Source organism: Schistocerca gregaria, chromosome 5 (genome assembly GCF_023897955.1).
Source record: "Schistocerca gregaria isolate iqSchGreg1 chromosome 5, iqSchGreg1.2, whole genome shotgun sequence".
Taxonomy (NCBI): Eukaryota; Metazoa; Arthropoda; class Insecta; order Orthoptera; family Acrididae; genus Schistocerca; species Schistocerca gregaria.
This window is the reverse complement of record NC_064924.1, coordinates 254,232,643-254,304,731: the sequence shown is the minus strand read 5'-3', so window position 1 is coordinate 254,304,731 and position 72,089 is coordinate 254,232,643. Positions and strand designations below refer to the sequence as shown.

The window sequence follows — 72,089 nt, the reverse complement described above, 5'->3', positions numbered from 1 at the left end:
GATAACTCAGATGGCAAGCCCAAGCAGGAACGTAAACAGTTAAAAAAATGGGCATTCCATCAGGAATTGGACAGTTAAAACTTGTACGCAATGTGTAAAAAGTGGTGGAGTAGCACCACTTATCAAATGACAATGGCTAAAAAGGCAGTACTCAATACGCAGCCTAGTTAAAATGACCTCCTCCCGGTGGGAGGTCAGAGACTAGATTGTCCAAGCTGCTGGGAGAGGCTTAATAATCCTCAGCTTATTCCCATCAATGGAGGACCAATGGTGATGCCAAACAGACACTAACTCCTGACAAGGGCAGCACAGAGATACCTGGAGGGAATATAGGAACTAGTGGGCTGAGGTACAATGACGGCAGCAGCCTCATTTTGTGGTAGACCGACATGACCAGGAATCCACAGAAACACCACACTGGCTCCATTAAGAGTATGCAAGTGACAGTTTTCCTGGACCTGCTGCACTAAGGGATGGGCAGTGTACAGCGCACATGGACTTAGAAGGGTGCAGAGTGAGTCTGTGCAGAGGAAACAATTGAAAAGGCTGTGTCGCCGGATGTACTCCGTGGCCTGATACAGGGAGAAGAGCTCGGCTGTAAATACTGAGCAGTGTGCAGGAAACCGATATCAAAAGACATGGTTGCCAATGACGAAGGCACACCCAACACCACGGGCAGTCTGAGAGCCATCAGTATGTACAAAGGTACTATCACAAAGCTCCATACGAAGGTTTTGAAACTGAAGACGATAGACCAAGTCTGGAGTAGCATCTTCAGGAAGCGAATGAAGGCCAAGGTTGACACGGGATGCTTTATGAAGCCTAGTTCACCTGAAGGGTTCACACCCAGCAGGAAAGTTACAGGTAGTGTGAATTTAAGCCACTGTAGCAAGTGCCAAAAGCAGACTTAAGGAGAAGAGGGACACGCCCCATACTGCAATCAAAGGAATCATCGAAGCAGACATAGGATGGGTGGCAGACAAGTGGCATGCATACCTGCTGAGGAGAAAGTCATGGCAGTAAGACAGCAGCTTCAGCATACAGACTATCAACCGGGCTAATGGAAAAAGCACCAGTGGCCAAATGGATGCCACAATGGTGGATAGTGTTGAGACATCGTAAGAGGGATGGACATGCAGATGCATAAACAAAGTACCCATAGTTGTTTCGGACAGACAAGGGAGCAGTACAAAAGAAGGAGTATGGTTCGATCGGCAGACCAGGAGGTACCACCGAGGATACACAGGACACCGAGGAACAGCCTACAGTAGGCTGTCAGGTAAGACACATGGGAGGACCAAGTGAGTTTCCTGTCAAGTATGAGCCCCAATTTCATAGTTTGTATGAATGGAAGGACAAGAGACCCAAGATGTAAAGATGGTGGGAGAAACCAATTGCGCAGCCAGAAATTCATTCAGACGGTTTTGTCAGTGAAAAAGCTAAAGCCATGGTTGATGATGCTCCAGGAGGAAAGACAATCAAGACATCACTGAAGGTGCCACTCAATGAGACAGGTATGTGGAGAACTGCAATAGATGGCAAAATTGTCAACAAAAAGGGAGCCAGAGATGCCCGGTTGGCAGCAGACCATTATATGGTTAACGGCGATAGCAAAGAGGATGACGCTCAGGGCAGAACCATGAGGCACACTATATTCCTGGGTAAAGGAATCCGACAAGGCAAAACCTAAACCCGCCTTGAAAACTTGGTCTTTTAAAAATGACTCAAGGAAATGGGGCAGGCAGCCATGGAATACCCATGTGTAAAGAGTATGGAGGACGCCAGTTCTCCAACAGGTGTCTTAGTTCTTCTCCAAATTGAAACACGTGGCCACAGTCTAAGATTTCCGCAGAAAACCACTCATGACATGGGTGGACAAAGTAGCGAGATGGTCAACTGCAGAACGCCATGCTCGAAATCTACAATGTGCCATGCTCAAAATCTACACTGTGCATTCTTCAGTAAATTGCGAGACTTTAGTCACTGTACAAGACGGGCACGTATCATACATTCCATCACTTTGCAAACACAGCTGGTGAGAGAGATGGGGTGGGGTGGTAGCTAGAAGGAAGGTTTTTGTCTTTACCGGGCTTAGGTATGGGTATGACTGGTTTTATGCCAGCATCGGGAAAATGTGCCCTCTGTTCAGATGCGGTTGTACAAGTTAAGCACAAAATGCTTGCCCACAAGAGAGGTACTGCAACATCCGAATGCGGTTGGCGTCTGGCCCTAGGGCGGAGGATTGGGGTGAACAGAGCATGATCTAGCTCCCTCATAGTGAAGGTGGCATTTGTAGCACTCACGATTTGGAGAAGAGACGGTTATCGCCTGAGCCGCCTCTATTGCCTGAGCTGCCTCCACCCGTTTGCAATGGAGGAAGGCAGGGTGATTGTGGAAAGTGCTCAAAACTTCCACAAAATGGCGGCCCAAGGTGTTGGAGATAGCAATAGGGTCCACCATGACATCGTCAGCTACTGTCTGGCCAGGAATTGGTGAATGGATCTTGGTCCCAGAGAGCAGTTGGAGGTTGGCCCACATGACAGCTGAAGGTGTGGAACTGTTAAAAGAACTAGTGAATGAAATCCAGCTAGATCTTTCACTATACCAAAGAATGCGACGACACTTTGCTCGCATCTGTTTATAATGAATGCAGTTCGCCATCGTAGGATGATGGTAAAAAACACGGATAGCACGTCTCCCCGTTTGCGAATTGAGTCATAGAATGCCTCAGTCCACCATGGTAAGAGAGGAAGTCGTAGGGTAGAAGTCAGAAAATGGATACACACGGGAAATGGTCGCTCGAGTAGGAGTCAGAAAGGTGTGCGAGGAATTTGAAAGGAAAGTGGGTGTTCCAGTGTTAAGGCTGAAAAGGTTTAGTTGGTTATGAAGGTCAGCAAAGAGCGCACCTCTCTGACAAGTCGTGAGAGAACTCCAAAGGGATGAAGTGCATTGAAGTCACAGAGCACCAAAAATGGGGGAGGTAGCAGCTCAATAAGCTGAAGGAAGTCTACCCTGATGACATCGAATAACAGAGGGACATAAATGGTACAGAGGGGAAAAAAGTCACGTGGGGAAGGAAAAGGCAAACTGCGCAAGAGCATGAAATGGGTAGTCAGGGAGATTGGTTGACTATGAATATCATCCTGTATGAGCAGCAGGACAACCCTATGAGATGGAATGCCAACCTGAGGGGGCAGGTCAAAATGAATTGGTAAGAAATGTGAAAGCTCAAAACAGTCATGAGGGCACAATTTCATTTCCTGAAGGCAGAGTAGCAGGGGGTGCTGTGATGCTAAAAGCGGCTATAAATCCTCTTTGTGGGAACGAAGGCTGTGAATGTTCCATTGGAGGAGAGTCATGATGAAGAGATGTAGGGTTGTCACCTTGGCAGCTGCTGAGTGACAGCCTGTGCAGAGTCGCTACTACAGGTCACAGAATCTGGAGGATCCTGCTCCATGGGGTCCACAGAAGCAGTGGCTTGCTTGCATGGTCAGTTTGTGGACTCCAACACTGGTGGTGGTGGTGGTGGTGCGCATCGGCGACACGGAGGCTGGCAGGGTAAAGTGTCACGTGGATCTCAGAGTTGGCAAATGAGAAGACCGTTTGCCTTTGTTCGACTTCTTTGAGCCTTTCCCGGTTAGAGGAAGACTCGGGTGTCATTTGGCTGGAGGGACAGTAAGTCTTCACGGGAGTACTCCTCTTGTCCTTACCGGCCTACCGGTTGTGTAGTTTGGGCCGAGAGTTTGACGGCTTGTTGCGCAGCTGGACAGAGGGATGGCAGTGCTACCGTGACACTGGGCAATTTCACAACCTCAGAGCTGAATTGGAGGTCGCATGTCTGCATGGCCATGTCCTTCATGGAGCGAGGGTTAACAAGAACAGAACTATAGGCTGTTCCTGAAGTTCAGGAACACTTTCAATTATTTATCGCACAAGAGCTAAACATTGTACAGATGTCGTACATACTGCATTTTGAAGAGTAACTCTTGAAAGTTTTTTTTTTTTTTTTCAAACGTTCAATATGCGAACCATGACTTACCCAGCAGACGTCAATACGGTGATCTAATTCCTGCTATATCCGTCCAAGCCTGGCATCGTCGACTGTGGTAGTCACTTTCCGTATTCTCTCCTGGAGCTCTGCTCCATCACTTGGTGGAGGCGGTACATATATCAGATCTTTAATGTGTCCCCACAGAAAGAAGTCACACAGAGTGAGATCTGGTGATCAGGGAGGCCACTGAGGCCATTTCAGGATACAGCTGTCCCCTTCTGTGGCACGGTCGATACATGGATGTTAGCAACTAGCACGCTGAATATCGGCAAATTATCAAACTCCTCTGTGGCGGTATAAATGGGGGGGGGGGGGGGGGGGGGGGGGGGGGGGGGGAGCGAGAGAACACGTTTAGGGTTTCTCTTCAAAATGACATATGTATGACATCTTTACAATGTTTAGTCCTTGTGCAATAAATAATTGAAACTGTTCCTGGATTTTATGTATTCCCTGTACAGATGCTAGGTGGGAGAACACAGGGTTTGTGACTAGCCAGTAACTTGCAAGAGACTGGGTTAGGCACTTTTTCCTGTATCTGGATGTCTTGGACAGCCTACTCAATTGATACAATGAGAAGAAAGAGGCACATCCCTACCACAGATTACACATTTGGTTGGCTGTCGACAAGACTTTCTAATGTGATTCGAATGTACTGCCGGACTGTAATAATTTCAAACCCTACTTTGATCTTGGACGGAATCATCACTATCAAACGCGAGAAAAAAGAGTGCAGGTGGTCACTAAGGAGGAACCTACCTTTTTCATTACACAATGGACGGCAATGACACCCCAATCCGAGAGGTAAGATTGGATTTCAGCTGCGGTTAAACCGTCGAGCAGCCTGGTGTATATTACACTACAGGAAGAATTCAGTGTTCTATGGGCCTCGACACAAACAGGGTAGCCGTGGAGAAGCAAAGCAGCAAGCAGTTGTTGTGCCTGAGAATCAGAATTAGTCTCCAAAATCAAAGTGCCATGTTGGAAATGAGAGCAGGATTTCACCGGGCTGGCAACTGCATCAACACCTTTCTGAATAATAAACGGATTTACCGTGGCAAAGGACCAACTGCCTTCAGTAGCTGAGACCATGACGAACTGTGGTGCAGTGGGAAAGGTCTTTGAATCATTAGCCTCATTATGTTAACATTTCATAGACACTGATTAGGAAGATAATTGACTCATTGTGAGAAAGTCCCCCACGATTGCCAGCATCTCCTAAGGTGCGCTCCTTCCAACTATGGACCCCCTTCACAAGGGGTTGCACCTGCCTTTGGTGATTATTCACCCATCAGGTGACAGAGGAACCAACTGACTATTTGGGAAGGTTGCAGCTCAGGCAATCACCCCTCCCTGGGCCTGACCTGTACCAGGGGGTAAATGCGAACCCTACCTGTCTGGGGCTGGGAACTACGCATTACCCAGTCACCTGTTACAAGTCACACATGTGGGCTGGCTTCCAGGAGCATACAGGGAGGAAGAAGTGGAGGAATAAGAGGCGAAGGGGAAAGGGGGGCAAAAAACAAAGATGAGACTGATATAACTCTTCAGGCTTTACCAGTGATCTAATGATATCTTGGGTTGGCAGGTGTTCTGCCGGATATCAGCATTGTTCCTGTATGATATTTCAGTAACATAGCTCATAACCTTCATCAGGTGTGACCTAAGACTGCTACTCAAGTGGACCTGGTCCAGTATTTATGTCTGTGGCCTTCCCACTCCACTGGCGGTTGCAGACGTTCCCTCTCCAGTCCACGCCCATTCACCGCGAACTGCTGGAGTGCTGGCATTCCGTTTTCCATCCGCTGCGGTACTGGATGTTCCCTCTGCTGTCTGTGCCTGTCAGACCCACTCTCGGACATTCCATCTTAGGTCCGGAGAGCCTGGCAATCTATCTGGGGATCGTTTTCTGTTTCCACACCTTCAATTCTTCTATTCATGGAGTGCTGCAGCTGTCCGTGTTGCTCCCTTACATTGGCCAGATGACAAGAACAGTAGATATCAGGTGCAAGGAACATCAAAGGCACACCCGATTAAGACAGGTAACAAAATCAGCCGTTGCTGAACACTGATGGAACCAAGATACTAACACAGACACACAGATTTTGGGACAATGTTATAACGGAATTTACAGAGAGAAAAGTAACTGACAATCTCACGAATCATGACATGGGGTACCAGCTAAGCAGAGCCTGGGCTCCTGTTCTGGAATTGTTAAAGGCGCAATAGTGACAGCTGCAACACCCCATGAAAAGAACTGAAGGCGCGAATATATAAAATGATCCCCAGATAGATTGCCAGGCTCTCTGGACCGCAGATGGAACATCCGGCTCTGGACCGCAGATGGAACATCCGGCAGCACGTCCGAAGGGTGCAGACTCCAGAACCACAGTGGACCGAAAATGGAATGGTGACGCTCCAGAAGATTGCAGTGAGTGGGAGAGGACCGCAGGGAGAACGCCTGGCAACCCAGACAGAACCCTGAACACACCAGGCCGAATATGGAACATCCAGGAGTGGATCTGAGGGGTGTGGACAGAAAACTGAACGGCAGCGCTCCAGCAGGTTGCAGCGAGCGAATGTGAACCACAGAGGGAAAGCCTGCAACTGCCGGTGGAGGGGGAAGGCCACAGACATAAATATTGAACCAGGTCCACTTGAGGAGCAGTCTCTGGTCGCACCTGATGAAAGTTACAAGCTACGTCACTGAAACACCGTGCAAGAACGGCACTGATATCCGGCAGAACACCCACAATCCAAGATGTCAAAGGTGAGACTGTTCTTATGTCAGTGACAGACAATGCAGAACATTCCTAATAACATCCCAGACATGTTCCCCAAAGGAGAGGAAAAAATAGCAAGAGGATAGACATGCAACACATGCTTCGCAAAAATGTCCCCTGGAAATGGGAATCTGCACGTGGCAAGGCATTTCAGGACTTGAAATGGGCACTGTTACAACCAGTCTGCCTTATGGTATAAAATCCCAAATATTGCTGCAACCTGGTGGTTGGCACAGTTCTCTTCCAGATAAAAAATAGGGTTGAATGCCCCATCGCATCTGCACCAAAGGCATTAGATTCGACTAAGCACAACCACAGCCAAATTAAAAAGGAGGCCCTTGCCATCATTTTTAGAATAAAGTTACGTATGGGTGGGAATTCATCCTCATTACAGACATAAACCACTGTTACCCTTATGAAAGACTTCAGCAACCATACCAAACAAAATGGCAAGGTGCCTACAAAGGAGGGCCATGTTCCTCTCTACATACACATATGATATCCAGTTCCAATCTACAATGCAGCACGCCAATGCTGATTTGCTATCTCTGTTGCCTCAGTTTTATGATAATGCAGCTGTGGACAACCTCCCACTGGATGCATCCCATACCACACAACTTTGGACCTGCTACTGTGAGGCCTACATCAAGCACATCAGTGGAGGCTAGCCAGTGAATAAAAATACCTCATAACAAACAGATATACAAGCATTCTGGGTATGTCACCATGAGCTGTCCATGAGACAAGGCCTCATCCTCGCCCAGGGTGATAACAGTCAGACCAGGGCTCTCATTCCCACTGTGCTTTGGCAGCAATGGGCCCTTAGATCTGCAACACCAAGGACATTGGGGTGTGATGCTTCCAAAGCGATTCACAAGACATCACTTCTACTGGTGTGTTCTGGACTGATACCACAGCTAGTTCCCAAATGTACAAAGTAAGCAAGCTGCCCCACCCCAATGTTATTTCCCTTGGCGAGCAACCTCCACTCCATGGTCCCACATCAACTTTGATTTTGTTGGTCCATTCCAAGGGGCTATATGGCTCGAAGTGGTAGATACTGCCACGGGATTTGCGTTTGTAACATGAACGACCTGCATGTCATCTGCATATACATCAAAGCACTGACAGACTTTAGCCCTTGAGGGGCTGCCTGAGTCAGTCGTCCATGCCTTTTTCAAATCTAATCACATTTCTTAGGTCCACACTGCACCATTCCACTCAGCTTCCAATGGGTTAGTGGAAAGATTTCTCTGTACTTTTAAAACACAACTGGCAAAGCTGTCAGCATCACCCCCTACAAGAGGCAGTAATCCTGTTCTTAGCCTCATACCTTAGTACATCCCAAGATGAGACCACTTGTGGAAAAAATCCATGGCCACACTCACACCTCCAAGCTTGCAATCCTTCATTCCTTGTTGTAGGAAATACACCTCAAACCTATCAGGCATGACAGACACTCTCTCAAAGACCCGTGTGACCCGTACGTTCGTTCGTAGTATCCTACCACAATGATGGTATCACTTCTTGGAAGGAACTCAACAAGCACTAAATGACACAAATATTTGTCAGCAGTGGCTGTCTTGAATGGCAGCTTGTTTCTACAGAGAGGGCACACAAGTTTGTTTCCCACTGTGACAAGTGTCTGAACAATGATAGCAGCTATGTAGGAACATACACTGAAGAGCCAAAGAAACTGGTACACCTGCCTGATATTGTGTAGGGCCCCATGAGTGCAGAAGTGCCGCAACATGATGTGGCATGGCCTCAACAAATGTCTGAAGTATTGCTAGAGGGAACTGACACCAAGAATGCTGTAGGGCTGTCCATTAATCCGTACGAGTAAGAGAGGGTGGAGATCTTTTCTGAACAGCACATTGTAAGGCATTCCAGATGTGCTCAATAATGTTCATGTGCCTGGGGAGTTTGGTGGCCAGCAGAAGTGTTTAAACTTAGAGAAGAGTTCCTAGAGCCATTCTGAAGCAATAATAGATGTGTTGGGTGTCTCATTATCCTACAGGAATTGCCCACATCTGTCAGAATGTACAATTGACATGAATGGATACAGGTGATCAGACAGGATGCATATGTACATGTCGCCCATCAGAGTCGTATCTAGATGTATCAAGGGTCCCGTATCACTCCAACTGCACATGCCCCACACCATTACAGAGCCTCCACCGACTTTAGCAGTCCCCTTCTAACATGCAGGGTCCATGGATTTATGAGGCTGTCTCCATTTCCATACACATCCATCCCTTCGATACAATTTGAAACAAGAATTGTCTGACCAGGCAACATGTTTGCAGTCATGAACAGTCCAATGTCTGTTAATGGCCCATGCACGGTGTAAAGCTTTGTGTCGTGCAGTCATGAATGGTACACAAGTGGGCCTTTGGTTCTGAAAGCCACTATTGATGACATTTCGCTGAATGGTACACACGATGAGACTTGTTGATGGCCCAGCATTGAAATCTGCAACAAATTTGTGGAAGGGTCACTTCTGTCATGTTGAACGATTCTCCTCAGTGTCACTGGTCCTGTTGTTGCAGGGCATTTTTTCAGCTGCAGCAATGTCAGAGATTTGATGTTTTACCGGATTCCTGATTTACAAAGTACACTTGTGAAATGGTCATACAGGAAAATCCCCAGTTCATCGCTACCTATGAGATGCTGTGTCCCATCGCTCATATGCTTAACACCACATTCAAACTCACTTAAATCTTTATAACCTACAATTGTAGCAGCAGTAACCGATCTAATAACTGCGCGACACATTTGTTGTGTTACATAGGCGTTGCATACTGCAGTGCCGTATTCTGCCTGTTTACATATCTTTTTATTTGAACATGCCTGCCTATACCAGTTTCTTTGGCACTTCGGGGTAGCTTAAGAAATATTCTTTTTTTATATATATAAAAATAAATTCTGGTTGGAAAACAATATTTTTATGCATTTTTTCCAAAATGGTACTTACTTTCTGGCCATGCCTCATATTTATTGCCCATTGTAAATGTACAGCTAGATCTGTATTCAACAAGCCACCTCCAGTACCATCCTTTCCTGTATTGTTCCATTTTCAAATGGTGGACAGGATGAAAAAAGCTTATACACAAGGATGTGGAAAGCCATGGAAAAGCAATATACACATATATAGATGGCAGTAGTACCATTTACACAAGGTATAAAAGGGTAGTTGCATTGGTGGAGCTGTCATTCTTCAAATGAAAAGGTTTCTGAAGTGATAATGGCTGGAAGACAGGGATTAACATACTCTGGATGGTTAATGGTGGTTTGAGTTAGAGGTACGGGTCATTCCATTTCGAAAATCAATATTCTGAGACCCACAGTATGAAGAATGTGCTAAGAATACCAAAGTTCATGCATTATCTCTCACTAATGGACAATGCAGTGGATGACACTTAATGTCCAGGAGCAGTGGCATTTGAGAAGTCTTGTCAGTACTAACAGACAAGCAACATTGTGTGAAATAAATGCAGAAATCAATGTGGGATGCATGAAAAAAATTCAACTGCAACACTAAGGCGAAATGTGACACCAATGGATTACGGCAGCAGACAATTGATTGAGAGTACCTTTGCTAACAGCGTGACATGGCATGCAGTGCCTTTCTTGGGGTCGTGACTGTATCAGTTCAAGCCTAGATAATTGGAAATCTACAGCTTGGTCAGGTGAGTACCAATGTCAGCATCTGTTTTGAGCTGATGGAAGGGACGAGTGTGGTGCAGACCCCATGAAGCCATTGTGCCAAGTTGTCAACAAGGCACTGTGTGAGCTGGTGGTCACTCCATAATGTTGTGCTTGCATTGAATGCACTGGGTCCTTGGTCTAATTGAACTGATCATTGACTGGAAGTGGTTACGTTCAGTTACTTTGAGACCATTTGCAGCCATTCGCGGACTTCCTCTTACCAAAAATGTCAGCGGGTAATAATTGTCCGCGATTAATTTGAAGAAGATTCTGGACAATTCAAGTGAATGATCTGGCCACCCAGACTGAATGAATCCCATCAAACATTTATGGGATATAATTGATAACTCAGTTTGTGCACAAAAACTTGCACTGGCAACACTTTTGCAATTATGGCTGGCTAGTCCATGCCACATCAAGTTGCTGCACTATGTCAGGCAAAAGGAGTTCCAACATGATATTAGGAGGTATCCCACGACTTTTGCAGCCTCATACCACATGTAAACTCTCATTTCTCTGACTTATTGATGACCATGTATGTCAGGAAGGAATATGTAGAGGTTGCATAAGCTACTGCATTTGTTTCCCAAATTGGTCACAATGGAACCTGAATGAAAGGTATGTCATTATTCCCACAAATACATCAAAGGCTGCAGCTATTTTTAGCAGGGGTGCAAATGACCATCCCAGTTTTGCCAACCTGTTTGGAGCCATCATATATCCACAGTGTGTCCCCGTGCACACAGCCCAGTTAGTATAAAGCAACTGATAAGAGTTTGTCAATTTTCCGCATCTGTGACAGCACAGCTAACTTTTGTAAATACTACAGTATCCTGTCGGTAGACATAATGAGGCAGGAATAGTAATGAGAGTGCAGAGCTAAAACGGTAATGTTGGCTCAGAGCAGATACACTGCGATAGGATAGCATGGGACACATTAGTATGGGAAGTAACAAGTTATATTTTATTACAATAATATTTTCATCAATTATTTACACAATGACATCCCACATAACATGAAATCAACATTTGATTTTTCCAATCATAAACTACGATTTATAGAATTCCTTAAGTTGTTCATCTGTTGGTTTCAAAATTACTTTATCTGGAAGGTTCACTACCCATCCTGGCTCTAACCCAAAGAATATCTGCCGAGGATCTTTCCGCATACAGAACATTGAATACAATGGGTCATTTTCAATTTCTGGAAGCTTGTAACCATATTTTTGTGCCAGCACAAATCTTTCCCAAGAAACTTTTTCTGGGTCTGCCAAGTAACCCCTCTTAGCTGGGTCAGTATAATATTCAATTGCATCAGCAGGTGGCAACATCCTTCGTGGTATAGGTTCGCCTGTAAATACAAAAACAAACAATATTGTATAATGTACTTAATATTATGATTGTATTAAAAACAAAGATTCCAAGACTTACCAAGCGGGAAAGCACCGGTAGACAGGCACAATAAAATAATACACACACAAAATTTCTAGCTTTCGCAACCAACGATTGCTTCTTCAGGAAAGAGGGAAGGAGAGGGAAAGACAAAAGAATATGGGTTTTAAGGGAGAGGGTAAGGAGTCATTCCAATCCCGGGAGCGGAAAGACTTACCTTAGGGGGAAAAAATGGATAGGCATATACTCGCGCACCATGCCACTTTCCTTGACGTTGACCTCCACCTGTCCAATGGCCAGCAGGGATAAGACTTCCTAAAATCCTGCCCCGAAATGAGATCCATCCTTCATGAAATCCTCCCCACTTCACCAAGAGTGTCTTTCCGCCGTCCACCTAACCTTCGTAACCTCTTGGTTCATCTGTATGAAATCCCCAAACCAACTTCCCTACCCTCTGGCTCCTACCCTTGTAACCGCCCCCGGTGTAAAACCTGTCCTATGCACCCTCCCACCACCACCTACTCCAGTCCTGTAACCAGGAAGGTGTACACGATCAAAGGCAGAGGCACGTGTGAAAGCACCAGCAACAGACTGTCCATTCGCATGAATGGACACAGGCAGACAGTGTTTGTTGGTAATGAGGATCACCCTGTGGCTAAACATGCCTTGGTGCACGGCCAGCACATCTTGGCACAGTATTACACCGTCCGGGTTATCTGGATACTTCCCACCAACACCAACCTATCCGAACTCCGGAGATGGGAACTTGCCCTTCAATATATCCTCTCTTCTCGTTATCCACCAGGCCTCAATCTCCGCTAATTTCAAGTTGCCGCCACTCATACCTCACCTGTCATTCAACATCATCTTTGCCTCTGCACTTCCGCCTCGACTGACATCTCTGCCCAAACTTTTTGCCTTTAAACATGTCTGCTTGTGTCTGTATGTGTGTGTGTGTGTGTGTGTGTGTGTGTGTGTGTGTGTAACTGCACGCCTGACACCGTGTCCCTGGCCTGATGACAAAACTTCCATCACTAAATCTGTGGCAGCCAGTGTGTTTAATGATGAGAGAAAATGGTTGTCCAGTACTTATGTTTGGTAGGCCAAATTCCCAGTGTTACTGATAGAAACATTTATAATAGAAAACAGTAACTTACTTTTAGAACTTTTATGTTCTTTTTCCAGGAAGGAAAGAATGGGAAGTGGGGTGGTCACTTAACCCAATGCTGAGAGGGATGTACCCTGTCTCAGTGACTACCCACTCCTTCCTAATTTCCCCAACCTGACAAAGAAAGTTCTCAACGCCTAATTTTTCTATCTGCAGTGTTTTTTATATTTTCTCTATAAATGAGTTTATTTTAAGACTGTAACAAGAGTTGGCATAAAGTTTATGATGGTTCAGGCTATTACTGCTGCAAATACTACTCACAAGCTCCCATCAATATTTTAAACTTGATGCTACTGCTTACTCCCAGGTAGATTCCTAAAAAGTACAGCCTCATATGGTCCTTTCACTCAGTGGAGACTTTACACCTGTTGCACTAGAATCGTACCATGATGAGCTGTTGTGTCCAAATGCTCCACTGCAAATTAATCTAAATATGAGGAGACTGTTCTAGTCCACACTGAAGTATTTAAGCTTAACTTGTGTTTTTCTTACATCAAATGTACGTCAGTTACAGCAGCACTGCTAGCCAATGGTAAAGCCCTCTGAATGTACAATACTGATTAATTACCGCCAATCGTGATTCATAGTCATATGAATAGCTCTAGCTCTGTGCTCCAATTAAAATTCCATTGTAACTGATATTTTAATGAGGCAAATGATGCGGACCGAGCATCTGTTTCTCAGGATCCAGGTCTTGGCTGTGTTGTCTGCTGTGCTGCCACAAGCCTTGTTAGGTGATGTGGCCTTCATGTTTCAGGATGGGGCAGGTGAAGTAGGAGGCTAGGGTGGAAGGGTAGAGAAGAGCGCCAAATACAGTGATTTTCGCATATTCTATTGTGTCACTATAAAAATATTTTTATGCAAATAAGGCAAAACTATATCTACTCCAAGATGTTAGTATTATGGTAAACGTTTTACTTTCTACGCAAACATATTGAAAAGAACAATGCTATATTCACAATTTTTATCGAGCGATCAACAAAACTATTTGGTTAAAAACTCCGATTCTTTTGCATCTTATAGTCGAACACCATAGCCTGGCTTTAGCTGTCACAACTATTATGATGTTTTGAAATTAAGAAAACTACAGCAGTTAATTCCAGGAGCTTGTAGTGAAAAATGTGATCACTTGATTCTTTACATTCACAGGATTTTAGGTCGTATTTTACTACATACAAATGGCAGCTATCATACCAAAATTGTTTTTAAGAGAGGAAAGAAAGCTATATCTCATTACAATCTGGAATAAATATAATGATTCCAAATTCAGAATAAATTGGACATGCTTTCCAGTTTCAATATTTGCCTCGCAACCAAGGAAAATCTCAGAAATATGGGACTGGAGCAGTTTTAATACTATGTATGCGGTCACGGCATGTCACTTTGCGCCAAGCTGATGGTGTCCCTACGCAGTATGCTGATTTCATTCATTCTATAGTTTATTCTAACAAGATTAAATGAAATGAAATTGTTTGTTTGAACCATTAGCATAAGACTAAAGCATTGGACTGGTAATGAAAATGTTGCATGTTCTAATACACATTCAAATTTTAATAAGCTAATTTGTTATTTTTTGTCTAAGGAATCTATGACCTCATAGTAATGCTATCACACAATTAATGGCTATCAATAGTCAATATTGATCAAAATTTATGTAAATGGTTATCCTATGAAATATATTTGTAAATTGCAACTGTGATTGTACAACAGTTACATGATTTACTAATAACATATGAGAATTTGTGCCAGATGGTGACTCAACCACATTTCCTGACTGTTGCAAGTGGTCGTCTTAACCACATCGGCTATCTCAGCATGCTTCCATATGGAGGCATTGGTCCTAGAATTGTGCTTTGATAGCCAGTGTTTAAGACAACCACTTATTATAAGCAGGGAATCCAATATGTGAATACATTTCATAATTTAATATAGCTATCAATCTCCATTATTGTCTGTTTCCTTGGACATGTAGGCATGTCTGAAGGTTTCATCAAATTATACAGACACTGTAAAATACAGACACTGCACTACTGTAAATCATTCTTCGGCCTTAGTAGTTGTTCCATGTACTTCACTGCAATGGAGAGTTGCCTCAGTGCATGTGAATCATTCTGTAGCTGATATCAAAGTAAAATATATTTAATTTTAGAGCAAAATCATCAACTTAGCAGGGTACCCTAGGCTCGTAGTCTTTGGGAAGCAGATCAGAATTATTAATAGGAATTTAATCTGACATTTCTGCTGTTAAAATATATGAGCTGCATAAAATTGTCAAAAATTTCACAACGAATAGGCTGATAGAATAATTCCGAAAAAGGAAGAGAAACACATTTTGTTTAAGAGTCAGTTGGATACAGAATATTACGGGCACAGATATAAGGCTATAGTTATGCGATTGGTTTTAGCAGTAAGATTCTGCTAAGAAGAGATTCTAAAAAAAACTAAAAACTGTCGCTACGGATCCAGCTTTGCTCTACATTCAAAATCTATATTGCTTTATAGCAGTTCTACTGTGTAGTGCTGCGAACTAGATTATGCAACTATTTCTTTTTACTCCCAATGTCAAAGACAGAAAGGTATAAGACGTCTTACAATGCATGCTATGTGAGTCATGTATTTACGTGGTCAGGCCATTGCCCTGAAGGGGGCAGGCTCTGTGAATACTGCAATAATGTTAGGGAATCCTCCAAATAAGAGAAAGATAATAGTGGGACCCCTGCTACCTCTCACTAAAGTGACAGACAGAACTGCAGACCCATTAAAAGGCCACAAAATACTGTAGTGAGAATAGCAAAGGAAAAGTATGCAGTAGAAGAAAGTGAAGTAGGATCAAGTCATTTAAGCACTCTAGGAAATTCGAGAGACCATTTGAGAACCGTGTGATGAATTTCAATTATCATCAGGGTGACATAGCTCGACGTCACATTTAAAATAGCTATTGAAGAAAGGAAGGCTGTCTTAGAAGAAATGGAACTTTTTGGAAACAACAACTTGTCACCAAGTAATGTAATGTAATGCATGGCATGGAGAAAGATGATACTGTAGCACAGCAGTGTTGATTTATGAGGAAAATATCGAAAGGAAACTTTGAAGATTTTGTTTGGCTTGACAAAACTTGGGTAAATGCAAACCATTCAATGAGTATATGTTGGACACATGATTCAGTAATGGCACAATGCCATAGCCCATCGGTAAAGGTAGAAGACTGATCTTTCACCAAGCACATACATCTGGGGTATGTTGTTGTTTAGATTGAAGAAAACCCTCCGAGTTCCACAAGAAAACAAAGAGACATTTCAGCAGTTGTTTAAAGAGTGCCTTCTGAAAAACTCGAGCAAGCCTTCAGTAATAGTGATGGACAAAGCCTTGTATTATTCAACTATTCTAAATAAGGCGTATACAGTAGCTTCCAGAATGCATGACTTTATCAAGTGACTACAATCAAAAAACACTGCCATACCAGGCAACTATAGAAATAGAAAATTATTGGATATCATGTCTCAGAACAAACCATGTTTAGATCTATATGTGATGGATGAACTTGAAAAAATTACGGCCATTTAGTTTTCAGACTGTCACCACACCTCTGCAACTTCCATTCCATTGAACTCATACAGGCTCAATTTAAGGTCATGTGACAAGCAACAAAAAATGTTATCCCTATGTTAGCAGAAATAGAAAGACTGATGAAGTACATTATAAAAGAAACTTTGCCATCATATTGGCTTAATACCGTATGACACATGAAGGAAGTAAATAATGGAAGCATGGAAGAATGAATGTGTAAGGAAAAAGAACAGTGAACAACTTATTTCATTAATTTATGAAAGCAAATTCTAGTGACCACACAGACTATAGTAGAAGTAGCTCAAATATCAGTGGAATTTATCTTTTAGTGATATAGTATATTACCAATTTTACATAACATCTATACAAACAACCAGCCTACAAATGCTGAGATGAGACAGTCTACATAGGCCAATGGTACTGCCATGGTCACCCAAGGTATATCATTTGAGGAAATGGAATGGAAACTGATGCAGACTCTTTAATACTGAGCTATCTACAACAGAGTAAATTTCCTCAAACGAAATTCCTGTAACTCGGGGACTTCCTCCCACTTCAGAAACAAATATGCAATTGGAGGCAAAATCAAGAGTTGTACCATGATAACTTGTCAAAGTATTTGGTAATCAAGTTGAAAGGTCTCTGACATTTTGGAAGCATCATCACAAACAGTTAATGGAAAAGTATCTGTGAGAAATAATATCATCCAAAGACTCATCAGCACGAAATAGGGAGCTCAACTGAAATGTCTGAGAACACAATGTTAGTATGCAACACCTTTCTGGTACAACCCCGCACATCCCAAATTTGTTGACATGGCCATTAATAAGACAGTGTGCATAGTGGGTGGCACCCTAAAAGCAATGCTAGTCCAACAAAGTTGCCCCATTGTCAGCATAGCTCAACTGACAATCAGAAGGCAAGATGCAGCTGAGTCCAAAAGGAGGGGGCAGCCTAATGATCACAGGCACCCAATATATGGCTACCAAATACAAAATAGCCAACTGAACTCCCAGAAAAGTTTTGTGCAAATGACCAACTGCTTGATGAGCTGCCCAATTTAGGGCAAGAAAATTTATTGGTTGGTCGGGTGGAGAAGGGACCAAACTACGCGATCATCAGTCCCTCTAACCTTAGATTAAATAAAACAGATAAAATCCCACATTAAAAGAGGGAACTACAATATCCATAAAATGATGAACTATTGACAGGGAAGGAAGGAAAAGGACGGAACAAGAGGTGAGGAAAAGAAGGTGACTAATGACAGGGGCATGAAGGAAGAAGCACAGGAGACAAGAGAAATGCTCAAGACATAACAGACCCCACAAGGAAATGAGTGGGAAGGCAAACCACCAAGCCCAGTTGAACCCAATCCAGTTGGGGCGAAGGGGGGAGCAAAAGGACTTGCCATCCCCTCCACTCACCAATAAGATGGAATGTCCCTCCCTGAAATAAAGCGATAAAAACCCACATCACGGATAATACGTAAAACGAGATCCGCCATTGAGGCATTGTCAGCCAACAACAGAGGTAGCGAGCCTGGAAAGCTAGAAGTCCCGCATGGTGGCTAAGTTGGGGCAGTCCAACAAGATATGAGCCACAGTCAACATCAATCCACAACAGAGAGGGGGAGTCCTCACGACAGAGGAGATACTGTGAGTCAACCCAGTATGGCCGATGAAGCGCCGGCACAGGACAACAGAGGCCTTACAAGAGGCCCAGGAGGAGGACCACCACGGAGTTGTAGAAACCTTAATCGCCTTGAGCTTGTTTGGTGAAGAAAGTGTGTGTCACTCTGCATTCCAAAGGCCACAAACCTGATGACGTAGTGCTGAGTGAAGGACTATTTCCGGAATGCCAATAGCAAGAGACGGCCTGGTAGTAGGTAACTTAGCCAGTCGATCGGCAAGTTCATTGCCAAGAATCCCAGCATGGTCTGAGGTCCAAATGAAAACCACTGAGCATCCCCGTTGAGTGAGGAGAGAAAGGGAGTCCTGGACAGCAGTAACCAACGGGTGGCAAGGGAAGCACTGGCTGATAGTGTGCAAACCGCTCAATGAGTCACTACAGATAGTGGAGGATAGACCTGATCCTGAGCAGGAGCAGATATGATCCAGTGCGCTCAAGATGGCTACCAATTCGCAGTAAAAACACTACAGCCATCAGGCAAGGAACAAAGTTTTGAGCGTAGCGCATAGATGTAAGCAAAAACAGTGCATCAAGAATTCATAGAGCCATCAGTATTGCCGATGGGCAAAAGCCGATTGGATAGCAGACTCCAGGTGCACCAAGTTATCCACAGTAGAGTGGCTACAGCGAAAACCACTTTGAGTTGATGACAAAAGGTCGCGGGATTCAAGGATCCAAAACAGCCGCTGACACACCAGGCGTTCAAGGAGCTTGCAGAGGGTGTTGGTAAGGCTAATTGGATGCTAACTATCCAACTGAAGAGATTGCATCCCTGGCTTGAACACTGGAACAACAATGCTTTCCTGCCACTGGGTAGGTAAGACTACCTCACTCCACAGACGCTTGAAGAGGGTCAGTATATGATGGTGGCCAACCACCGATAAGTGTTGGAGCATTTGGTTATGTATCCGATCAGGTCCAGGAGCCGTGTCAGGACAAAGGCAGTCGTTCTGAGCACTCTTTCAGGAGAAGGAATGTGGGTGGATACTCAGCCAATGCCGAAGCTTGAGTAAAGTGTTCAGAGAAATTTTCTAGTACAAAATCCAGATTGGTAAGGACAACACCATGCACAGAAATTCCTGCAACCCCAGTGGGAGGACCGTGGCCAAAAATTCACCTGAGTTTCGCCCAGACTTGTGAAGAGGGGGTGTGTGGTCCTATGGCAGCTACGTATCATTCCCAGCAAATCCATTTCTGAAATTTGATTAGGTAGCAGGCCCTGGCACAGAGTCATTTAAAGACCAGAAGAAGAGCAGTATAAAGGTGCCACTTGAAGTGTTGAAGAGCATGGAGGCAGTCTTTTATGGCTGCAGCAATTTCCTGAGTCCACCAAAGGACCATCTTCCGGCGTGGGGAACCTGAGGAAGAAGGGATTGCTGAACAGCTGCTGAAAGAATGGCAGCAGTCAAAGACTGAGTAGATTCATCAACACTGTCATGTGGCAATACAGGGGGGAAGGGAGCAGAAGAGAAGGAATCCCAATCAGCCTCAGAGAGGGTGACAGGGCGAGACACACTGAAGTCAGGTCAAAACAATCGGATAATGGTTGCTGTCACATAAGTCATCGTGGACTCCCCACTGAATGGAGGGAAGAAGGACGGGACTACAGATGGAGAGGTCATTGGTAGAGAAAGTGCTGTGTACCACACTAAAGTGTGCGGTAACACCTGTGTTTAGTAAACAGAGGTCAAGCCCTGCCAGAAATGCTTCAACTGTCCTGCCCAGGGCAGTAGTCATATGACTACTCCAAAGAGGGTTGTAATAACAGGAAGGGAGAAGAGTTGTTGAACAAGGGTGGTAAGGTCCTGGGATATGGGCGGCCTGTCAGGTGGGAGGTAGAGATTACAGATTGTGAGTGGCCGGATGGACCCTGACAGCAATGGCTTCCAGAGTGGTATGGAGGGGAACCCATTTACTAACCATGTCCTTGCAGACCAAGGTGCAAACACCACCAGAAGCCCGTAAGAGGCCAATTCGGTTCCAACAAAGCATGGAACTCACAAAGTGCGGGTGAGTAAGAATTGTCAAAATGGGTCTCCCGGAGTGCAATACAAGCGGCAGAGTAGAAGGAAAGAAGGGGCTGCAATTCTGGAAGGTGATGCAAATACCCATTACAGTTCCACTGGAGGATTCTCAAGCTGGAGTCCAAATGGGAAGCCAACGGACCAGAGTCGGTCACGCCGCCGAGGTACCATCTGTCACTGATAAGGATGTGGTAACATCCATATAGGTGGGGTCAGACTCTATTGGTTCATTGACTGGGGGAGGGGAAGGCTGCACCTCAGGGGGTACCGGAGGGGACTTGCTCTTGTTCTTGCGTTTCTGCTTCTTCTCTTGTGAAGGAAGAGAAGTACAGACTTCAGCGAGGGCAGGCACGGAATTACACTGGATAATCTTGGTGCCCACCAGCTGGGGATCACACTGCCGATGTTGAGTCGTAGATCGTCATTTAGGGGGTTGTCAGGAAGAGGAGTCCTGGGAGGGAGCTCCAGTACCAGCAGCCGCCGAAGGAGGGGAGCACTTCTCTGGTGGGGGGAGGGGGAGTGGGAGGAGGAGGCTCAAGGCATGAGGTGAATGGGGTGGGGCTGGGAGGAGGAATGGGCGTAATGGGATCAAAAGTAGAAGACATAGGCATGGTATGGAGCCGGTCATACTTTTGATGAGCCTCAGTGTAGGTGAGCTGATCTAAGGTTTTGTACTCTTGAATCCTTCTTTCTTTCTTTCTTTCTTTCTTTCTTTCACAAACACCGGGCATACAGGCGAGTGTGGAGAATGCTGTCCATGACAATTTACACACACTGGTGGGGGAGCACAGGCACTCCCCCATAGAGGGGGTGCCCACACTCACCACAGAGGGGATCAGTGGTGCAGTGGGAAGATGTGTGTCCAAACCGTAAGCATTTAAAGCATCTCATTGGTGGTGGAATATAAGGTTTTACATCACACTGATATACCATTACCTTGACCTTCTCTGGGAGGACATCCCCCTTGGAGGCCAGGATAAAGGCGCTGGTAGCAGCGTGATTGTTTGGAGGGCCTCAGTGCACACAGCGGATAAAATGAACCCCTTGCTCGAGGTTAGCAAGGAGCTCCTCTTCAGTTTGGAGAAGAAGATCTCAGTGGAAAATAATGCCCTGTACCGAGTTCAAAGATTGGTGGGGCGTGACACAGGCTGGGACGTCACTGAGACAGTCAAAAGCACGCAGGTCACAGATTGGGCAGCAGAAGATGTCTTTATGAGCAAAGCACCGGACTGCATTTTACTCAGCGATTGCACTTCGCCATCCTTGTCTTCAATCGTCTCCATGAAAAACAAAGGGTTGGTCATGGCAAAACTTCTGCCATCCGCCCTGGTACAAACCATGTAACGAGGGAAAGGTTTCAACACAAGCTGGCGAGCTTGACCTTCCTCCTAGGGGGTGGCCAGGGAGGGTAAGGTCTTCTATCACTCTTAGAGATGGCCACAGAATGGCCAGGATAGTGAAGCTTTTGGCACTTAATGCGCAAGGCGTCTGCCCTTGTACCACCCACTCCGATCAAGGGCTCACACTATGGGCACCACGCAGCCACAGCAAGAGCTGTCTGGCACGGCAGCCATTGTCAGGAGTTCTGGTGCCACAAAGTGATGAGCACTGAATCCTTGGCATACATGAGGCATTAACAGCTCTGATACTAGCAGTGTGATCCCTGTAGTTTCAGGGGGCTCAGCCGAGTGGGTACTTAACAGCCCCACCACACGGACTGGCTACCATTCTGGCAACTTAGCTGGAGGGGGGCCAGGGTGCAAAGGGAAGGGGGAGGGGAGAGAGAGAGAGGAACCTGTGCACCATGGAAGTTAGGTAGGGAGTTTGTCCCCAAATGGCTCACACTGAACTGAGAATTTTGGGAATGGAGGTCAAACCCCAAGGGGACCAAAGAAAGGAGATGGAAACAGCAAACTAAACAATAGCACAGATCAAAACAAAGCCAGGAGGATAGCCAGGCCGACATAAAGTGCACTAAGAGGGGAAAAGAGGGGGCAGGGACAAAGGAGTAAGGATAGAGAGGGAGAGGAACAGGGATGGTAATGCAGCCTGGAAAGGAAGGAAGACTGCAACAGCTCGGGGCCCCGAGCACGCCACACACGTACCCACAAAAGGACTATGGGCCTCCCGAGAGGAAAAAAAAAAAAAAATTATTGCAAAACTGTGTTAATCAGAGGCCAATAAAGCCTAAAGAACAGCTGGCTGTTGGGAATCTTCTACGTTTCTGACTTTGGTGGGTTCTTAACCACTTAAGAACTAGGGGCACATGGTGTAATATCAAACAGAGAAAAGGGAGACATAAAGAGAGTGACTCCTGTAAATGTGTGCAATAGAAGATCAACATCGTCTAATGATATCCCCAAAAACAGGCAAAACTAGCACATTCATCATAGCAAGTGACAAAGCCATCCATTTGGCCGATTACTGGAAATATGCTCTAGTTGGTGACCAGGACACTGAAACATAAGTAGATAATCAAAAAATGCCTGAACCCGAAAACACACTAACAACCTCCTGACCTACCACTGAAAACTGCTCACTATAAAAATATCCACTGCCCAGAGTACAGCTCTCCACTCCCACTTGTCTGCATAACCCTACCCCTTCCAGAGCTTGTTGTGCTACCACTGCAAAACTACATATTCATGAGTGTACTTTTATTACTATGTGTTACCTGATCAGCCAGATATTCAAGGTAAGCATCTCAGTGTGCTGATCATTTCAGTGCCTCACACTACATGTCTTTGGATGAGGAATAAACAGAACATAAGTAAAAGTTAATCTGAGTGATGTGCAATTTGCTTAATATCTAAATTACGCAACTTACCCTTACGTATGATTAATGTTTACAAAGTCATTGAATTGTTAATTTTTTTTAATGTAACAAAGTCATCATTTTTAATTGGCCTCACTCATTAGCATCATAGCCTAAATTAACTATGCAATCACTACTTATGTTAATCACTGATAAATCTAATTACCAGTAACCTCAGTGATATTTTATATTAAGACTCCTTACGCTGATGTTTTAGTGCTGTGCTTTTCTTTGTAATAGAGGAGAGAGAGAGAGAGAGAGAGAGAGTGGTGTGAGAGTGTGAGTGTCTGCGAGTGTGCCAGGAAGTCGTATTTCAATATCAAAAGTCATATATTCTAATAGTGCTGAACTATGCTTACATCTGTGCTGCATACTTTTACATGTATGACATTGTGTCATAAATGCTGTCCAACAACGGTCTGCATTCATGCAAAAATTGGATTAATGAAGACTGATTCATGCATCAATTTTGAACTAATAATGGTGCTCAATCCACAATATATGTGGTACTTGTGTTGCATGCATATTGTGGATAACATTCTTACTGCTGGTGTGCCTGTCATGTTCCATTACACAGTATAAATATAAAAAGTTAAAAATACAAAATTCAAGTAAATGGCTTGTAGCACACAGAGTTTTGGAATACAGATGAGATCTTAGTCTTGTTGCACTTGTCACACTGATACAGAGAAACACAATTCACCTTTTGCAGGTTCATCCTCTACTGACTGCACTATCCGAGTATGACTTGTATCCTCTCTCATCTCTTACTTTTTAACTTCACTGAAGCTCTCCTGCGTATCTTGTGGGACAAGCACTTCTGCGAGAAAGGATATTGAGAAATGGCTTAGCAACAGCCGAGGGCAGGGGGGGGGGGGGGGGGGGGCAGCAAGAAGTGGTGGTTTTCAGAAAGAATCTTTCGCTCTAGCCTGTGTTGTTTTGGAACTTTCTTTCAGAGTAAAACTGAGTACCAGACTAGTATTCTAACAATACCGTTTGGAAAGTAGGTGAGCCTTACTGGAGCAAGTAAAGCTGTAAGGGCTGCTCATGAGTCTTACATGGACAGTGCAGTTAGTAAGAGCATTGCCCGAGGATGGCTATGTTCTGGGTTTGAGTTACAAATCCGGTGCACTCTTTGAATCCGATAGGAAGTTTAAAAACAGCACACATATTGCTGCAGACTGAAAGGTACAAATTGCTGCATTGCTGTTAGAGTCTTAGTAGTATCTATATCTAGTACAAATCTGTCGTATTGTCATGCTGCCTTTAGTTTCTCAAAGTTCTGCCTTTGTATGAAAAATCTGAGTTGTCATGTATGGTGAATACAACTTGCTGCACTATGAAGGCAGAACTTCATTCTATGACATCAGCTATGTAGGTGATATCAGTGGCAACCTACTTCAACCTGGCAATCGCCCCTTTCATTGCTATTTGTTTTGCATGACAGTGTGGGACTAACCTTCAAACCAGAAATCAGCCTACAAGTTAATTTACAAGAGAAAAACAATGACACAAAAGCAGGATGTGTAAATGTGTGATTGTGAGAGAGAAAAAGTATCGGAACCCTGGTTTTTTGTATTCTATTCATTGTTTCAAGGACATGTATAAAAGTATTTTGAGTCTGCACAGTAAGTTACTTTGCTCTCGGCTTCACCCTATTCACTGATCATTTCCAGCGAGTGAAATACTGCCTTCAAAAGTTCAGTGTTTGAAGTCTTTGTGTTTTAACACTGTTATACAATGGGCTGCAACTTAATCAGTAAAGACACTGTTAACCCTTGTACACCTCCACTCACTACATCTATCACAACTTTAGAGAGATAAAGCCACAGATACCTTTCATAAAGAATTTTTCTGGGTTTATTGCTGCCCACAAACTGTGTGTATCATAAAATGCCGTTGTGATCACACCTCCATTTCTTTCAATAGCTGCAATCACAGGTTCTGTTGTCCATTGAACTTCTATGTTTACTTTAGCTTTAAATATATCTGCTCCCTGAAAATACACAAATTAAAAACAAATTACTTTTAAGCACACAAAAAATAGCTTTATTATTAATGTGCTAAATACTAAATCTAAGTTTTACAATTTAAATTTATCATCTGATCACAACTAATCGCACAATGGACCTACTTACAAATTACTCTGAAAATCAAAAACACTAACACATATACAGATAATGACATAGGGAAAAAATCATAGAAAACTTAACACTGAATGGATGAACAATGATTTGAACCATCACCCTCCTACGTATGAGTTCTAAATTTATAAAAATAATGAGACAATTAACTCCATTTAAATGCTTAAAGCAAGCATTATAAAATCTTGAGCACACAAGAAAATACATTACAGAGTCTCCTTAGTAATTATAGTCATAAACAATTGATAAGCTAGGTGCTGTAATGGAGAGAGACCACACACTGTCACAGTGAAAGCAATGGTTTGATATGTCACATATTTGGGATGTTGTCAAACCTTTTACTGCCTTTTGGCAAAATAGATAAGTGCAGATTGTGAAAACCCTTCAAATCAACACATCTAACCATGAGTCCCTGATACACAGGATACTCCAGTTTCAGTTGTACTATCACAGGGATTCTCATATGCTAGCATGTACACTTCAATTTCTGGAAAACATCCACCACCACCACCACCACCACCACCGAGCCACATGAATCAACTGCCATGAGCAATAACATGCTGATGATGTAGCCACTGTCAAGGATTATAATAGCAGACAAATGTGCTAGAGAAAAAAATAACTGATCAATTTGATAAAGGACAACAACTATCTATGAGTAGCCTCACCACACACAAACACATTCCCCATACATGAGATACATTTAAGTTCCCTCCTCCTGGCACAGTTCATAATTTATATGTTGAGTAAAGCTCTCTAAAATGTTTGCTGACTGTGTCTCTTATTTTCATAATCCACTACTGCACAACACTATAAGCTAACTCCAAGAAGAGATCTATACGTAGTATATTTAGTTGCCATTGTCACATTTCTTTCACTTTATCACAACAAATTGTACTAAAAACCATGCATATTAGAGTTTGAGGTGTAAGTTAGGAATTGCATGCTTGATGTCATTCATGTTCTCGCTTCTAAAATTGAGAAGTTTTAAGTTTTTCATGTTTGTTCAATCCACAGTGTTTACAAGATCGTGATACAGAAAAGTAATGTTCCATGACATGACATGTGCTATGCGTTGATTGGCTGCCAGCTAGAAATCAAGCAGCCCCCCGACAAGTTGATTTAAGTATTTGCGAAGCTAACAAGCTGCATTTGTAGGTTTTCATATTTATACTTATGTATTATGAAAATATGCAGTTAATGTGATACACTGCATTTAAGATCACGGCAAAATTTTTAATTTTTGGTATTGGATTTTCATTGTTTTTGTTGTTGATGTATAGATCAGGTTGGAGTGCACCACTTCTCCCTAAGGCCATGTTCCAAATTTTTTCCCTAATAAATTGCACACTTACTTCATACTATGCTGTTTTCAGACTCATGGTATGCAACAGTTAGACAAGAAAACAGAACCCTACCACAATACATCAATAAAAATAAACTTTCTATGACACACTTGATCCCGTAAAAGCCTTCAGAAGGCAAGCAAATTTTAGCAACAAAAGGTAACAGGACATATTTTATGTGCTTATTTCTTTTAATCATTTTTGAAGCTCTCACTAGGTAGTGCCACTTTTGTTGTCATATTCTATGCACTCTAGCAACACATTTACAAGCTTCCATGCCTTACTTACAGCAAATGTAACTGCCAATGCCATAAACAAGAAATTATATTCAATACTATCAAAAAATTAATATTAAATGTTCATTAACGATACATCACAACATAATAAAGATAGAGACACGGGATTAAATAGCAAAGCTTCAGCTGCTGTGTCGATCCCCTTTCACCGTAAGCTGTGGAACGTGAAAATCAGGTGGAGGTTGGTAGAACACCTTTAGGCTGAATGAACAGGAACCTTCGCGAGTCCCATAGATGATGTTCTCCATAGAAGGCACATCCCTAAACTACTTCTACATGGAGCAAACCAGCATTTCCAGGTACAACCTTAAGACTAACTATTACCTATTCAAAAAAAAATCAGTCAGTCTCAACAGTTTCAAAACACACTGACTGTCATTATTTAAATCCGTGTGGGAAACACTTTAAATGCATATATTTTGGGGTGGCTCCACCTCAGAGCCTTTAACTCGAACCACACCTGCTTCCTCCATTTATATAAATCTGCTCACCACACATCACAGGTATCAACAGGAATACCAGAAAAAGATTGCCTGCGTTGGTATATGTTAGTACAGACTGAACACAGGTATAGGTATGTCGAAATCCACACAAGATGCTACATCTTGCTTAGCTACAGAGCCCCATTCTATCCCGAGGGCACCTGACCTGCGCATTAGAGTTGCCATCAAGTTAAATTTGCAAGTCTTTGGCCAGCTCAGACTGATTTCAGTGGGTTATGACAGCAATTGTGGATGAGGGTGGCTCCCAATACTTGTGGTGTTTCATGGGGTTCTCACCCTGATGAGTATGTCCTCATCAGGATGCTCCCTGCCACCGTTGGATAAGCAGCTACAGCAGCAAGTCGTATAACCCTAGCTTACTTATTTGTTAGATAGTTTAATTAATTTCTTTGCGTGTTTTTGGGTACTTGCATTGTTTAATTCATATATTTCGGGCGTATTATAGTATTTGACAGTTGTAGCATCGTGCTTTAGTGTTTACTTCGTAGATTCTTATTCAAATTGCGTGTGAGTTTCGTATAGGAGGTGCAATTTCGAGTCTTAGTTACTGTAATCGTAAATTCAGCAGATTGTAGCGCAGTCGTTAGGCATTTGTATAGGTTAGTTGATACATTCTTTGCGTGTTTCGCTTGCGTTATCTAGGCACGGACTCGTGTTTCGGCAACTGTTGTTCAACATCGTTTAGAATGGACAGGGACTGCGATTGCTGTGTTCGGATGAGGGCTGAGTTGGCATCCCTTCGCTCACAGCTGCAATCCGCGCTGACTTCGGTCGCGCAGCTTGAGGCTCTTGCCAATGGGCACCACTGTGGGGAGCCGAACTTGGGTATCACAGGGATGTCAACCTCGTCCCGTCTGTCCCCAGATCGGTCTGCCGCTGTGGTTGCCCCGGTTGCTGGCCGCAGTGGGGCTGAGCCCTCGCCTGTGGTTGATTGGGAGGTCGTTCCAAGGCGTGGCAGGCAGCGAAAGGCGTCCCCAGAGGCTGATCAGAAAGCCTCCCCGGTGCGTCTGACAAACCGGTTTCAGGCACTGTCTCTGGCTGAGCCAGATGCAGCTGCCTGCCCTGTTTCAGAGGATCATTCTCAGCCTTCAAGGTCCGGGGAATCGCAGAGGGTGGGCTTACTGGTAGTTGGGAGCTCCAATGTTAGGCGCGTAATGGGGCCCCTTAGGGATACGGCGGCTAAGGAGGGGAAGAAATCCAGTGTGCACTCCATGTGCATTCCGGGAGGAGTCATTCCTGATGTGGAAAGGGTCCTTCCGGATGCCATGAAGAGCACAGGGTGCAGCCAGCTGCAGGTGGTCGCACATGTCGGCACTAATGACGTGTGTTGCTTTGGATCTGAGGAAATTCTCTCTGGATTCCAGCGGCTATCTGATAAGGTGAAGGCTGCCTGTCTTGCTTACGAGATGAAGGCAGAGCTCACCATCTGCAGCATCGTTGACAGAACCGACTGCGGACCTTTGGTGCAGAGCCGGGTGGAGGGTCTGAATCAGAGGCTCAGACGGTTTTGCGACCGTATTGGCTGCAGATTCCTTGACTTGCGCCATTGGGTGGTGGGGTTTCGGGTTCCGCTGAATAGGTCAGGAGTTCACTACACTCAGCTGGCGGCTACACGGGTAGCGGAGGCTGTGTGGCGTGGACTGGGCGGTTTTTTAGGTTAGAAGGCCTCGGGAAAGTGCGGGATGGGCTGCAATGTCAAAGGGTGCTTGGCAATTGCAGGACGTGCTTGGATCAAGGAACAGTCGGAATTATAGTTGTAAATTGTTGTAGTTGTGCTGGAAAAGTCCCTGAGCTTCAAGCGCTAATATAAAGCACAGAAGCTGATATCGTTATAGGTACAGAAAGCTGGCTAAAGCCTGAAATAAGTTCTGCAGAAATTTTTACGAAGTCTCAGACCATGTTCAGGAAAGATAGATTAGGCAGAATTGGTGGTGGAGTGTTTGTGTCTGTCAGTAGTGGTTTATCTTGTAGTGAAGTCGAAGTAGATACTCCGTGCGAATTGGTGTGGGTGGAGGTTATACTTAACAGCCGAATTAAGTTAATAATTGACTCCGATGATACAGTTGCGGAACAGTTCAAAGAAAGTTTGAGTCTCGTAACAAATAAATACCCCACTCATATGGTTATAGTTGGTGGGGACTTCAACCTACCCTCGGTATGTTGGCAAAAATACTTGTTCAAAACCGGTGGTAGGCAGAAAACATCTTCCGATATTGTCCTAAATGCTTTCTCCGAAAATTATTTCGAGCAGTTAGTCCACAAACCCACGCGAATTGTAAATGGTTGCGAAAACACACTTGACCTCTTAGCCACAAACAATCCAGAGCTGATAGAGAGCATCATGACTGATACAGGGATTAGTGATCACAAGGTCATTGTAGCTAGGCTTAGTACCATTTCTTCCAAATCCATCAGAAACAAACGCAAAATAATTTTATTTAAAAAAGCGGATAAAGTGCCACTAGAAGCCTTCCTAAAAGACAATTTCCATTCCTTCCGAACTGACTATGCAAATGTAGACGAGATGTGGCTCAAATTCAAAGATATAGTAGCAACAGCAATTGAGATATTCATACCTCATAAATTGGTAAGAGATGGAACGGATCCCCCGTGGTACACAAAACAGGTCTGAACGCTGTTGCAGAGGCAACAGAAAAAGCATGCGAAGTTCAGAAGAACGCGAAATCCCGAAGATGGGCTAAAATTTACAGACGTGCGAAATTTGGCACGTACTTCGATGCGAGATGCCTTTAATAGGTTCCACAACGAAACATTGTCTCGAAATTTGGTAGAAAATCCGAAGAAATTCTGGTCGTATGTAAAGTACACAAGCGGCAAGATGCAGTCAATACCTTCGCTGCGCAGTGCCGATGGTACTGTTATCGACGACTATGCCGCTAAAGCGGAGTTATTGAACGCAGTTTTCCGAAATTCCTTCACCAGGGAAGACGAATGGAATATTCCAGAATTTGAAACACGAACATCTGCTAGCATGAGTTTCTTAGAAGTAGATACCTTAGGGGTTGCGAAGCAACTCAAATCGCTTGATACGGGCAAGTCTTCAGGTCCAGATTGTATACCGATTAGGTTCCTTTCAGATTACGCTGATACTATAGCTCCCTACTTAGCACTCATATACAACCGCTCGCTCACCAATAGATCTGTACCTACAGATTGGAAAATTGCGCAGGTTGCACCAGTGTTCAAGAAGGGTAGTAGGAGTAATCCATTTAACTACAGACCTATATCATTGACGTCGGTTTGCAGTAGGGTTTTAGAGCATATACTGTATTCAAACATTATGAATCACCTCGAAGGGAACAATCTATTGACACGTAATCAGCATGGCTTCAGAAAACATCGCTCTTGTGCAACGCAGCTAGCTCTTTATTCGCACGAAGTAATGGCCGCTATCGACAGGGGATCTCAAGTTGATTCCGTATTTCTAGATTTCCGGAAAGCTTTCGACACCGTTCCCCATAAGCGACTTCTAATCAAGCTGCGGAGCTATGGGGTATCGTCTCAGTTGTGCGACTGGATTCGTGATTTCCTGTCAGGAATGTCGCAGTTCGTAGTAATAGACGGAAAATCATTGAGTAAAACTGAAGTGATATCAGGTGTTCCCCAGGGAAGCGTCCTGGGACCTCTACTGTTCCTGATCTATATAAATGACCTGGGTGACAATCTGAGCAGTTCTCTTAGGTTGTTCGCAGATGATGCTGTAATTTACCGTCTAGTAAGGTCATCCGAAGACCAGTACCAGTTGCAAAGCGATTTAGAAAAGATTGCTGTATGGTGTGTCAGGTGGCAGTTGACGCTAAATAACGAAAAGTGTGAGGTGATCCACATGAGTTCCAAAAGAAATCCGTTGGAATTCGATTACTCGATAAATAGTACAATTCTCAAGGCTGTCAATTCAACTAAGTACCTGGGTGTTAAAATTACGAACAACTTCAGTTGGAAGGACCACATAGATAATATTGTCGGGAAGGCGAGCCAAAGGTTGCGTTTCATTGGCAGGACACTTAGAAGATGCAACAAGTCCACTAAAGAGACAGCTTACACTACACTCGTTCGTCCTCTGTTAGAATATTGCTGCGCGGTGTGGGATCCTTACCAGGTGGGATTGACGGATGACATCAAAAGGGTGCAAAAAAGGGCAGCTCGTTTTGTATTATCACGTTATAGGGGAGAGAGTGTGGCAGATATGATACACGAGTTGGGATGGAAGTCATTACAGCATAGACGTTTTTCGTCGTGGCGAGACATTTTTACGAAATTTCAGTCACCAACTTTCTCTTCCGAATGCGAAAATATTTTGTTGAGCCCAACCTACATAGGTAGGAATGATCATCAAAATAAAATAAGAGAAATCAGAGCTCGAACAGAAAGGTTTAGGTCTTCGTTTTTCCCGCTCGCTGTTCGGGAGTGGAATAGTAGAGAGATAGTATGATTGTGGTTCGATGAACCCTCTGCCAAGAACTTAAATGTGAATTGCAGAGTAGTCATGTAGATGTAGATGCAGGGCAAAATGGGATGTTACATACTGGCAGACGTGTTTCATTCAATTGCACATAAGAGTATAATTTGGCATGGTCTTCTGCTTCAGAATTGTGCACTAGTTTTTTTTTTATCTCCAAATAAGGCCATGGTAGTCACAGCAATAGACTTAATAATGAGGGCGCTGCACTCAAATTCCTGTTCTGTAGCAATTTGTCTGTAAAAATGGAGGGTATTTTAGAGACAACAAATACAGTTGTCCCCAAATAATCTAGTCTGTGCTAAGAGGTTTGAAATTTTGAGAATGCCTCTCATTTAAAAGAGTAAGAAAGAGAAAAAGTTCCATAATTCATGTGAAGATAATAACTTCTTTGATACTGCAAATGGAAATTCCCAGAGAAATGAAGCAAAATAAGTTTTAAAAAAAGCCAGCTATTAGAGGTTCACATGGCAATGACTCCATCCACATGGATCTGCCCTGTCACATGGATTTAGAAATAAGGCAAACAAAAATGGACTATAAAAAACAATGGGTGAAAAAACTGAAGACTACATTCAGAAATTTTAGCGTATGTAACAGTAATAACGGCTGAAACATTTAGAACAAACAAAAATTGAATCTGCAGCTGCAACAGAAATTAATGCACTATGGAGGGTGCAGACAGGAGTGTCTCATTCTGATCCCACATGTGCGAATGTACAGTGATATGCAGATATTCTACATAACTGCAGTTCCAATATATTATCCTCGTTACTCAGACTTGAGAGTTATAGATTGTTCCATACTTCTTATCACTAAAACTCTTACGTTCTAATACTTGTAAGCTGCTCTGAACATGTTATTGTGGAAATAAATGTCTCATTCTATCTGATATCCACATACCCGGTGAACCCGACGAGATAGCACCACAACTCAACATGCCGTTTCAGTGTCACATTGTAACATGAATGTCTGTCACTTCTGCACAAGCTGTGCATGTTCTCTCATGAAAATGTACAATTCACTAGTCACCACAGAACCAGCTGCAAGCAGCACAATTAAACCATTCTGGCAACACAATGTTGTGTTACGGTTCATGCAACTTGAAGGCCAGTTCGTCCTTGTGCAGATATCAGCAGACAATATGAAATATAGGTATGTGGTTGCAGCCCTTGTGGAGGACTAGCCACAAAAGTACAGGATATTTTAATTGTCCTGCCAGACACCGAACTACGAGGCGTGTTTTTTAAGTACCATTTTGAAATTAAAAAAAGACATGCTAAGATATCTCAATAATTTTATTTTTATGTGAAAACCTGTACCTTAATCTACTTTTCTACATAATTTTCGTCAATACTGAGGCACCTGTCATAATGTTGTACCAGTTTTTGAATACCCTCCTCATAGAAGTCTGCCGCATGACTTGTTAACCATTGCATCACCTCTGTTTTGACTTTGTCATCGTCTTGAAGACGCTGACTGCCCAGGTGTTTCTTCAGGTGCAGGAATGGATGGTAGTCACTGGGTGCAAGATCGGGGCTGTACAGAGGATGATCTGAAGCTTCCCACCGAAAAGATGTGATCAACGACCGAAGGACGCCCACTCCAGTGTTCATCATGCACATTTGTGTGGACATCTTTAAATGCTCTCACCCACTTTCTTACCATTCCATCACTCATAATGCTTTCTCCGTAAACTGTACAGATCTCACGATGAATATCGATCTAGGCCTTTAGCACTAAGAAATCTTCTAACAGCCCGTACTTCACAGTCAGTGGGACTCACAATCATCAGAGGTATCAAATACTCAGTACACAATGTAAATAAGGAAGAATCAGACTGTAATGGCGTCAGTACATAGACAACAGATGTAGGTACCCAGTGCGCATGCGCATAATGCTGACCGCAGCGCTGCGGCCGTGGTGTGGCGAAATGGTACTCACTTAAAAAACAAGCCTCGTACATGCATCAATGAAGAACTCACTGATGACACATCTGTCACAATCACAGACGAAGTGAATAGAGAAGCTTTTGCGGACTGAGGAGCTCAGCAATCACATCCCGTCAACTTTTCGCTGTCTGTACACATTGGTAAGCAACACAGTGAGCAATTATGTGCTGTGCAATATTTGGTATCCCGATTACCCACAGACACTCAAAAAAATTCTGATGGTGTGCATGGACGATCTAAATGCATTAGCTCAGACAGTGGACAGGATCGTCAACAAATATCCTGCAACAAATGTATCAACACTGACACCATGACAAAAGAATGTGCCTGTAGTGGCACTAGCATTGCTACAGTCACAATTAGTGGAACTTACCTTACAAGTAGTCATATTACAAATTATGCACACCCATCAGCAACTGTACCACCAGTTGTCATGAACTCGCAGCCTCTCACCATCAGCACCAAGTATTTTCCGATATCACACAACGTTCAGCAGCAATGACAAATGAATGTATACCACTGTGCATGTGGAAACCTACTTCTACCAGCAGTATATGCCAACTTTTTGTCACAGAGCACAACACAAAGTTACAATACCTAGTGGAGATGGGGGCAGAAGCATCAGACTAGGGCAACTTGTCTACCACGCTGGAGCTGCAATGACTTATCTGTTTGCTGCTAATGGCTAAGATTAAAACATTTGGTTGGGTTACATTGTTGCTTAAACTCAGACAACAGTGTACATTTTAGATGCTGTTTGCAGTAGCTGATACATCACACCCTATGATAGGAACCAATTTCTTATCATTTTATGATTTGATACCTAACCTATTATCCCAGCAGCTGATTGATTCAATTACAAACCTGAATACTCCAGAGAAGGCATGTTGTGTCACCCGGAAGATCGTACATACTGTCGCAGGAAATATGCGGCACACAAGATTACTGAATGGCTTTCTTGGAATCACTCTCCACCATTTAAACACACAATGATGCATCATATTATCACCATTCCAGCCCCACCATCTCACGCTTGCCCTAAACATTTGACGCAAGAGAAGTTGTAAGTCGTGAAGCAGGAATTCTGTAGCATACTGCCACACGTCATTTGCAGCTTTCTGTATAGCAGCTGGGTGGCTACAATCCATGTGGTACCTAAGAAGAAGAATGGATGGCATCCATGTGGCGATTACTGTCATCTCAATGCGAGGACCATCCTGGTTTGGTATCCATGCCACACATAGAAGAAATTTCTTCCAGTGTTCATGGTAAGACTATTTTCAACCACTGATCTTGTCCAGGCATACTTTTATATCCCTGTTGCTAGAGAAAATATTCACAAAACAGCAGCGACAACGTAGTTCAGCCTATTTGAGTTCACTAGGATGCAACACATCACAAACATTCCAATATTTCATTGATGTGATCACTAGAGACTTAGACTTCTGTTGTGTCTATATAGATGACATACTGGAGATGACTGCATCAGAAGAATAAAATTGTCAGTATCTGGCACATGTATTTTATAGCAAACGCACAAAAGGCTTGGTAATTAATCCTTCAAAGTGTACTTTTAAAGTGAGAGAGGTGCAATTTCTTGGTTGCATGGGAGACGAGCATGGTATTCGACTGCCACAGGATAAGGTAAGAGCCATAAGCAAATACCCTCACCCTGTTACAATCTGATAGGTAAGCTGTTTTTCTAGTTGTCATAAATTTTTATCAAACATTCATATACAATCATGCATTGATAACTGCCCTCCTGAATGAACTTCTTAGAGGTGCTCCAAAGCCAAATGCCAGTGTATATTGGACAACAGAGGTGGATGACACTCTTCAAGCTATGAAAGCATTAACTGCAGAGGCAGCGCATTTGGCACAAGCTCCACTAGCGCTTATGGTTGATGCTTCATCTACCACTGTTGGTGCTGTACTGTAACAGCAGGTTGAGCATTTTCGGCAGCCCACTGTGTTGTTCTGTTGTCACCTTCACAGCAGTGTTGGACAACATATGACTGCGAACTATATGCCACTGTCAAGAAGTTCAGGCATTCATTCAAAGGTTGACTGTTCACTATTTATACAGATCACAAGCTACTAACTTAGGCTTTCACTATAAAACTGGAGAAAGCATTGTCGAGGCAGCTATGCCGAGGCAGCTATGCGATCTAGATTACATTAGCCAATTCACTACCTGCATTGTCTATGTACAAGGGAAGTTGAATGTGTCAGCGGATGCTTTCTTGCATGTAGAAGTTGTGAATGCTACAGCATTATTTATCTTGATGCCTTCACACAGGCCAATAACATAACAAGGAGTTATGTGATTTACTGAAACAACCGGGAGGAGTGAAGCTGCACTGTGCCGTGATGCCTGAAGTAAATGTAAAATTATATTGTGATCTGTTAGGAGTGAAAGCACATCCATTTGTGACAACAATTTTGAACAGAAGCAACTGCATCAGTACACAATCTGGCACATCCAGAAGTATGAGGTAGTCTTAGATTGGTCAAGCAAAGCTTTGTCCTGGAATGTAAGCAGATTGCAAAACTTTTGTCAAACAATGCACAGAGTGTCAGAGGAACAAGATAACACAACATGTCAGACCACCGTTAGGCGCATTTCTACCACCTAATCAACACTGCACACGTGTGCACGCTGATACTGTAGGCCCACTCACAGTCTCCAATGGCTACAGTTATTGTCTCATGGTTGTGGACTGATTCACCAAGTGGCCTGAAGCATTCCCCGTCAAAGACATAACAGCTGGAACCGTAATACAAACATTATTTCCTAGTAGGATTCCCAGATTCAGGGGTGACAACTTTAGGCTTACTTTCCCAAAGCATTCAAAAGCTATCTGAAGTCTACGGCAGCAGAATTAGTATACGGGCAAACATTATATCTGACAAGAGAATTCATGCACAGCATCAGACTTTGCCACCAGATTAATGGAGCACAGAAACCAACTTAGGTCAACGGCACCCAGAAGTCAGTTTGGGAGACACTCATTTGTGTTCACAGCTCTTGATAATTGCACACCAATTTTCTGATGTCGTGATGCAGTATGCAAGTCATTCAACCACCATCTGATGGACTGTATCTGGAGAAAGCAACAACACATTCCAAATTAGAAACAATGGTCTGCCTACTACCATTGCACTAGACCAACTCAAGCCTGCATTTTTCGATGCACTGCAAACTGCAAACATCACAGGATCCACATAAGCAAAAGATGAGAATGCAGTGCCAGAAAATAGTCTAGGGCACCAGTCACCATGAGACACAATGGATGCCAGACAACTCGATGAAGAAAATGAGGCCAAAGATTGGTATATTACATCCATTGGAATTGGAACCACTGACACCCCTACCATAACGCCAGGTTTCAAGAAAGCAGTGGTGATGCATGTTCAAAGATACACAAAGTTTATACCATTAGCACTGTGGAGGAGATGTCATGTATTGCTCATTCTGCTTGCACAAGTGTACAGTGATGCATGAACATTCCAAGAAATTGCAGTTCCAATGTATTACCGTAGTTATTCTTTGACTTGAGAGTTCTAGATTATTCCATGCTTCTCATCACCCTGACTATTGTCCTCTCATACTTGTAAGCTGTCTTGTACATGTTATATGTGGAAATACGTTCTTGGTTCTATCTGATAAGCTCATAGCAAACTGTATTACAAGAGTAATGCTGATAATTTTTGTTTCAGGGCCTGCAATGATATGGTTATCACCACCCTTGCAGAATTTGAACTAAATGCCCAGTGAGAGGCACATAAAAAGGGTGGGAGATGAAAAAGGGGAGGAGATGGCTGTCCTATCATCTCCTCCCCATTACTACCAGGGCTTGTATGATCCATCCTAGGTTTCAGGACAGGGATCATTATTGCTTCCCTCCAATGATCAGGGTATTGTCCCTCAGACCAGATTCTTTTAATAAGCACAGGGAGGTACTACTTCAACTCGATGCAATGTAGCAACAGGTCATAGTGCACTTTGGCTCTGGTGTTGTACTGCAAACCATAGGTAGTGCATGCCCTAACTCCTCCACACAATAGGAACAGTTATATTCCTTCAATGACAGTCCAACTGTGCCCTCTCAGCTAGTTTCAATCTGCTTTGGAAGGTTGGATCTTTACTGCTATTGGGTGTAATTTCTTCGAAGTATTTCATCACTGTCTGAACTACAGACTCTGGTATAATGGTTAGAGCACCATTGTCCTTTATGTCCACCGCATTGGACACATTATGCCTTTCCATTGATCAGTCTCTAAGACTCCCATAGCTTTGCTGGTGATGTGAAATAGTTCACAGACTGTCAACTTTCTTGCCCTAACTATTTTTGGTCTCTCTGATAATGAGACGAGCTTTTGCCAGAGCAATGTGAAAGGCTGCAAGATTGTCATCAGATGGATAACATTGGAACTTTCACAGTGCTGCTCCCCTGTTACTGACCCTCGAATAGGCCATCTGCCAAGTTTAATGGAGTACTTCTGGATAGAAACATCTGCAGCCCTGTGGATGACAGTAGTTGTATGTTCTATCATTTAAGTCTGAATACAGCCAAGTGCTGTAAAAGTGTCAATTTGGCTTTGTTTAACATCCATTTAGATGGCTTGTTAGATGGTGTTGCTTCACCTGGCTGGTGGATCTGCAGGGGAAAATGGTCACTAGAGTGCAAGTCATCTTCCATTTCCCACAGCGATTATTAGCTAGCACAGGATAGCAGATATCACTTACCACAAGGAAACTCTCCATTAACTGTGCAAGAGCAAACAGTCAAATTCTTGGCCTGGAACACAGGCAGCATTTACATCAATGAAGCTTTGTTTCACACTGGTAAATGTTGTGCAAAGATGAATTCAAAGAGTCAGCTTGATACGCAGATTAGTTTTGTTTGTATGGATTTTCAGAATAGCTGTGTGTGTTTCTTTCAAATGGATGCATTGGGATACTGCACTTTACTATTGATAAAAATTATTCCAGAGCCTTATGCCAAGGCTTTATAAGAAGTTTATAACTTCATTTTCAATAACTATGACATAGATAGCTCACTTCAAATGCAGTTATACTTCTCTCAAAACTGATTTATAGGAGGAAGTCCCAAAACTGTAACCATCCATGAAAACATTGAGAAAGTGCCCAATATCATATTGGACAAGGTAGAATATAAAGGTGACTGTACTAACTGACACCGAAGGCATATCAGAAGGATGAAGATGGTCACTCTGCATGACAAATCAACTTTGAGAAAGCTTTGTGCAAGCTGATTACCACATCAATTGAATGCTGACCACATAGACATTTCACAATAAATTTCTTAGCAATTTTTTGAGACACACACAAAAAAAATTATAATTTATTCTGTAAGTTGGTTTGTAACTCTGGATCAGATTTGGGTTAACCACTTCACCAAAAGGAAAACAGCAATAAAAACATTGCAAGAAACTCAATGGCCAGGGAGATGAAGTTGATTTCTTCTCAACAGTTATGGCGAGTATTTTGTAACTCCTGTTTATCAGAAGGGTAAAAGAACAGATCTGCAAAATTACGGACCAATATGCTTAACATTGGTGTTGCAGAATCCTAGAGCATATTCAGAGTTCAAATATAATAAATTTCCTGGAGGCTGAAAGGACAAATCAGCAGAGCTTTAGAAAGCGTTGCTCATGTGAAACTTGGCTTGCTCTATTCCTTCACAATATATTGGGAACTATGGACAAAGAACAGACAGACAGATTGCAGACTTCCAGATTTCCGAAAAGCATTCAACACAGTACCACATTGCGACAAGGGTAACATCAGGATTGCTTCAGGGAAGTGTGATAGGACGGCTGCTGATTACTATATACATAAATGAAATGGCAGACAGAGTGGGCAGCACTCTACAGTTTTTTGCTGATGATACTGTGATGTACAGGAAGGTGTCAAAGATAAGTGACTGTGGATCGATACAAGATGACCTAGACAAAATTTCTAGTTTATGTGATGAATGGCACTTGGCTCTTAATGTAGAAAAATTTAAGTTAATGCAGGTGAGTAGGAAAAACAAACCCATAATGTTCAGGTACAGCATTAGTAGTGTCCTGCTTGATGCAGTCGTGTCGTTTAAATATCTGGGCTTAATGCTGTGAGGCAATATGAAATGGAACGAGCATGCAAATATTGTGGTAGGGAAGTCGAATGGCTGATTTTGGTTTACTGTGAGAATTTAGGAAAGTGTTGTTCTTCTGGTGAGGAGACTGCATATAGAACACTAGTGCAACCTATTCTTGAGTACTGCTAAGGTGTCTGGGATCTGCACCAGAAAGCATTGAAAGAAGACATAGACACAATTCACGAGCAAGCTGCTAGATTTGTTACTGATAGGTTCAATTAGCATGTAAACATTATGGATATGCTTTGGGAGTGCAGGTGGGAATAACTGGAGGGAAGAAGACACTCATTTTGAAGAACACTACTGAGAAAGTTTATAGAACCGGCACATAAAGTTGACTTTTAAACAATCCTACTGCAACTGACACACATTTTGCATAGGGACCACAAAGATAAAAGAAATTAGGGCTAATATGGAGGCATGCAAACAGTCGTTTTTCCCTTGCTCAATCTGCGAGTGGAACAAGGAAGGAAATGACTAGTTACAGTGCAGGGTACCCTCTGCCATGCACCATATGGTGCCTTGCAGAGTATGGATGTAGATGTACATGTAGATGAATACAAAATTTAATCTTCTGACTGACTGCCCTGTAAAGATAGAAATCATGCCTGAAAAATACTGCCAAAGTCTCCTGAATCAACTCTGTGGAAGAATGAATAAACCTGGACTCTAAATGGAAAAAAATAGGATAACATCTGCCCATAAACATGCCTCTACAACCGTAAACCTTAGGTATTTGCTGTATGAATTGGTGAAACATCTGTATTAGACAACAAATATGACTATCTCTGCTATCCAAAATTCCTATTTCTACATAAATTTATGGCTGGGGATGTTTGGCAGCTCTAGATGAATACATTGTAAACCTAGAAAAAAACTTCATGGGTGGAATCTAGCCACTAGACAAATTTTGGACAAAGTGCATTGATGTAAAATATAAATATGCATAATAATAAAAGCATTTTTGGTCTAAATCAGAGTACTTAGCCATCAGCTTGAGAAAATTTCACTTTGTAGTTTTTAATAATGAGAGGAGAAGCATGTAAAGTAGTCACAGCCACTGACATAATAGCTTTAATAACAAGCAGAGAATGGGACAAAAGCAGAATAACAACTACAAATAAAACTGTAAAAGAATGATAACTTATCTGTGAGACAGTTCAGTGTAACATTCACTTACTCTGCTGACGACTCAGGAAAGCAGTTTATGTGTGTTTTGCCTTTACAAATGTCTGCTTGTATATATATATATATATATATATACGTGTGTGTGTACGCGAGTATATACCTATCCTTTTTTCCCCCTAAGGTAAGTCTTTCCGCACCCGGGATTGGAATGACTCCTTACCCTCTCCCTTAAAACCCACATCCTTTTGTCTTTCCCTCTCCTTCCCTCTTTCCTGAAGAAGCAACCGTTGGTTGCGAAAGCTTGAATTTTGTGTGTATGTTTGTGTATCTATCGACCTGCCATCGCTTTTGTTTGGTAAGTCACATCAACTTTGTATTACATATGACTTACCAAACAAAAGCGCTGGCAGGTTGATAGATACACAAACATACACACAAAATTCAAGCTTTCGCAACCAACGGTTGCTTCTTAAGGGAAGAGGGAAAGACAAAAGGATGTGGGTTTTAAGGGAGAGGGTAAAGAGTCATTCCAATCCCGGGAGCGGAAAGACGTACCTTAGGGAGAAAAAAAAAAAGGACAGGTATACACCCGCACACACTCGCGCGCGCAAAGTGTATGTGAATATGTAAAGTTTGTTGGTGATTGTACTCTATATTTTCATAAATAAATTGTTTATTTGCAAAGCAGAAGTGGACATATAAGCAGATTTACCAAAGTCTTTATTAGCAAGTTCGGCCATATTGTAGGCCACGAACAATGGCTACAGTGAACCATCCATTACCATGACCAAAAGAATCATTAATATCTAAACTAAAATTAAGTCGACACCCACAGAAAACAGAAGGTCCATACAACAAAGCTTGCGCAGGGACAGACTTGAGTGGTATAGGATTTTTCTTGTCTCCAGATGTTGTAGCAAATTAGATGTTCTAGATAGTTTTGTAGACTGTTTGTTTGCAATGGCCACAGTATGTTCTGTAGGGCATCTTGGCAGCGTTCAATGCAGTTGCCTGTGCAGCAGCAGCGGCGCTCGCTTGCTTATATAGAAGTCCGATAACGCGTGACCTTGAGTCGGACTTAGAATATTTCAGAGTGCCAGCGGCGCGTTATTCCGGACGGGAGCACTAGCCGTACTAGGTGCTCCCGTCCGCTGTGTGCTAAGTCCGCCGCTGGCGCGCTGCCAAGATTGCGTAAGATTGCGTAAGATGGTCGGCGGGTTGCGTCAGCCGCCTCTGTAGGCACAACATGCTGTTGCATCCTTGAGCTCCCGGTTCTAGATGTACTCTTGTCCAGTTCTCAGCTATGCTACAGATCAGTTTGCATATAAACAATTTATTTATGAAAATATACAGTACAGTCAAGAACAAACTTTACATATTCACACACTCCTTTACCTTTTACCCAAATGAATAGAGACTCATTTAGAGATATTTTCCTCCTGTTGGGAGTATATAAAGACAAAGCATAAGATACCGTCGCCATTCCAAACAAACAGTCTACAAAACTATCTAGAACATCTAATTTGCTACAACATCTGGAGACAAGAAAAATTATATACCACTCAAGTCTGTCCCTGTGCAAGCCTTGTTGTACGGACCTTCTGTTTTCTGTGGGTGTCGACTTAATTTTAGTTTAGATATTAATGATTCTTTTGGTCATGGTAATGGATGGTTCACTGTAGCCATTGTTCGTGGAGGTTCTGGAGTACCAAATGTTCCTGGACTCTAAAGCTTCGTTGGCAGAGACATTATTGCATTTCGCACCTACCATATGGCCGAACTTGCTAATATAGACTTTGGTAAATCTGCTTATATGTCGCCTTCTTCATTGTCTTTATATACTCGTAACAGGAGAAAAATATCTGTAAATAAGTCTGTATTCATTTGGGTAAAAGGTAAAGGTGTATGTGAATATGTAAAGTTTGTTAGTGATTGTACTGTATATTTTCATAAATAAATTGTTTATTTGCAAACTGATCTGTAGCGTAGCTGAGAACCGGACAAGGGTACATCTAGAACTGGGGGCTCAAGGATGCAACAGCATGTTGCGCCTACAGAGGCGGCTGACGCAACCCGCCGACCACCTTACACAAACTTGGCAGCGCGCCAGCGGCGGACTTTTCGCACAGCGGACGGGAGCACCTAGTACAGCTAGTGCTCCCGTCCGGGATAACACTCCGCTGGCACTGTGAAATATTCTAAGTCCGACTCAAGGTCACACGTTATCGGACTTCTATATAAGTGAACAAGCGCCGCGCAGCGGCTCATTCGCACTGCTGCTGCTGCACAGGCAACTGCATTGAACGCTGCCAAGATGCCCTACAGAAGATACCGTCGCCATTCCAAACAAACAGTCTACAAAACTATCGAAAACATCGAATTTGCTACAACATCTGGAGACAAGAAGAATCCAGGGACAGACTTGAGTGGTATAGGATTTTTCTTGTCTCCAGATGTTGTAGCAAATTAGATGTTCTAGATAGTTTTGTAGACTGTTTGTTTGGAACAGTGACGGTATGTTCTGTAGGGCATCTTGGCAGCGTTCAATGCAGTTGCCTGTGCAGCAGCAGCAGCAGCAGCGCGAATGAGCCGCTACGCGGCAATCGCTCGCTTTTATAGAAGTCCGATAACGCGTGACCTTGAGTCGGACTTAGGGAAAGAAAGGACAGGTGGACAGGTGTACAATCGCGCTCGCATACACACACACACACACACACAAGCAGACATATTTAAAGGCAAAGAGTAAGGGCAGAGATGTCAGTCGAGGCAGAAGTACAGAGGCAAAGAAGTTGTTGAAAGACAGGTGAGGCCTCAACCTCCACTAATTTCAAGTTGCCGCCGCTCATACCTCACCTGTCTTTCAACAACTTCTTTGCCTCTGTACTTCCGCCTCGACTGACATCTCTGCCCTTACTCTTTGCCTTTAAATATGTCTGCTTGTGTCTGTGTATGTGCGGATGGATATGTGTGTGTGTGTGTGTGTGTGTGTGTGTGTGTGTGTGTGTGTGTGTGTGTGTGTGTGCGCGTGCGCGCGCGCGAGATTGTACACCTGTCCTTTTTTCCCCCTAAGGGAAGTCTTTCCGCTCCCGGGATTGGAATGACTCCTTACCCTCTCCCTTAAAACCCACATCCTTTCGTCTTTCCCTCTCCTTCCTGAAGAAGCAACCATCGGTTGCGAAAGCTAGTAATTCTGTGTGTGTGTTTGTGTGTTTTGTTCATGTGCCTGTCTGCCGGCGCTTTCCCGCTTGGTAAGTCTTGGAATGGAATCTTTGTTTTTAATATATTTTTCCCATGTGGAAGTTTCTTTCTATTTTATTTACATCATCATTATATATATATATATATATATATATATATATATATATATATATATATATATATATATATATAATACTTCTGCACAATTTCAGTGCAGTGATGTGTTCATTGTAAATAAGTATTATAGTAGTTTTATTACGTGTTTATTACCTTATAAATAAATAAATAAACTTTTTTATTTTATATTCAGTGCATTAGTATTTGTAAAATGACTCTTTCATACAGTGTTCATTAAAAAATGATGATCATTCCACTTGAGGGACCTGTGGAATGGTACATTAGATTATTTGTTTTAGTTGTAAATAATTGACATGTATTGTTTTTCTGACATGTTCTACATCCTGAAGGACCTCCTCATTATGGATCAATTGGAATGAAAGTCAATCTAATATAATCTAATCAGTCTTTTTTAGCATATACTATTCTTTAAGATCAAATATAAATGTGCCAGAAAGTTTTAAATACTGGTATAAATTGCTGGTCTTTTGGACTTGACATTTTTCTAAATGGCTAGCCCTCAATGTGTTTAGTTTTGAATGAGAGTAAAATGTTCCACGATTTAAGAAATTCATCGCTGACTACCATATGTAATATAATTCATCTTGCGTAAAAGGAAATTTACTTCAAAGGTAATACTTCTCAAACCACCATTCGTAATATTTTCCCATGACCTGTCTTTCCGCTCCCGGGATTGGAATGACTCCCTTAAAACCCACATCCTTTCATCTTTCCCTCTCCTTCCCTCTTTCCTGACGAAGCAACCGCCGGTTGCGAAAGCTCGAAATTTTGTGTGTGTGTTCTTTTTATTGTGCCTATCTACCGGTGCTTTCCCGCTTGGTAAGTCATGGAATCTTTGTTTTTAATATATTTTTCCCATGTGGAATGTTTCTTTCTATTTTATTTACATCAATAATATTATGTAAATTATTTAAGAAATTGGAAATTTAATAAATAATTGGTAAGTATGTTGGAAACTTTTTTTTTTTCAAGTGCTCTACACAAATAGTGTTAGCTGAAAGGAAGAATTTTCATACTTAGCTCCTCTCACCTCATCTGTTAACTGAAAGCCATAGTGATGCTGATCTGGGACAATAGAAAACAGCCCAGTATTGCAAATAGCAGTCAGATCAATTGGTTGAGAGCTATCAAGACGATCAGTGTCTAACAGTTTCTGAAGCTGCAGCAAAGATAATGGTGGATACTGTCTTCTTAAACTGCAACAATAATCATACACTGAAAATATGAAATTCCATCTTATGTGTGCAGAATAGAAAAATATACACAGTTTTAAATTAATCAGTGCACAATAATAACTGAGAAAATAAAAATGCAATGCTTGCTCCTGTTATCCCACATATCATGTTTGCTTTACTGACAGTTCTGCTTGCTGTACATTGTAAAATTAATGCAAACTATGAAATGGGAATAGTTGCAAAAACCTTCGTCATTTTTATGTATGATGATTGAATATTATAATGCAACACATCACTGTACTGTAATTTCTTAACTACATACTAATTACAATCACACAGATCATAGTGACATGAAAATTCTCTATTACATCCTGTATCTTCACTGTCTTCTGATATTTGTAAAATTTTTACCTCGGTGGCTCCAATTAGTTTTTAATACATTGGGCAAACAAATGAAAATGAGTCAGATGGAAAACATTAAGTAAACAGTTAATTATTTCAATAGTAATCGTCGTAACTGTTAATACATTTATACCACTGTGAACAAGACAGTCAATGTCTTGGCAAAATGTTTGCCGCTGTACCCAGGTGTGCACATCTTCATCCAAAGTAAATCAATGGTCACAAATGTCTGTCTTCAAGGCTCTGAAAATATGGGAATCACATATGGAGAGATTGGAACTGTGTGGAGGATGTGTAGGGGCTCCCCGGTCAAATGACTGCAGCATACTCTAAACATCCTTGGCAACATGTGTGCACACCTTGGTACAATCATGGACTGATGTCGCATTACAAAGCATTAACATACACTGAAGGATTGTCACATACCTAAAGTCATCGTACAAGCTAATAAGAATACATAAAACATTACTTAGTTTTATGCAACATGACTGTGGTGTTTTGATGCCATTTGTTAACTACCCATATGGTGCACAAAGACTCCTTAGGGTTCCAAGTTTACCAAGTACTAAAAATAATTGCAGTCATCATGTAAAACTATGGAAAACTATCAAGTTATATGGTGGAAAGCCTGAGACTTTGTACGTCAAAAGGGGACTTTTAATTACGCATACTGAATTCAGTATCATTATTTACACTTGCCATGTGTGAAATGAAAATTATGATAAAAGGATGAAAGAGGCCCATCTTGCTCAGGTTGAAAGCACCTGCTCATGTTTTTACAGTATTTGCAATTTAAAATTTGGGTCTTTTTAAAGCTCTGCCTTAAGAAAAGCACAAATTAGTTCCTGTTATTTACCCCGGCATATTTTTACGACTAAGTATCATCTTGTGTGGACCAAATTAATTTCTGTAAAATATAATACTAAGTACAAAAAAAGTATTTCAAAATACTAAAATTTCTTCATGACTACTTTGCAGATGATATGAATAGGCTATTGAAACAGTTCAGTAGCCACAGTCAATCTGTAACTTCTGTATCTTGCCAAGTTTCTTTCTTCTCTTACTTTCTCTCGCTGTCTTCATGCAATACCAGTGATGTAAGGCTCCTGTTGTTCAGTACCCTTGCAACATGACACAGCTTCTCCCCTGTGGACTTCAATTCATTGCATCCAAGATACTAATTTTCTTGTTCCAGTGAAATGACACACTCAGACAAGTTGAACTCTTATTATTTCCTATAATGTAGAACTAACTTCTCTTAATGAATCAACTATCCCATGTGTTACACTCTAGCAAGATGTTGTCATACATCTGTCTCACACAAGACTCAGAACAATAGTACAATAAAATCTGATCATCAATCCTGCAATGATTTCATTGGTGTTATGGAGGTCACATGTGCTTCATGCCCATCCCTTGCCACCCCATGGAGAAAAAACTCCACTCAGCAGGTAGAAGCACCAGTCCATGGGTTGCATCACCAATGGCACAGGATTGGTACAATTCCAATCTGTACAAACCACCAAAAAAATTCCTGAAAGTAGGGTGCTTCCTACTTACTAACTTCCTTAACCCAAGAACATCTTTCATCGGCCAATGGATATCAAGGACATGGAAAATCTCACTCTTTGACAGACATACTATACCTCAATATGCTCTCAAAAATGAGAAAAAAGGGTATAAAGATACCAATCTGTAAAAATACATTTTCGCTAGCAACACACTTTACAGATGAAGAGTACAAACAAAACACTTGCAGTTATTAGACCTAAAATTAATAAACATGCCTGAACAAACTATTATACTTTCCTAAATAAAATGAACTATATTGTGTTTTGCATAGGCCGAGTATAAGAAAACCTAAGTTAAAAATTGCAAATACAAAAACCTCAGCAGGAGCTTCCAACGTAAGCAAGATGATTCTCTCAAAGCCACGCCAAGCATTTCCCTCAAAGTTCTACAATAACTCAAGGATGTAACAGTACAGTTACGCAAAACTCTACTCTATATTAAGTTTAACTAACTCTGTATGAGTAATAATACAATTCCTGGTTTTGTAAAAGTCATTGTAAACAGCAGGTCATCTGCAGCACAAGTAGCCAAAAGAAAAACCATTCATTTGGTTACAAGAAGAAATTCCTATATGCTGAAAAAAAAACAGTAGCTCCATGTTCAGCTCTATAGAACACATTTTGAATTAGCTGATCTCATAAAGACATCTGCCCGTTTTAATGACATCCCAAGCGCGCGCACGCACACACACACACACACACACACACACACACACACACACACACACACACACACACATACAGACACAAGCAGACATATTGAAAGGCAAAGAGTTTGGGCAGAGATGTCAGTCGAGGCGGAAGTGTGGAGGCAAAAATGATGTTGAATGACAGGTGAGGTATGAGTGGCGGCAACTTGAAATTAGCGGAGATTGAGGCCTGGTGGATAACGAGAAGAGAGGATATATTGAAGGGCAAGTTCCCATCTCCGGAATTTGGATAGGTTGGTGTTGGTGGGAAGTATCCAGATAACCCGGCTGGTGTAATACTGTGCCAAGATGTGCTGGCCGTGCACCAAGGCATGTTTAGCCACAGGGTGATCCTCATTAACAACAAACACTGTCTGCCTGTGTCCATTCATGTGAATGGACAGTTTGTTGCTGGTCATTCCCACATAGAAACCGTCACAGTGTAGGCAGGTCAGTTGGTAAATCACGTGGGTGCTTTCACACGTGGCTCTGCCTTTGATCGTGTACACCTTTCTGGTTACAGGACTGGAGTAGGTGGTGGTGGGAGGGTGCATAGGACAGGTTTTACACCGGGGGCGGTTACAAGGGTAGGAGCCAGAGGGTAGGGAAGTTGGTTTGGGGATTTCATACAGATGAACCAAGAGGTTACGAAGGTTAGGTGGACGGCGGAAAGACACTCTTGGTGGAGTGGGGAGGATTTCATGAAGGATGGATCTCATTTCGGGGCAGGATTTTAGGAAGTCTTATCCCTGCTAGAGAGCCACATTCAGAGTCTGATCCAGTCCAGGGAAGTATCCTGTCACAAGTGGGGCACTTTTGGGGTTCTTCTGTGAGAGGTTCTGGGTTTGAGGGGATGAGGAAGTGGCTCTGGTTATTTGCTTCTGTACCAGGTCGGGAGGGTAGTTGCGGGATGCGAAAGCTGTTTTCAAGTGGTTGGTGTAATGGTTCAGAGATTCAGGACTGGAGCAGATTCGTTTGCCACGAAGGCCTAGGCTGTAGGGAAGGGACCGTTTGATATGGAATGGGTGGCAGCTGTCATAATGGAGGTACTGTTGCTTGTTGGTGGGTTTGATGTGGATGGATGTGTGAAGCGGAGGTCAACGTCAAGGAAAATGGCATGGGATTTGGAGTAGTACCAGGTGAATCTGATGGAACCAAAGGAGTTGAGGTTGGAGAGGAAATTCTGGAGTTGTTCTTCACTGTGAGTCCAGATCATGAAGATGTTATCAATAAATCTGTACCAAACTTTGGGGTGGCAGGCTTGGGTAACCAAGGCTTCCTCTAAGCGACCCATAAATAGGTTGGCATACGAGGGGGCCATCCTGGTACCCATGGCTGTTCCCTTTAATTGTTGGTATGTCTGGCCTTCAAAAGTGAAGAAGTTGTGGGTCAGGATGAAGAGTTGTGGGTCAGGATGAAGCTGGCTAATGTGATGAGGAAAGAGGTTTTAGGTAGGGTGGCAGGTGATCGGGGTGAAAGGAAGTGCTCCATTGCAGCGAGGCACTGGACGTGTGGGATATTTGTGTATAGGAAAGTGGCATCAATGGTTACAAGGATGGTTTCCGGGGGTAACAGACTGGGTAAGGATTCCAGGCGTTCGAGAAAGTGGTTGGTGTCTTTGATGTAGGATGGAAGACTGCATGTAATGGGTTGAAGGTGTTGATCTACGTAGGCAGAGATACGTTCTGTGGGGGCTTGGTATCCAGCTACAATGGGGCGGCCGGGATGTTTGGGTTTGTGAATTTTAGGAAGTAGGTAGAAGGTAGGAGTGCGAGGTGTCGGTGGGGTCAGGAGTTTGATGGAGTCAGGTGAAAGGTTTTGTAGGGGGCCTAAGATTCTGAGGATTCCTTGAAGCTCCGCCTGGACGTCAGGAATGGGATTACCTTGGAAAACTTTGTATGTAGAGTTGTCTGAAAGCTGACGCAGTCCCTCAGCCACATACACCCGACGATCAAGTACCACGGTCGTGGGACCCTTGTCAGCCGGAAGAATGATGATGGATCGGTCAGCTTTCAGATCACGGATAGCCTGGGCTTCGGCTGTGGTGATGATGGGAGTAGGATTAAGTTTTTTCAAGAAAGATTGAGAGGCAAGGCTGGAAGTGAGAAATTCCTGGTAGGTTTGGAGAGGGTGATTTTGAGGAAGAGGAGGTGGGTCCCGCTGTGATGGAGGACAGAACTGTTCCAGGCAGGGTTCAATTTGGATAGTGTCTTGTGGAGTTGGATCATTAGGAGTGGGATCAGGATTATTTTTCTTTGTGGCAAAGTGATATTTCCAGCAGAGACTACGAGTGTAGGACAGTAAATCTTTGACAAGGGCAGTTTGGTTGAACCTGGGAGTGGGGCTGAAGGTGAGGCCTTTGGATAGGACAGAGGTTTCGGATTGGGAGAGAGGTTTGGAGGAAAGGTTAACTACTGAATTGGGGTGTTGTGGTTCCAGATTGTGTTCCAGTCTACCTGTCTACCGGCACTTTCCCGCTTGGTAAGTCTTGGAATCTTTGTTTTTAATATATTTTTCCCCATGTGGAAGTTTATTTCATATATATATAGAAAGAAACTTCCACATGGGAAAAATATATTAAAAACAAAGATTCCAAGACTTACCAAGCGGGAAAGCGCCGGCAGACAGGCACAATGAACAAAACACACAAACACACACACAGAATTACTAGCTTTCGCAACCGATGGTTGCTTCTTCAGGAAGGAGAGGGAAAGACGAAAGGATGTGGGTTTTAAGGGAGAGGGTAAGGAGTTATTCCAATCCCGGGAGCGGAAAGACTTCCCTTAGGGGAAAAAAAGGACAGGTGTACACTCGCGCACGCGCACACGCAAACACACACACACACACACACACACATATCCTTTTTTCCCCCTAAGGGAAGTCTTTCCGCTCCCGGGATTGGAATGACTCCTTACCCTCTCCCTTAAAACCCACATCCTTTCGTCTTTCCCTCTCCTTCCTGAAGAAGCAACCATCGGTTGCGAAAGCTAGTAATTCTGTGTGTGTGTTTGTGTGTTTTGTTCATTGTGCCTGTCTGCCGGCGCTTTCCCGCTTGGTAAGTCTTGGAATATATATATAAAACAAAGATTCCAAGACTTACCAAGCGGGAAAGTGCCGGTGGACAGACACAATAAATAAAACACACACACAGAATTTCTAGCTTTCACAACCGACGGTTGCTTCTTCAGGAAAGAGGGAAGGAGAGGGAAAGACGAAAGGATGTGGGTTTTAAGGGAGAGGGTAAGGAGTTATTCCAATCCCAGGAGTGGAAAGACTTACCTTAGGGGGGAAAAAGGACAGGTACACACACACACACACACACACACACACACACACACACACACACACACACACACACACATATATCCATCTGCACATACACAGACACAAGCAGACATAACTGCTTGTGTCTGTGTATGTGCGGATGGATATGTGTGTGTGTGCGCGCACACGCAGACATTGATTAATTTGAAGCCATCCCATAGATTATAATAGAACAGAACTGTTTCACTTTCTATCTAAATATATATAACTCCCAGCCACATTGAAAATATGAGATAATACACACATACTGTTATGTGGATGACATCATTTGCTTGACTGATGAAATAGACACCTCAATGAAACAATTACAAATGACAAACACGGTTCACCCTAAAATAAATCTCGTCACTGAGACAGAAGCAGGCAAGAAAATTAATTTCTTAGACATTACTATACACAGAATCAAGAACGAACATGCTTTTGGAATATTCATGAGACCTACAGTGACAAGTACAACCATTCACAATTATTCCTATCACCCCCAAGCACACAAATTTCCAAGTTTCAGGTGCACGCTACACAGTCTCAACAGAACTCCACTGGACAAACTCAGCTACACAGATGGGTTCAATACACAAATAACTAACAAACTGAACAACAAAATAAAAAAGCAAATTAAAAACAAACAAACTGAACAAATTACTGGCCACAACAAAGAGCAAGAGACACAAATGCTTGACAAACTCAGAGAATCAGGAACACCTTACACAGAACACAGAATTCCACATACATATAAGCAACAAAAATCCCCACAGGGTGGAGAACATTCTAAAGAAACAAAAGACTACAAATATCATTCCACATTAACAACACAGTACAGAAAAATCTCCAAAACTGGAATATTATCAGTTAAGCTGTAGTTCACGCCAGTCTGTCTACATAGGCCACACATGCAGAAATTTTAAAACTAGATATTCTGAACACACAAGTGCTTTAAAAGGTGACAATACAACTAATTTTACTTATCATTTCATACAAGAAAACAACCACCAAACAATATTGAAACTGGTAAGTTCGTCAGAGAAAGCAACAGTCTCTATAAAAACACACAGTATAAGAGAACTACCACAGAAAAAAAAACAATGAAACACAGAAGGAAAGTCTTAAATGTTCACGAAACATCCAAAATTAGTGTCAGACTAAAGGTAAGCAAAATGATTAACAAGTGAGCACCACAAATAAAATAGCTTCTTTCAATAACTATGGAGAAATAAATATCTGTGCAGGTTGCATTTCGTGAAAGATGTGTGTAGAAAAAAGGTGAGACTGAAATTATATGAAAAAAATGGCGACAAATCAGTGTACACAATAGCAATACAATATTCAACAATATTCACCAGACACACACAACAGACCAAAAAATGTAAGTATGCTAACATATAATTGGTTGGTGCACAAGTTCGTAGCAATTTTCCATAAGTTTAATAAACATGACTTTAGTCATCTGTAACATATTCTCCTTCACTATTTACAACAGTGTGCCCAAGTCAGGGTAACTTTTTGATTCTGCGATTGTAGAAATCGTATGGTTTTCAGGCAAAGAACTCGTCGAGTCATGTTTGGAGCGCATTTTCATCTGTAACACAAGTTTCTCAGAGGCTGTTTGATAAAGAGAGGACAAGGTGAAAATCTGAGGGTACAAGATCAGGTGAAAAAACATTGGGTGTGGAATGACTTCCCACCAAACTCCTGTATAGTGTTTGTCAGTCTAGCAGAATCCTGGTGCGCATTATTATGGAGTAGCATCACTTCACACAGTCTTCCTGGTCGTCGTTCTTGGACTGTGTCTGGAAGACATCTCAGTTGACAATAAATGTCAGCGGTGGTGGTTACACCTTGGGGAAGCAATTCATAATACACTACACCATGGCTGTTCCATCAGATGCATAACATTATCATTTGTGGATGCACACAGGCCTTTGTACAAGGAGTTGCTGCTATGGTCGGGCTCAAACATTCTTTTCTTTACTTTAAGTTGGATAATGACACACTTTCTCATCACCAATAACAATAGAGGACAGAAAGGTTTCGTGTTGCTCACAAGCCAATTTATGACGAGAAAGCAGGGATGCACATATGGCCACCGCCAATTTTTGTGATTTTGGCTTAGAGCATACGGTACTCATACATCCAATTTTTGAAGCTTTCTCCATTGCATGCAAATGTCACAATTGTGGAATGATCATGGTTTATCACATTTGCCAGTTCTCGAGTACACTGATCACTGTGAATTAATGTGTTTAAACTATCTTCACCAAACCCTGTAGATCTTCCAGAACGTGGAGAGTCACTAATATCAAAACGATCGTCTGTGAAATGAGAAAACCATTTTCTTGCCACGCTCTGTCCAATGACATTATCTTCATACATGGTGCAACTGTTTCTGGCTGCCTCTGCTGCTGTCACGCCTCTACTGATCTCAAACAGAAAAATGTGTCAGGAATGTTACAATTTCTCCACTTGGCAATCCATTTTCTAGCATCCATAGCTCCACTCACTATCTCCAAATGACAAAATTACAACACGAAAACTCAAATAGGAACAGTGAACTACAAATGAAAGATGATAATTGATAAATAAACCCACATCAACTGTACTACCAACATCTAAAACAAAAATGTTACGAACTTGTGCACCATCTTAATACAAAGCTACCCAGGAAAAGCATTTCAAAAATAAACAAAATTTCTTTGCAACTGCTCTGCAGATGACATACTGTCAACAAAAAGAGGACATAAAAACGCCTTTTCTGTTTGGCAATATAAATAAAAGAATCATGTTATAGTTTTTAGGCCTGACGTTGATAAATGAGCATGAGCTTTGCATTATATTTTACAGAAAGAAATTTGATCCAGAACCAATGACATGTAGGTGTCAAAATATATCTGGGTAGTTAAAAAAAAGTTATTTGTGTAACTCCGAGTTTAATAAAAAACCAACTGTACAAAAACAGCATGCACAAACAATTTTGAACAAGAAATATCTTCAGAAACTAATTTTTTACAGTTTTGTGTAATACAAGGAACTCCATGTTCTTATTTATTTGTATTGTGTGGGGCTTAATGGTCACACCTGAGCAAAATTGTGAACTTTTCTGATACAGCAGACAACGAATACCATAGTGTGTAACACTACAATCAATATTGTAAATAACTTGTACTGATTAATTCTGTATAATGTCAAGTGTATATTCTCTATTATGAAATGTCTTTGATCTATGAAGTGGGAAGGTAGCGTGACATGTTTACTCTCTGCAAGTTAAGTTCTTTGTATTATTTGGAGGGAAGTGGTATTTAATTATGTATATTTGTGTTGACTTCTTAATATGTTTAAATAACGAGATTTTTAAAAATATGTTTGCTGGCAACTACGTAATAACTGGTTCACACAAAGGGACTTTGTAACGTATAAAGAGAAACCCAAAGTAGTTCCCCTCTGCAACAGAAGTGAGTTGGCGTGCTAGGAAAAGGTGGATGTGGCACTCTGTCTGGGCAGCAAGTGAGAAAGCACAGTAGTCAGTCAGCAACCACTACCCAATGAGTGAACAGTGCAGGTACCGAGCAAGGCTTACAGTACTGCAACTGAGATGGAAAGGCCTCGGATTTAATACACGGCTGTAAAATGGTGCTCTCAATTTGAGGAAAGCTCTAAAAATGATATTAACAACGCCAAGAAGTAGTAAATAGAGCTAATTATTGCCAATGGAAAGACCACCTAGCTGCCACATGCTTGCCACCACGATTGCACAACCAGTTCGTCACACATACGAAAGGTCAGAACTGTATTACTGTATGAACCAGTAATGTTGTATCTGGTTCTGAGAAAATATAATCCTAATATTCAAAATGTGTTTGAACAATGTGTCCATCTTGTGCACTTATCCAAGTTAGATCCTCTCCTTTAAGTGATTAAATCTGAGAGTGTCCTTTGCATAAAAAGCATTAACAGTTTCATAGTGCATTTTATTGATGTGTGACAAAGGTATGTCAGTACTCTTAATGTGCAGGGTAAAATTTACTTTTTTTCAGACATATAAAAGAGACAATTTATGTTTGAGTATTTCAAAAATTAACTAGAAAATGAACTTTAATATTAGTTTACTCTACCATCTGGTGAGCAAGATGTATGAGACATGTGAAATATCCACAGACTTCAAGAAGAATATAATAATTCAAATCCCAAAGAAAGCAGGAGTTGACAGATGTGCAAATTACTGAACTATAAGTTTATTAAGTCACAGCTGCAAAATACTAACGCAAATTCTTTAGAGACAAATGGAAAAATTGGTAGACGCTGACCTCGGGGGAGATCAGTTTGGATTCCGTAGAAATGTTGGAACACGGGAGGCAATACTGACCCTATGACGTATCTTAGAAAATAGGTTAAGAAAAGGCAAACCTATGTTTCTAGCATTTGTAGACTTAGAGAAAGCTTTTGACAATGTTGGCTGGAGTACTCTTTCAAATTCTAAATGTGGCAGGGTTAAAATACAGGGAGCGAAAGGCTATTTACAATTTGTACAGAAACTAGATGGCAGTAATAAGAGTCAAGGGACATGAAAGGGAGCAGAGACAGCAAAGAACTTGGAAGGGCAGTTGAATGGAATGGACAGTGTCTTGAAAGGAGGATATAAGATGAACATCAACAAAAGCAAAATGAGGATAATGGAAGGTAGTCGAATTAAGTTGGGTGATGGTGAGGGAATTACATTAGGAAATGAGACAATTAAAGTAGTAAAGGAGTTTTGCTATTTGGGGAGCAAAATAACTGATTATGGTCGAAGTAGAGAGGATATAAAATGTAGACTGACAATGGCAAAGAAAGTGTTTCTGAAGAAGAGAAATTTGTTAACATCGAGTATAGATTTAAGTGTCAGGAAGTCATTTCTGAAAGTATTTGTATGGAGTGTAGCCATGTATGGAAGTGAAACATGGACGATAACTAGTTTGGACAAGAAGAGAATAGAAGCTTTCGAAATGTGGTGCTACAGAAGAATGCTGAAGATTAGATGGGTAGATCACATAACTAATGAGGAAGTATTGAATAGAATTGGGGAGAAGAGAAATTTGTGGCACAACTTGACAAGCGATCAGTTGGTAGGACATGTTCTGAGGCATCAAGGGATCACCAATTTAGTATTGGAGGGCAGTGTGGAGGGTAAAAATTGTAGAGGGAGACCAAGAGATGAATACGCTAAACAGATTCAGAAGGATGTAGGTTGCAGCAGGTACTGGGAGATGAAGAAGCTTGCACAGGATAGAGTAGCATGGAGACCTGCATCAAACCAGTCTCAGGACTGAAGACCGCAACAACAACAACAACAACAACAACAACAACAACAACATGTAAACAACTGTAATATGGTAAACAATCAAAAATAGTATTAACAGGATTAAAAATGATTTGATTGTGTGTATAGAAAGTGAGAATAAGTAGCACTAAAAAAATACAAGGTCATCTTATATTCACAGATTTAACTACTGCTGCCCACGTTAATATTTTTGTGTTGTTTAATGGAGTATATAGGGTTGTCTTCCATTTACAGATGAAACTTTGGCTATGGAGGTCACATACAGATTCAGAAATGCAGGGCTGGCCAAACAATACAGGTTCAAGACTTCACGATACAGTACTGACATTGCTTGAACAATTAGGTGACATTTGAGCCACATGAGAAGCTCTGAACTAGCTATGTTTTGTTTAAAATTTGACAGTTTTGTGAAACAGAGGAGGAAATAGCACTAAATTCTATGATCTTACAACCTCTTGTTGTATTTGAACAGGTTTGCAATAAAAGTGCTTGTACTTATGTGGATACCATGTACAAATATTAATGTTGCTTTTTAAGTAAAGGTAACATTCAAAAGCCAAAATGTCATCTTTCAAAAAACATTACTAGATTCTGAACCCAGAACAATATTTTATTTGTGGAAGACTAATGATTTACCAAGTGAGATGCAAATTAGAAATTCAGACACTGTTAATACTTTGGAATATCAGGTACAAGCGATACCAGTGATAGTGTTACGGTGCTGCGGGCACATTTAGAATTTGTCCCAGTGCACGAACCTTCGGGTAAAAGCTGGCGTCAGCAGGCCAGCGCTGCGGCCATGGCGACATCAAAAGGGCGGGAGCAGAAGTGCTGGAACCCTCTGCCTTGCATTGCCTTGACACTCTGAGACATTACAACGCTGCGGCTATATAAAGCCCACCCTGCTGTCACAGTCATTCAGTGTGGATAGTTTCGTTCAGTGCATGCTGCAGATGTGATTAGTGTTCTGACTTTAGTGTCTAGTGGACTATTTTATATGACTATTTTATTCGTTTACTGTAGTCTCTTAGCGTATTGTGAATCAAGTTCATAATCGATAAATTTATTATCAAAAACATGCGCTTGTAAGTTGCTGATACTGCAAGTCAACCTCCAACAATAATTGTGTCACCAATTGCTTTGTCTTCAGGTGAGAACTGTTCACAGCCAAAACATTGACAATCCAGTAAGGGAAAATCATTTCAGAAGTCTTGGTTGGTCAAATATACATGGCTAGAATTGAAGCACCTACCGAAAAAGTTTTTTTTTGCAAAACCTGCTAAGAGACAGATGCTAAAAATCTATTACAATTTTCTTCAAAAAAAGATGATGCATTTACTTCTGTAGGGTTGTCTAACTGGAAAAAGGCTTTGGAAAAATTCCATCTTCATGAAAATATGTTTACGCATGAAGATGTTCTGAAACTAAATTCCATCACTAACTGAAGTGTGACCTCCCAATTAAATGAACAGTTAGATAGTGATATGAAGAAAGGCAGTTTAGCTCTTGAGGAAATTTTCCTACTGTGCAATTTCTATGCCAACAAGGACTAGCAATTAGAAGGCACTAAGATGTAAACTCAAATTTCTTTCAGTTGTTGGAACTCCGAAAGAATGACATACCTGAGTTTAAAGATCGGTTAGGGCATTCGGGGTATAAGTGGACATCCCACGATGTTCAAAACAATATCATTGATCTACTAGGAGAGTCTGTGTTGAGGAAGGTATTGGCTTCAATCAAGAAGGCCGATCATTTTTCTATTTATGGTTGATGAGACAAGTGATTCTTTGATTCACGAACAAGTGACATTTTGTATTTGTACTGTTGATGATTCCTTAATCAACAACAAAGACTTTATTGGCTTATATGAGACCCCCAATGCTGAATCACAAACTTTGTTTAGTATTTTAAAAGACTTTTTGCTCGTCTTCATTTGTCAATGAATAACTTAAGAGGACAGTACTATGGTGGTGCCTCGAATATGAGAGGTAAGTTCAAAGGAGTAAAAAAAAAAAAAAGTTAGTTTTGGATATACAACCAAAAGCATGTTATGTGCACTACACTGCCCACAGTTTAGACTTGGCAGTTGTAGTCAGTCTCCGCCATCTTATGTCTATGAGGGATATTATGGCTTTAGCCAAGGACTTAATCACCGTAAGTGTCTTGAACAAAATGATGGGACTTATCAGAAGCATACGCTGTGAGAGCAGCGACGACCAAGCTAGTCTACGACCCCTTTGCCCGACTCGATGGACTATGCGAGCTTCTAGTATCTTGAGAATAGTTAAAAACTTCTAGTTTTTTTAAAGCATTTTCTGCAGAGGATAAAACAGAGGCAGGTTACAAATGTCCAGACTACCTTGAGTCAATGTTATAACTCAAGACTTATTTCTTTTTACAACTTTATTGCCATGTAATGAACTCAGTAGAGGATGTAAATGTAAAAATTCAATGCCCTCATCTAAGTGTTGCTGATATGGAAAAAATATATGAGGGCTTGATTTGAATATTGAATGGAAGACATGATAGTTAAAATATATGAGGGCTTGATTTGTATATTGAATGGAGGACATGATAGTTATTAACACTTTTAGGAACTGTGTTTACAAGAAAAACCTTCACAAGTTGATGATCCTTTGCTTCCTCTAAACTGAAGTATACCAAAGTAAGAAAACAACAAAGCCAGCTCAACGCACACTTTAAAAACACCAAAGGAATAGTACAAAGTTATTTACATTGAAGTTTGTGAAACGGTGCAATCTTGCATTACTTGGCAGTTTGCTTCAACTGGAATCACACAGGTCATTGCAGTAGAACAAGAGTGCTTGTTTCTAGTAAACAGAGGTGAAACAAATATGGAAAAAAAAATCAACTAAGTTTTTCAAAACTGGCCTAGACATTGTGAGACTGCACTTACACTTTAATATACAGTGTGTTACAAAAAGGTACGGCCAAACTTTCAGGAAACATTCCTCACACACAAATAAAGAAAAGATGTTATGTGGACATGTGTCCGGAAACGCTTAATTTCCATGTTAGAGCTCATTTTAGTTTCTTCCACCTACCCACAATGGAGCACGTTATCATGATTTCATACGGGATCCTGTACTGCTAGAACATGTGCCTTTGCAAGTGCGACACAACATGTGGTTCATGCACGATGGTGCTCCTGCACATTTCAGTCGAAGTGTTCGTACGCTTCTCAACAACAGATTCGGTGACCGATGCATTGGTAGAGGCGGACCAATTCCATGGCCTCCACTCTCTCCTGACCTCAACCCTCTTGACTTTCATATATGGGGGCATTTGAAAGCTCTTGTCTACGCAACCATGGTACCAAATGTAGAGACTCTTCGTGCTCGTATTGTGGACGGCTGTGATACAATACACCATTCTCCAGGGCTGCATCAGTACATCAGGGATTCCATGCGACGGAGGGTGGATGCATGTATCCTCGCTAACGGAGGACATTTTGAACATTTCCTGTAACAAAGTGTTTGAAGTCACGCTGGTATATTCTGTTGCTGTGTGTTTCCATTCCATGATTAATGTGATTTGAAAAGACGTAATAAAATGAGCTCTAACATGGAAAGAAAGCGTTTCCAGACACATGTCCACATAACATATTTTCTTTCTTTGTGTGTGAGGAATGTTTCCTGAAAGTTTGGCCGTACCTTTTTGTAACACCCTGTATTAGCCGATACCGCTAATAAAAAACAACTGGTCTTAAAAAACATGTGTGATGTAAGAAAGTACATTACACAAGAGCCTGCAGTTGGAGAAATGTTATGTGAAGTAGTGAAGTGCATTAAGCTTATCCAAGTGGTTCCAATAACGACAGCAACAGCTGAAAGGTTATTTAGCACCCTTAGATGTCTGAAGTCATATCTCTGATCAACAATGGAACAGAAGCGACTGAACAACTTGGCTATTCTTCATGCCCACCAAGATGTTTTGGAGAATTGGATATCCGATCAGTCATCAACGACTTCATATTCAGTAATCCAGTCAGACGGTCGACATCTGCACCTTTAAAGACACTCTAGACCTAATAATGGAATTTAGAGAAATATTAAAAATCTTTATAAAATAGAGAATTAAATACATACATAATGTTAAATTTTCAGTTTCAAAATATTAGTACTAGTCTAATACTGTATTACTATAGTACTGTTAGTTATTTTCAAATATTTAAATATTTTTAGGGTGTAAGACCCAATTAAAATCTGCTATTTACATACTTTTTTTACTGTAAGTATTAGGCATACTGTATTAACTTTATTAACTGTATTAAAGCATTAACTTTGAGATATTGTTTTTATTTAACAAAACCTGAGCCTTATTCAAAGTAAGCTTACATCAGCTATTTCACTTATTAATCAAAGTGCTATTACTATGTGACAGCAATATTTTATGTTTTATTCTCTTAACAATAGTTTAGGATTTATTTAAATATAATTTTAGTCTTTTCAGAGCTTTACATTCACCACTCTGTAACAGTCTATAAGCATGATTATTACTGTAAATTAAATTAGCTTTTTACGAAAATACCATGTGTGTTTATGTTCCGTTTCTTTTCCAAAGCCAAAAAATGTGTTAGGTCTGTCGAGTTTCCCGGAGTGTCGAGTTATCAAGAATCCAGTTTTTGGGGTTCTAATGTTGATCGTGTGACTAAAATGCTTAAAAAAACTTTAAAACTCACAATTTTGCCATCTAAAATTTAGAAAATTTCTCAAGGCAAGACCCCCGTATGGGCCCTGCCAATATTTTTTATAAGTCGGCACCCCTGCCACGGCTCGTCATTGAGACTATATACCAACAGACGTCAGTAGATTCCAGGAAGAGCAAAAGTTCGAAAATTGGACTGAATCGTGACTGCATTCTTTTATTTATATATTAGTTGCTGTTGTCAACCATTTCCTTTAATTTATTTTATTTTTCTTTGTATTATTAAAATGTAGATAATCAATAATCTGCTACACACTTTGAGATCCCAAGGATTGGCAGTAGCTGCAAGTGGCTCGGTCTTTCAATTTATACAGAAAAATACCAATAAAAAGTACAGAACAGCTTTTAACAATGGAAGCATGGTGAGCTTGCACAGGCCATTCTATTTGTTTTTTGCTCTGTTTGCTCTGTTCTAGATGTGTGTGTGTGTGTGTGTGTGTGTGTGTGTGTGTGTGTGTGTGTGTGTGAAGACCGGGAAAAGAAAATTTACTTTCTCTGAAACTCAGAGTAGAGTTTCCTTTCTTGAAACAAAATAAATGTCTACAAATGCAGAATGTACTTCATGTCATTCAATTTTCTCCAGTGAACAAGGAGAGTGCGAAGGGACATTATTGTTGCCTCAGTAGATATTTCATTAACTGCCTTTTAAATCTGGATATGTTCAAGAGTGGCATTCCCACTATCGAAAAGGACTTTGACAAAGCAGCTAAGTAATGGTAGTGAAAGAAATTATTTTGCTCTGATGGGAACAAGTGTTTCTGCTATGTTCTTCAGACAAGAGAATTAAGGTCAAGGAGAGGTGTGAGAGAGTGTGTACACTAATAAAGCAGCTAAGAAGATAGAGTATGGAAATCTCTGCATTTGTCAGCACATATCCAGGATAGCTGCACATTAAGTTAGTGAAATACGAGTAAAGAGTCGAATGTCATAGATATATCAAATTCCAGTATTCATTACCAGTTGCAGGTGACGTGAACTCTCCTAGCAAACAAATTTCAGAATAACATCACTGTAGTCAACAATCTTAAGAATCAATATTTATGCAAGCTTCTTTTCCAGGTCAAAAGGGAAGAGCTTTTTACATTTTCGTAGGGCATAGAAAGACGGTGGTGCCTTCTTGCAAATAATTTGTAATAAAAATGGAAACAAAATTAAGTTAAAACAGTATTCCCAAAATAAATTAAAAAAATTATATTCCTTGCACATCAATTTCTTACATGCACAGAAATTTTCAGTGCCATTGGATGACAGGAACTGGAGTAATTATTGATAAAAAATGAACTGCAAAAACACACTTGCAAACATGAGAAGTTCACAGAATCTTATAAAATAAGGATGGGTTGCAATGACATTTCATCAAAAGGAACAAAGGCTCAGATCCACACAGTTAAAAAAAATCTGTGTCAATTTCAGGTGTCTGCAAGACTGTTTTTTCAATGAGATCATAGTCTGTCTGTATCCAAATAAGTTTGTTCACTCGCCCTTAGGACTTCTGTGGACAGATGTTCAATATGACTCAAATTTTTATGGATCGATATTCTATGAAACAGTACACTTAGGAGATAGACAGACTTTTTGGATATTCTGTCAACAGCTTTGACTAGTGGTGTAATGATGTCACATTTTGGTACTTACATTCACTGTTTCATTGCTAGCTGGTGAAGGTAATGATCGTGAAAGGAAAAGAACCTATTTGTGGACAGACTGATCTGTAGATTAGCCCAATATCTTTGTTATAGTGAAATGTGACAGTTTGGTTGAGTTGGCGATGCCAATGAATGTGAAAGTAAAAAAGCTGGTTTTGATGATGGAGTGACCTGTATCTTAGCCTGTTTGGAAAAATTGCCACTTACGTCATGTTATAGCCACCATGTTGTTTACATTGTTTGTAGTCACATTTCCTATGCCACTGGTCAAAGCCAATAACTTATCAAATATTCTTCTTTACCCCCTAAAGTTGATGTTTTACGTTATATAAATGATTGCAACAAACCATAAATCAGTCACAAAATGCACACTATGGCATGAGCAAATTAATCAATGTGACACATCAGCTACAAGTGGAATCAAAATTAAAACTAACTGTAACTCTGGTGCACTCAAGACAATTTAAATTGCTCAAAAGTGTGCAGAAAATGATGTGTCATATTACAGTTTTTTACTTCATCTATACTTACTGATGCCCCTTGTAATAAGGCTCATAGCCAAATCGCAGGTAAAAAGGATTGTTACCAGTTTCATAGCCCAGTCGCATAAAATTTTGTCTCTGACCAGAGCCTTTGTTTCCAGCTCCATGTTTATCTCCTCCATGTTGTGCCCTGCCTCTCTTAGTCTGAAAACATAAAACAAACTAGCAGTGACATTTACCCCTCCAAACAAACCCAATGTTTTATGTGTATGTCTCTGTCAGTAACAGTATTCAACATAAGTACAGAATAAGTGAAGCTAACATGTACCATTGTAAGGAGTCTACACAATAAGATGTACCTCTTACGCTATTATGATTTATTTTTCACCACAGGACATTATCAAGTAATATACTGTTAACAGAGACATACAACTCATACAAACTGTATGGTGTGAAAAACAGACATAAAATAACTAGGTAAAGACTACGGTCATCCAGAGTAAATAATAGGTGATGATGAAATTCTCTGACAACGTCCCAAAAAGCAAAGACTGTATGGGAAGAACATAATATTTACTTCAGTGTCAATACCATGTAACTGATGTTACACAAATTAATTAATTCATTGTACAATCACTTGACTGAAATACTTGTGTGCGCACTTTTCAGTCTTATAATAAGAATAAATGACTGTCATACCAGTCTCCATTAAAATAAAGGTCTAGTATGACTCAATCTGTATTGTGATGTGTCTGGTTTGACACTTCCCAGCAGGTTCAAACTCTGTTCTGAACTGGGAATCAAGCATTATACCTTGCCTTCCAAAGGCAATACTCATACAGACTGATGAATCCAGGTCTGAGTCACAACAACCCTCACAACTTAAATTCTACACTTCCCACTGAACAAGGTGGTGCAGTGGTTAGCACTCTGGACTTGCATTCAGGAGGACGATGATTCAAGCCCGTGTCCAGCCATTCTGATTTAGGTTTTCCACGATTTACCTAAATCGCTTCAGGCAAATGCCAGGATAGTTCCTTAGAAAGGGCACGGGCGACTTCCTTGCCCATCCTTCCCTAATCTGATGGAACCGATGATCTTGCTGTTTGGTCTCCCCTGCCAAACCAGCAACCAACCATTATCTTACTCCTACTTTCCAAACTTCACAGAAGCACTACTTGATTACACAGTGAGACTAGCATTCCTAGAAGAAACAATATCACCAAGAAATGTCTTAGTCACAGTGTAAGGGTTCAAGTCATGCTTCCAGGTCTCAATCGGTACAGCATTACCCACAAAAGGCTATGTTCCATGTTTGAGTCCTAAACCAGCACATAGTATGCATCTCCCAGTCAATTTCAAAGGTCATTTGGCATTTACTAGTGAAGTAGATTGATAATAAGGTATTTAAAATATCTTGTAAACAGAAAAGAGAAGTGGGGGGGCCTACATACAATTGGCAGAACTAGTCCTGATCTGATATTATTTGTACATCATACAAAAATGATTGCAACATGTTAAGGGAAGGTATTAAAACGACCAGATACCAATACTGCACTATGTACACCATGACAAAATAATGCCAATAACAGACCTAAAAATGTATGGAATTAGGGAAACATGAGGCCAGGCAGTCAGATAAAGTACAAGATCCAAACAAAGTTGAAGAGAATGATTAAACTGTGATTGATTATTCACAAGTACCTAATGAATACTTTTAATCAGGCTCAATGGAAGAACCGAGGTGGTATATTGTTCTCCGGAATGATTACTTGATTGATAGGGCCATTTATTACTCATCATATATCACAAGCCTTAAATACAGAAATTTAGCCCAGAATGTTCTGTTATTGATACAACGTATCTGACTGTAAAAAATCATAATAGTCTATGAAAAAAATTAAATTTTACGGAATTTGTATTAAAAACAATAGAACTGGTTTTCACTAAAATCCATCACCATTTCCAGGAGGGGATAAAATTAATTCAGCACTGTATGAAAAGTATGTCAATCATGTGTAAAACATTAACATACATCAGTGAGTATGGTACAAAAAAGCAAAATTTTTTGGCCGTGCCTACCCACGAAAATTGCTTAAACCATGTATTAATCCAGGAATCATTTCAAAGTGATAAAGGATTTGCCATCATAATGTGATGAAAATAAATAACTCAAAATACGCACACACACATAGAATATACAAGTACATTTCTATGAGGATGGGCATGTGGGGAACTGTGGTCTTAATGAATGAACCACTCTAGCATTTGCCTGAAATGGTTTATGAAAACCATGGCAAACCTAAATCAGGATGGTCAAACAGAACTAATCTCATCCTCCCAAATACGTCAGCATCTTCCTACTGTCCCTGCCACATTCAGCTGGTCTCTGTTGTACAATGTTCTTTTGATAACACAACGCATGTACCTGATAACTTATAATGTAAAACAAGTATAGTAGTCCTAATGCCGTTTTCAAATAGCAACTTGTGTTCACTTCTTATTTGACACTTTTGGAAACATGCTTCATCTTAACTTATAACAAACGTAAGCAGGCTAAACCTGTAAATTGACTTTTACACTATTTTGATACAAATCAAGCATATTATTCATTCAAGTTGCCGATTAACAATTATGTGATAAGTTTTTCCAAAAGACAAGTGTTGCTGTATGGATCTAACTAAGCATGGTGGAAGTTATTCAGTGGATGCTCCTTGAATTTTTCACAGTTTATATGCCTAATATGTACAAAAATATTAGTAAGGGATTTGTTTATTTATTATTTAATAGTGGTTTTCGGAATTTACCTTACAGTTTTATTATTTAAAAAGAACATGCGAAAAAAATGATGTGCAAACACAGAAATTAGTCTACGTTATAAAAAAGTGGTCACATAAACTTTTATTTTTCCATTTACATTCGTCGCCTTCGCCAACTCACAGCCAATTTATCACCTTTCAATCTGATCCAGCGCTCGGGGAGCGCTAGGGGCGACTGTCACCACAGTCAAGAATTCTGTCAAGGAATGGGGGGCAGGGGGGAAGTTGGGATTTATCTCTGAACGCTGTAATACTTCCGAAGCTTATAATAGTTCGTGACACTACCATGTATAAAATATTGTTGTGCATTATCTGCATATCAATACAAAGTGGTTTACCTTCTTACGTGATCCTGGATTATTGCGAATATTTGCTAGTGTCACCCGCGGGAGAGATCGTAGTAGCTCTGCTGCCTTACTTAGCTTTTCACCGGCACCCATTATTCCTGCTTTAATTCTCTATTTAGTATTTACAAAACATTCTGATTTCCAAAGTATTTCTTTCCACACATAGGGCTGCTTCGAAACAGTTATCTCTGATTTCGAGAAAGAACATCACATGTGCGCAGAAATATCGTTGCGTGTGGACAGAAGATTTGCACCAAACTAAGGTGGGTGCAAACCTGGAAGTTGGAGGTTTGAGCGAAACCTCTCAAATCTGTGGGTGCAAACCACATCTGCGCAGACAAGTTGGAGCTTGTGGACAGGAGATCGCCGCAAATTTGGCGCGAAACAGCTGCTTGCTCAGTCTAGTGTTTATATTTGTGCGCACAGGGCATTAAAATGGCTGATACTCGTAAGTCTTCTCGAGAGTTTGTAAGTGAACTCATTGAAATATACAGAAACCACCCATGTTTGTAGAAGATTAAAAGTAAAGAATATAGTGACCGAGGCAAAAAGACAGCAGCATACAATTTTAATTGAAAAATTGCGGGCAGTTGACGCCTCGGCAAGCAAAGAAACGGTAATAAAAAAATAATTTCGTTGCGAACTGGCGAAATTATTTTCGAATTGATGTCGAAACTTATAATTATCTCTTAAAGCTTGTAATCCCTCATATTATGAGAAAAAATACTTGTATGAGAAGGGCAATTTCTCCTCATGAACGGCTGGCGGTAACATTAAGATTCCTACCAACAGGAAGGAGCTACAAGGATTTGGAATTTTCATCTGTAATATCGAAACAAGCATTGAGTGAAATAATACCCAACAAATGTGAAGCTATTTACGCTTTCCTGAAGGATGAGTTCATGAAGGCAAGTCAAGTAAATTAAGTCTGTCAGCGAATTGTTTACCGAAAAGAGTTATCCAAAGTTCAGAAATCTAAATGGTCCGGTGTAGGAGTAGATCAAGTATATCAGCCAACATTATGGTATTTTTATCTGCTTGGCTTTCTTAGTGATCAAGAAACGCCAAGACCAAGCAGGAGTACAAGTGAAGATGAAGTTGGAGTGTCAATGTGCGAGGAAATGGAGCACGAGGTAATGTAAAACAAAACTGGTTCACCCTGCAGTTCTCGCAGTAAATTTACGTGAGGAAACTGCTTTCGCTTTTGCAGCCACTGTCTACACCATTTTGACCGCTTTCTGTGTTTCCTGCGGTTGGTCTGAATGTTTTTTGCAACACAAGTTGCGAACACGGACCACAATAGAACTTCCTCCATTTCTATATTTCAAAATAACTGAATTAAATTTTGACGTTTACGGGGAGCATAGTCGCTTGCCACTGATATTTCATTTCTACACCGAAAGATGGCGGGCGAGTAGTAGATTGGGGTTTGTGTCGTGTGAACACACCACATTTGCAGCGATCTTTTGCATGTACAGACATCTGCGCCGATGTCTGCGCAGACAGATCGTTGCGTGTGGACCGGGCTTAGTGATGGTGTTCACCTCATAAGAAGACCACTATACTGTAGTGTTACAATACTTATTGCAACAATAATTCGTCCTCGTTTCAGATGTGAAGGCGATTAGTAGTTCTTGACAGTGTAACACTCCTTCTTGATTGCTTCTTCGTTTTATAAATTTCGTAATTTATCGAATTTCGATTTTAGGGCAGCTTCAGATATTATCAGTTACAACGGCACAAATGAAAATTAGTTTTCTTACAAAGTGCAGAATATTACTTGTACATGAAAAGCGTTTCATAATTCCTATTACAGTGTTCTTGGGATGCTACAGGAGAATTAGTAAATACAGTTTTAATAAAGGCCGAATCATGTAAACCGTCACATTAACCACAGAGGGTATTCACACTGGACGCCACGTCATGTCAACTCGAACGGTTATGGATTACTATCCGTGGTACAAAACATCGGAGTATAGTATCGGAACTGAGGAATCAACAGTAACGAAGATTTTTAATGGCCAAAGCAAATTTCATAATGGTTATTCCTGTTCAGTTTTGAATGGTAAATGACAGAGAAGTGAAAGTACGTTTCAGAACATCGACATTTGCTTGCCTGCGAAAATACATAGCCTACACATGAACACATAAAACAATATTTGTAACGGAATACGTAGAGCCTTATTACCTGACCGTTACGTTTTTTCCCACGTAACAAATAACATGTTATACAACTATATTTTTCTCCTTCGAAGGAGCTGAATTTTTTTGTCAATAGAGCGTTATATAATGAAAGTTGGTTTATCGGTTTATGTTTTTATTTGCAGAATGTAGGCATCAGCTATGTACTGTTCCTGTAAAACCTAAATCATTTTCACTTTCAGATACCTGGCCTCGGTTATGAAAGCACACTTAAAGGCAAATAATGTCCAAGCCGTCGTGGAAAATTTGCAATATTTCACGAAAGCAAATCAAAATGATAGAAATAAAGATTAAGAAACCTCAAAAGCACAAAATATACTACCATAACAAGAGTGAGAAATCTCCCAATTTAAAATACTCACTCACCAGAGACAATGAGCTCTGTCCTGTGTGTTTTACAGGAGCCCATGGCATGGACAATTGTTTCGTGTAGTCGTCCTTGGCTACTCTTCTAGGTGAAGAAGGACGTGCTCTTCAAAGTCGAGAGTGAGGTGCTTATGTGGAACAGGACAGTTTACCCCGTTCTTGTGAACGTACTTTTTTTTCACAGCCATTGTTGTAGTTGTACAAAAATGGTATGTAATGTCATAATTACACAAGGAAATGACGATGGCACCCTCTTTCCATTTTGTGTGTGTACTGTGAAGCAGGAGATTAGAGAGCATTCCTGTTTTCAAACTTATTTTATATCCAAACTGTACATTTCTGGGCACAAGCTCCTTGTCGACAATTTATCTCCTGTGTCCCTCCACAACCTCTAGAAGCCCCTAATAAGATTTCTGAACCACTCCGTGTATGTAGCGAGACATACGGTATTAGGAGGACTTTGATGTTCAAGGTTAATAATTTGCTATGAGGATTGTGATAGGTGGCAGATTTTGATTAGCCAGACTTAGTTCAGTGATGGCTGTATATCTCAGAAGCCACGAGAAATGAAAATCAAACATCATCATCGATATTCTGATCTCTGCTGATTGTGTGCATGTATTGCATGCAGTCATTGCTGTTGAGATATGAATAAGCAGTGTAGCACTAACTTCTTACACAGTGATCACCACTTTTCATTTTTAATAACTTCTTTGTAAGAATGTGTAAACACAACAGTATTGTACACTAGCAATAGAAGGAACAATGTTGTGTGGTTACAAATAAACTAGGAAACTTGGCAGTGCTTTGCAATTGCTGAATATCTGTGCGAATTGGATATACATTCTAATCTCCTTCTCCCCCCACTCTGTCTCTGTCCATCTCCTCCTTCCCACTTTCTTTGATCACCTCCTCCTCCTCCTTCTCTCTGCCTAGCAACACCTCCCCATCTCTCTTCAGATCTACTTCCCCCCTCTCTCTCCATCTGCTTCTCCCCCTTTCTGTGTCAATCTCCTCCTTCTCCTCTTTGTGTCCATTTCCTTCTCTCGCCCTGTCCATTTCCCCTGACTCACTACCTGTTCTTCAGCTTAGTTTACTGTTAAGCTTAGTTTACTGTTATTGCAAATTCAAATTCTGTAAGAGTACTCTAATCCCCATACAATAAGTCCTAACTATAACTTTCCTGTTTTCTGTAAAGAGTAGCTGTGAGAAAGACAACAAGACAAGTGTGGGTACAATTTTTCTTTAAAAATATATCTAGTGAGGAAGAATATATATGGGAGCAAGAGTTTATCCAATGGCTAAAATGCCCTGCTCTAATAGTATCTTTCTTGCAGTAATTTTAATAGAAAAGATATTTCATAATAACGCTTTCCCGATTCATATTATAATTATATTTATATATCACATCTGTTCAAAATATATAACTTGAGTCTGTCTGAATGTTCATTAGAGAATTGTGTCCGATTTTAAGTAAACAGTTCAAGGACTTATCAAGAATTTTCATAACGAATATATATATATATATATATATATATATATATATATATATATATATATAAAGAAGGAGAGAGAGATTAAGAAAATATGTAGCTAATATCTGTCTGATGTTATTAGAGTACCATACAAAAATTTGAAGTAAATCAATGAAGAATTTTTCGAGATTTTTAGTAACTACAATCTATTTTATGCATTAATATATATTTATACAATACGTTCGATTGAAAAATATATAGCCTACATCCAACCAATGTTTATTATAGTATTGTGCAAAATTTGTAAGTGGCCTGCTCAAGAATTTTACAAGACTTTTGGTACCAAAGCTTCCCTTTAAGTACTTAATGTATACTTATATATATTATAAAATTATACCTGTATCCATAAAATGTTCATAAAAGTATTGTATAAAAATTTGAATAAAATCGGTCAAGAAGTTACCAAGATTTTTGGTAACAACTCTTCCCCTATATATATTATATACATATATTTATATACATCATACATAAAAATATGGGTTAGGTCTGTCTCAATGATCATTAGACGACTGTGTAAAAATTTGAATTAAATTGTTAAGAATTTCTCGATGTTTTTGGTAATAGTGTCTCATTTTAATATATATATATATATATATATATATATATATATATATATATATATATATATAGGGTGTCCCAGCTATCTTGTCTACCCTAAATATCTCTGGAACAATAATAGCTATTGGAAAACGACTTACACTGGTATAAATGTAAGGCCGGGGCCCATGAATGTACATATTTGGAAACATTCTAAAACGAAAGCATATGTGTTTTTTAACATAAACTTATGTTTTTTTTAATGAACCTCCTATATATTTTCTTCAGCAATCCATAGCATGACAAAGCACATACACAATGGCGTTGATTGCATCGCAATATTCCCATTACATGACGAGATATTAAGACGCGAAGTTGACACTTGAAACACCCGACATGCGCTGCT

The 72,089-nt window shown here is 41.2% G+C and overlaps 1 protein-coding gene across 1 annotated transcript; it reads right to left on the bottom strand.

Annotated features, from left to right (window-relative positions):
* Positions 1-11,483: 11,483 nt before the first annotated feature.
* LOC126272637 (39S ribosomal protein L15, mitochondrial) lies at positions 11,484-67,234 on the bottom strand. The gene is made up of 5 exons (XM_049975611.1): positions 67,035-67,234; positions 63,927-64,081; positions 45,580-45,745; positions 25,034-25,193; positions 11,484-11,893 (listed from the first exon to the last, which is right to left on the bottom strand). Exons 1-5 carry the CDS (start codon positions 67,134-67,136, stop codon positions 11,592-11,594), a joined length of 885 nt encoding a protein of 294 aa, XP_049831568.1. The 5' UTR covers positions 67,137-67,234; the 3' UTR covers positions 11,484-11,591.
* Between the last annotated feature and the right edge of the window lie 4,855 nt (positions 67,235-72,089).

Bases quoted from the DNA above. Each gene is read 5' to 3' on its own strand.
- LOC126272637 (XM_049975611.1), bottom strand. From the start codon at position 67,136: ATGGGTGCCGGTGAAAAGCTAAGTAAGGCAGCAGAGCTACTACGATCT. The intron at 64,082-67,034 runs GTAAACCACTTT...TTATGTTTTCAG, and splicing joins ATCCAGGATCACGTAAGAAG to ACTAAGAGAGGCAGGGCACA. The intron at 25,194-45,579 runs GTGAGAGGAGCT...GTGTATTTTCAG, and splicing joins GCTTTCAGTTAACAGATGAG to GGAGCAGATATATTTAAAGC.